This window comes from Tachyglossus aculeatus, chromosome 26, assembly GCF_015852505.1.
Source record: "Tachyglossus aculeatus isolate mTacAcu1 chromosome 26, mTacAcu1.pri, whole genome shotgun sequence".
NCBI classification, from domain to species: Eukaryota; Metazoa; Chordata; class Mammalia; order Monotremata; family Tachyglossidae; genus Tachyglossus; species Tachyglossus aculeatus.
This window is the reverse complement of record NC_052091.1, coordinates 713148-782206: the sequence shown is the minus strand read 5'-3', so window position 1 is coordinate 782206 and position 69059 is coordinate 713148. Positions and strand designations below refer to the sequence as shown.

At 53.3% G+C, this 69059-nt stretch overlaps 5 protein-coding genes and 1 non-coding gene across 8 annotated transcripts in view; 4 read left to right on the top strand and 2 right to left on the bottom strand.

The window, feature by feature from the left end:
* Positions 1–5504: 5504 nt before the first annotated feature.
* FOSB (FosB proto-oncogene, AP-1 transcription factor subunit) lies at positions 5505–11086 on the top strand. Its single transcript, XM_038767185.1, has 4 exons — positions 5505–6265; positions 8630–8932; positions 9255–9362; positions 10519–11086. The coding sequence occupies exons 1-4, from the start codon at positions 6140–6142 to the stop codon at positions 10999–11001; spliced, it is 1020 nt and encodes a 339-aa protein (XP_038623113.1). The 5' UTR covers positions 5505–6139; the 3' UTR covers positions 11002–11086.
* Positions 11087–15144: 4058 nt separating this feature from the next.
* Positions 15145–15231, bottom strand: TRNASTOP-UCA. The gene has a single exon. It is a non-coding gene; the product is annotated as a tRNA-Sec (tRNA).
* A 6689-nt stretch (positions 15232–21920) lies between these two features.
* ERCC1 (ERCC excision repair 1, endonuclease non-catalytic subunit) lies at positions 21921–25740 on the top strand. Its single transcript, XM_038767114.1, is given in 10 exon segments — positions 21921–21971; positions 21973–22083; positions 22794–22943; positions 24297–24400; positions 24589–24688; positions 24849–24925; positions 25129–25228; positions 25313–25384; positions 25472–25540; positions 25641–25740. Coding segments are annotated over 10 exon segments (888 nt in total). The 3' UTR covers positions 25695–25740.
* A 74-nt stretch (positions 25741–25814) lies between these two features.
* Positions 25815–30287, bottom strand: POLR1G (RNA polymerase I subunit G). The gene is made up of 3 exons (XM_038767113.1): positions 30162–30287; positions 28475–28613; positions 25815–27099 (listed from the first exon to the last, which is right to left on the bottom strand). Exons 1-3 carry the CDS (start codon positions 30190–30192, stop codon positions 25842–25844), a joined length of 1428 nt encoding a protein of 475 aa, XP_038623041.1. The 5' UTR covers positions 30193–30287; the 3' UTR covers positions 25815–25841.
* A 3658-nt stretch (positions 30288–33945) lies between these two features.
* Positions 33946–45277, top strand: PPP1R13L (protein phosphatase 1 regulatory subunit 13 like). Of its 3 annotated transcripts, XM_038767596.1 has the most exons (13): positions 33946–34278; positions 38626–38702; positions 38806–38951; positions 39078–39540; positions 39998–40096; positions 40195–40292; positions 40422–40932; positions 41425–41963; positions 42060–42191; positions 42272–42405; positions 43237–43403; positions 44743–44942; positions 45096–45277. In XM_038767596.1, the coding sequence occupies exons 2-13, from the start codon at positions 38648–38650 to the stop codon at positions 45132–45134; spliced, it is 2583 nt and encodes an 860-aa protein (XP_038623524.1). In that variant the 5' UTR covers positions 33946–34278; positions 38626–38647; the 3' UTR covers positions 45135–45277. The 3 variants fall into 3 exon arrangements, with proteins under 3 accessions (XP_038623524.1, XP_038623523.1, XP_038623525.1); XM_038767595.1 differs by having other exon boundaries at positions 41425–42191; XM_038767597.1 differs by lacking the exon at positions 33946–34278 and having other exon boundaries at positions 38631–38702; positions 38806–39540; positions 41425–42191.
* Positions 45278–67711: 22434 nt separating this feature from the next.
* ERCC2 (ERCC excision repair 2, TFIIH core complex helicase subunit) overlaps positions 67712–69059 on the top strand; it is a 7214-nt gene continuing 5866 nt past the window's right edge. Inside the window, exons 1-3 of the mRNA XM_038767115.1 lie at positions 67712–67751; positions 67870–67969; positions 68950–69027. Coding sequence (XP_038623043.1) covers positions 67747–67751; positions 67870–67969; positions 68950–69027 — 183 coding nt within the window. The 5' untranslated portion in view covers positions 67712–67746. The remainder of the gene's footprint in view (positions 67752–67869; positions 67970–68949; positions 69028–69059) is intronic.

The window sequence follows — 69059 nt, the reverse complement described above, 5'->3', positions numbered from 1 at the left end:
GAATAAATGTGACGGATGAATGAATGAATGAATGAATGAATGAATGAATGAATGAATGAATGAATGAATGAATGTGACTCATCTGCGTAAAGGTGGTAGTTGACGTCAGGGGACGTGGATAAACTCCCCAAGGAAGTGAGTGCAGTTTGAGAATAATAATAATAATAATAATAATAATAATAATAATAATAATAATGATGGCATTTATTAAGCACTTACTATGTGCAAAGCACTGTACTAAGCGCTGGGGCACTGTACTAAGCGCTGGAGAAGAGAAGGGAAGAGAGGCAGAGGAGGAGTTGAGGAAAGGAATTGAGAGAGGTCAGTTGGAGAAAGGAAAACCCTGAGAGGATGGTCTCGGAAAAGCCCAGGTGAGCTGGCAGTGTGGTCTAGTGGAAAGAGCAAGGATCTGGGAGTTCTGAGTTTTCATTCTGGTTCTTCCACTTGCCTGCTGTGTGACCTTAACTTCTTTGTGCTTCAGTTTTGTCATAGGCAAAATGCGGATTAAGACTGCGAACCCCATTGGGACAGAAACTGTGTTCAACCTAGTTAACTTGTACCTATGCCTCCGCTTAGTAAGGTGCCTGGTACACAGGAAGCACTTTAAAAAGACCATACAAAAATGACTATGAAATACCTGTTTTCCTTCCTACTTAGACCGTGAGCTCCGTGGGGGGCAGGGATTGTGTCCAACCTGATAAACTTGTTATCTAACCTAGCGCTTAGAAAGGTGCTTGACACACAGTAAGCGTTCAACAAATACAACAATACTACTACTACTACTAATGATAGCATTTATTAAGCTCTTACCATGTGCAAAGCACTGTTCTAAGCGCTGGGGAGGTTACAAGGTGATCAGGTTGTCCCACGGGGGGCTCACAGTCTTAATCCCCATTTTGCAGATGAGGTTAGCTGAGGCCCAGAGAAGTGAAGTGACTTGCCCAAAGTCACACAGCTGACAATTGGCGGAGCCGGGATTTGAGCCCACGACCTCCGACTCCAAAGCCCATGCTCTTTCCACTGAGCCACGCTGCTTCTCTACTTTGAGGAATTATTAGAATTCCTTACCCTCTAGACTGTAAGCTCCTGCAAACTCTGTTGTACTCTCCCAAGCACTTAGTACAGTGCTCTGCACCTAGTAAGCGCTCAATAAATCATCAATCGTATTTATTGAGCGCTTACTATGTGCAGAGCACTGTACTAAGCGCTTGGGAAGTACAAATTGGCAACATATAGAGACAGTCCCTACCCAACAGTGGGCTCACAGTCTAAAAGGCCAATAATCATCAATAAATGCCATTGATGATTATGATGATGATGACCCAGATCGCCCCAGGCCAGCTCCGCTCCACCCAGATCCCTCTAGAATGTAAGCTAGTTGTGGGCAGGGAATGTGTCTGTTTATTGTTCTGTTGTACTCTCCCCAGCGCTTAACACAGTCCCTTGCACACGATAAGCGCTCAGTGAATCCGATTGAATGAATGAATCCCAGGGGGCAGCTCAACCCCTTGGCCCCCACCCCCCACCCCAAACGCCCCCAGAGATGAGGTCTGGCCCCCGGCCTCAATTTTCCTTCCTTAGGACCCCGTCCCCTACCCAGAGGGGGGCTTGGAGAAGGGCGGGACGTTGCTGTCCGGGACAGACTCAGAGAGGTTGGGAGGCTGGCCTTAGGTCGCACAGCATCCCAGGACAAAACGCTTCCGTCCAGGACGGGACTCCTCACCCAGAGCTCGGAGTGGGGTCCGGGGGGGTCCGGTGTGGGGAGAGGGAGAGGAGGAAAAGTGTCGTGTGTCCCCCCCTCCGCCCCCCGCCCTCTTCCCTAGCATCCAGTAATGGTGGGGGCAATAATAATTGCGGTATTTGTTAAGCAGCGTGGCCTACTGGAAAGAGCCCGGGCTTGGGAGTCAGAGGCCATGGGTTCTAATCCCGACGCCGCCACCTGTCTGCTGTGTGACCTTGGGCGAGTCACTTAACTTCTCTGAGCCTCAGTTCCCTCATCTGTAACACGGGGATGAAGACTGCGAGCCCCACGTGGGACAACCTGATCACTTAGCATCCCCACCCCCTACAGCGCTTAGAACTGTGCTTGGAACATAGTAAGCGTTTAACAAATGCCATCATTATTAAGCGCTTACTATGTGCCGGGCGCTGTGCTAAGCGCTGGGGTGCATCCGAGCAAATCGGGTTGGACACAGTCCCGGTCCCACGAATGGGGGGTTCGACATATATACCTGCATATATGTTTGTACATATTTATTACTCTATTTATTTATTTTACTTGTACATATCTATTCTATTTATTTTATTTTGTTAATACGTTTGGTTTTGTTCTCCGTCTCCCCCTTCTAGCCTGTGAGCCCACTGTTGGGTAGGGACCGTCTCTATACGTTGCCAACTTGGACTTCCCAAGCGCTTAGTCCAGTGCTCTGCACACAGTATGCGCTCAATGAATACGATCGATTGATTGGTTGATTGACAGAGGAGGTGACTGAGGCCCGGAGAATAATAATAATAATGATGATCATCATCATCAATCGTATTTATTGAGCGCTTACTGTGTGCAGAGCACTGGACTAAGCGATTGGGAAGTACAAGTGGGGAAATCATTAATAAATGATGATGGCATTTATTAAGCACTTACTATGTGCCAAGCACCGTTCTAAGCGCTGGGGGGGATACAAGGGGATCAGGTTGTCCCCCGTGGGGCTCGCAGTCTTCATCCCCATTTTCCAGATGAGGGAACTGGGGCCCAGAGAATCAATCAATCAATCAATCAGTCGTATTTATTGATGATGATGATGATGATGATGGCATTTATTAAGCGCTTACTATGTGCCAAGCACTGTTCTAAGCGCTGGGGGGGGATACAAGGTCATGAGGTTGTCCCACGTGGGGCTCACAGTCTTCATCCCCATTTTACAGATGAGGGAACTGAGGCCCAGAGAAGTGAAGTGACTCGCCCAAAGTCACCCAGCTGACAAGTGGCGGAGCCGGGATTTGAACCCATGACCTCTGACTCCAAAGCCCGGGCTCTTTTCCACCGAGCCACGCTGCTTCTCCTTTATTTATTGAGCGCTTACTGTGTGCAGAGTTACAGGGGGGCTCGCAGTCTTAATCCCCATTTTCCAGAAGAGGGAACTGAGGCCCAGAGAAGCGACTTGCCCAAAGTCACTCAGCTGACAAGTGGCGGAGCCGGGATTTGAACCCATGACCTCTGACTCCAAAGCCCAGGCTCTTTTCCACTGAGCCACGCTGCTTCTCCTTGATTTATTGAGCGCTTACTGTGTGCAGAGTTACAGGGGGGCTCCCAGTCTTAACCCCCATTTACCAGAAGAGGGAACTGAGGCCCAGAGAAGCGACTTGCCCAAAGTCACCCAGCTGACAAGTGGCGGGGCCGGGATTTGAACCCATGACCTCTGACTCCAAAGCCCGGGCTCTTTTCTACTGAGCCACGCTGCTTCTCCTTTATTTATTGAGCGCTTACTGTGTGCAGAGTTACAGGGGGGCTCCCAGTCTTAACCCCCATTTTCCAGAAGAGGGAATTGAGGCCCAGATAAGCGACTTGCTCAAAGTCACCCAGCTGCCAAGTGGCGGGGCCGGGATTTGAACCCATGACCTCTGACTCCAAAGCCCGGGCTCTTTTCCACTGAGCCACGCTGCTTCTCCTTGATTTATTGAGCGCTTACTGTGTGCAGAGTTACGGGGGGGCTCGCAGTCTTAACCCCCATTTTCCAGCAGAGGGAACTGAGGCTCAGAGAAGTGACTTGCCCAAAGTCACCCAGCTGACAAGTGGCGGGGCCGGGATTTGAACCCATGACCTCTGACTCCAAAGCCCGGGCTCTTTTCCACCGAGCCACGCTGCTTCTCCTTTATTTATTGAGCGCTTACTGTGTGCAGAGTTACGGGGGGGCTCCCAGTCTTAACCCCCATTTTCCAGAAGAGGGAACTGAGGCCCAGAGAAGCGACTTGCCCAAAGTCACCCAGCTGACAAGTGGCGGGGCCGGGATTTGAACCCGTGACTTCGTGGGCCAACCGGCTCACCTCGTAACCTCCCCAGCGCTTAGAACAGCGCTTTGCACAGAGTAAGCGCTTAATAAATGCCATTATTATTATTAGCATTCTGACTCCCAAGCCCATGCTCTCTTCTCCCCCCCATCCTACCTCCTTCCCTTCCCCACAGCACCTGTATATATGTATATATGGTTGTCCATATTTATTACTCTATTTATTTATTTTACTTGTACATATCTATCCTATTTATTTTATCTTGTCGGTATGTTTGGTTTTGTTCTCCGTCTCCCCCTTCTAGACTGTGAGCCCGCTGTTGGGTAGGGACTGTCTCTATGCGTTGCCGACTTGTACTTCCCAAGCGCCTAGTCCAGTGCTCTGCACATAGTAAGCGCTCAATAAATACGATTGATTGATTGATTGATTACTCTATTTATTTATTTATTTTACTTGTACATATCTATCCTATTTATTTTATTTTGTCGGTATGTTTGGTTTTGTTCTCCGTCTCCCCCTCCTAGACTGTGATCCCGCTGTTGGGTAGGGACTGTCTCTATGCGTTGCCGATTTGTACTTCCCAAGCGCCTAGTCCAGTGCTCTGCACATAGTAAGCGCTCAATAAATACGATTGATGGATTGATTGATTACTCTATTTATTTATTTATTTTACTTGTACATATCTATCCCATTTATTTTATTTTGTCGGTATGTTTGGTTTTGTTCTCCGTCTCCCCCTCCTAGACTGTGATCCCGCTGTTGGGTAGGGACTGTCTCTATGCGTTGCCGACTTGTGCTTCCCAAGCGCCTAGTCCAGTGCTCTGCACATAGTAAGCGCTCAATAAATACGATTGATTGATTGATTGATTACTCTATTTATTTATTTATTTTACTTGTACATATCTATCCTATTTATTTTACTTTGTCTGTATGTTTGGTTTTGTTCTCCGTCTCCCCCTCCTAGACTGTGAGCCCGCCGTTGGGTAGGGACTGTCTCTGGATGTTGCCAACTTGTACTTCCCAAGCACTTAGTCCAGTGCTCTGCACATAGTAAGCGCTCAATAGATAAGATTGATCAATCAATCAATCAATCAATCGTATTTATGATGAGGAGGATGATGAGAAGCGAAGTGGCTCGCCCAAGGCCCCAGGGCAGAGGAACCAGGCCGCGGCGGCTTGTTGTGATTTTCCTCCTTTCTCTTCCCCCGAGTTTCCCCTTTCAGTCTCCGCGGCTTCGCGCCGATAGTAAAAGTTTCTATTAATACCGCCCTCCCTCCCTCCCTCCCCCCTCCCGCCCGGAGCGAGCTGCGCCGCCGCGCGAGCGAGGGATTCCCTCTGACGTCATTGCTAGGATACCAAACAAACACACAGAGCGCGACCAAACTCCATATATGGCTAATTGCGTCACAGGAACCCCCAGTGGGCGGGGCCAGGGATCCCCCCCTCCCTCCCGGGCCTCTTTCACCGGCTATTTCTCCCCGAAGCCGGGTCGCCGGAGGCTCATTTCGGGGAGGGGGGCCTTCGGGGGCGAGCGGAGCCCGGGCCCCGCCGCGTTGGAAGCGGCCGCGTCGCCCCAGGCCCCGGTTTTCACGGGGTTCGCGGGGAGCCCGGGTGACGTCAGGAGGGGAGCGGCTGGATAAATAGAGGCGGCCGCTCCGGCCGATTCATTCATAAGATTGCGAGCGGAGCCGGCCGGGGAGGAGCGAGTGGATCGGGGACTTTGGACCGGGGACTCCGAGGCGGCGCGGGGGGCCGCCCCTCACCGGATTCGGGGCTGTGTCGTGGGGGGGCCGCGGAGGAGCGGACTCCCTTGGGCGAAGACCGACGCCCCGCGCCCACCGGCGACTTGGGATCTTGGAGGGGCTTTTGGCCTTCGACGGCATCGCCCGGACTCCTCCCGCGGCCCGCAGCGGCCTCCGTCGTCCCCCCCGGTTGGAGCTACGGGGCTGAGTCGGGAGCCCGCCGCGGATCGCCAGCCCGGAGCCGTCGCCCGGCCCCCGCGGGCGGCCCCCGTCTTCCCGGGACCCCGGCCCGCCCCCGCCGCCGTCGCGCGCCCCGGAGTTGCCCGGCTCTCACAACCTTGGCTTCCAGACGGCCCCGGCGCGGCCACAGGCTCCCCCCTGGGCCGAGGGAGATGTTTCAGGCGTTCCCCGGAGACTACGACTCCGCCTCCCGGTGCAGCTCGTCGCCCTCGGCCGAGTCCCAGTACCTGTCCTCGGTGGATTCCTTCGGGAGCCCCACCCCCACCGCCGCCTCCCAGGTAGGTGCCCGGCCGGTCCCGGCGGGGTCCCGGGGGCCAGAAGTGGGAGGCGCGGACCGGCCGGAGGCGTGGGGAGCGGGAGCCGAAACAGCTTGGGAAGTAGGAGTCCTGCCTGAACCGGGAAGAACTGCCCCGTCGCCCAGGCCCCGGGAGATGGAGGTAGGAGGCTGCAGGGCGAGGGAGGTCATCAGGAAAGGGTCGGGGCACGCTGCAAGGCTGCAAGCCGGCGTCTGGGGCACCACCCGGGCAGGACCGAGGGGCGGGTCGCCAAGCCGCAGTTGCGGGAGGCGCGAGGGGGATCGCGCGGGCCGCGGCCGGCGGGCGGGACGCGTCCCGGTAAAGCGGCGCGGGTCCCCGCGCCCCTCCACGCCCGCCCCGGCAGCCCGGCCCCCCTCCGGGGGTAGGCGGGTCTCGAACCCGCGGCCGCGGCCTCCACCTCCGGCGCCGGAACGTAACGGGGGCTCCGTGCGTAACGGCTGACGCGCTGGAATCCTCCGTCTGACGTCGGGCACGCACAGCGCGCGGCCTCCGCCCCCTGACGTCCCGGGAGCGTTCTATTTTGGAACGCCGAGTCGCGTTGCTAAGAGAAGGGGGAACCCGGGGCTCCTATTGGCTGCCCGGGACGAGAGGCGACCAATCCGCTCCTCTTTCCTCCCCGCCTCCTTTCCCCCGTACTCCAACTGCCGCGTGGGGCCGGCGGCGGCGGCGGCGGCGGCGGCTGCTCCCGCTGCCGCGGAGCCCCCGGGGCTTGTCACGATGGAGCGGTCACGCCGTTTCCCCCCCCGGGGCATCGGACCCGCCGCACCCCGAGACTCCGATCCGTCGCCACCGGCGGGGGAGGGCGGATCCCCGCTGTCCCTTGCCGTCGCGGTACCCTCGGGCGGAGGAGCGCCGGGGACGGGACGGGAGCGGCGGCCGGCTTCCAGTCGCCCAAACCGCGCCCGCTACGGAGAAGGCCGGGGCCGCGCGGCCCCGTGGGGCTGCAGGCCACGACACGCCGATGCCCGGCGGCGCCAACCCGGAGCCGCGCGTGTCGGGACCTGTGGCGGCTTTCCCCGCAGTGTAGCCTTCTCACTCGCCGGGCCCCCGGGGGAGAGGGGGTCGTGGGAAACTCATTTCCCCGCCCCGCTTCCCCCCCATCCTCCCTCCCTCCCTCCATGGGCTTTGCGTTAGTTGCCTGGTCGAGGGCACCGGGTTCGGCAGCCCCCGACCCTCGGGGCCCGGCCGGGATCGAGCTCCCTCCTTACCGGCGGGAGCCCTCCTGCCTAAATCTACTCTAACGCCGAGATGGACCCCCGGGGAAGCGGGGAAGAGGGTGGGAGCGGGGCTCGGGAGGGGGGCGTGGCCCCCAGGTGAAGCGGGGGGGAGCCCGGGCCCGGGACCCTCCCCGTGGAGACCGGACACGAACGAGCCGGAGAAACCCGGGAAGAGCGCGGGGCTGGGACCTTAAGGATCCGGGCCCTCGTGGAAATCTCCGCCCGCCTTGGGCCGCCGGCAGCCGGGGAGGGTCTCCGGGGAGAGGGGCTCGCGTCGGGGGTCCGGGGGCCCAGACTGTCCCGCTCCTCGTGGCCCGTCCCTTGTGGACTTCCCTTAGGGGGGCTCGGCCTGCCGCGGCCCCTCCGAGCGGGCGGGCGGGCGTGGGGGGCTGGGATCCGAGCCGGAGAGCCCACCCCCGGTCAGGGGCCTGAGGGCTGATGTCCGGCCCGGTCCTGCGGACGGGCCTCCGCGGGGGGGGGATTGGGGCCGCATCGTCAGGGGGCAGACGTAAACCCTCCAGGCCGCGGGCGCAGGGCGCCCTGGCAGTGCCTCCTGGGGTCAGGGGTCAGGGATGGGGGTGGCCAGAGGGCATGGGGGAGCCGGTCCCCTTCCCAGCAGGCCTGCCCCCCCCAACATTCACCTGTACCCAGTGGGGACAGGTACCTGGCCTTCACTTTCTCCATTCCCCCTAGGCCAGCTTCCCCCCCCCCCCCCACCTCTCCCAGGGGCCCCTGCTGGCCCCTCCCAGCTGCCCCCCCCTCGCCCCTCCCTCCCGGCTCCCCCTCCCCCCCCCCCCCAGCTCTCACCAGCTGCTGCTTTCCTCTGGGATCGCAGAGTCCGCTCTCCCATGGGCCTGGGGGCTGCTGCCTCCCCCTCCTCCCCCCTCCTGGAGCCCCCGAAGCCCCTCCTAGGGCTGATTCACCACGGTCTCGGCCGGCGGTTCAGGCTCCCGGGTAGGAGGCAGAGGCAGCTCTGCTCTCATTAGCCAGTGCGTCATGGTGGCAGTGGCGGCGGCAGCAGCGGGCGGGTGGAGTGGGGGCTCAGAGCCTGACACACACGCTCGCACCGGGGCCGGAGGTGAGTGAGTGTGCGTGTGTGCCTGTGCAGGAGTGCACCGGCCTCGGGGAGATGCCCGGCTCCTTCGTGCCCACCGTCACAGCCATCACCACGAGCCAGGACTTGCAGTGGCTCGTGCAACCCACCCTCATCTCCTCCATGGCCCAGTCCCAGCCTCCACAGCCTCCACAGCCGCCCCTGCCTCCGCTGCCGCCTGCCGTCGACCCCTACGACCTGCCAGGGACCAGCTACTCCAGCCCCGGAGTCAGTGGCTACGGCGCGGGCCCGGCCCCGGCGGGCCCGGTGCCCGGACGCCCCGCACGGGCCCGGCCCAGGAGGCCCCGGGAGGAGACGGTGAGTGCCAGCGGCCCAGGAGGTGGCGGGGGGGAGAGGGGACACCAGACCCCCGGTTCCGGGGGGGTGGGGCGTCCGCCCACTCGGTGGCAAGAGCGGGGAGGCCGTTGGGAGCCGCCCTCAGCGGTAGACCGAGCCGAGGCCGGTCGGCGGCCGTGACCTCCCGCTGGGGGTCACGACCCTTGGCCTCCCGGGACCCGTCCCCAATGGGGTTGGCATGGCGCCGGGACCACGGGGCAGACCCCGGGGTGGACCCCGGGGGGCCGGGCTCCCGGCGAGGTCCAGGCCCCGCGTCTCACGGCTCGCCACCTCCACCCCGCAGCTCACACCTGAGGAGGAAGAGAAGCGTCGCCTTCGACGTGAGCGGAACAAGCTCGCCGCAGCCAAGTGTCGCAACCGGCGGAGGGAGCTGACGGACCGACTGCAGGCGGTGAGGCCCCTCACCCCCTAGCCCCTGCCCCCTCTCCCACCCTCCTGGTCTTCGTCTGGCCTTGGACTTCCTCCACCCAGCCACGGTGACATCCTGGCCCGCGACATCATCCACCTTGCCACAGTGACATTCTGGCCTGGGTGTGAGTCCCTCCACCTCTCCACAGTGACAGCCTGGCCTGTCAGTGACCCCCTTCTCCCAGTCACGGTGACAGTCTGGCCCGGGTGTCAGACCCCCTCCGCCTCTCCAGGGTGACAGTCTGGCCTCTGTGTGATGCCCTCCTCCTAGTCACAGTGACAGTCTGGCCTGTGTATGACCCCCCCCGCCCCCTTCACCTAGCCACAGGGACAGCTTAGCCTGTGACCGCCCCCCCCCCCCCCCAACCTCTCCACAGTGGCATCTTGGCCTGTGACTCCCTCCACCTGGCCACAGTGACAGTCCGGCCTGTGTGTGACCACCCCCTTGCACCTCTCTGCAGGGGTAGCTTGGCCTTTGACCCCTCCTCCTAGCCACAGGGACAACCTAACCCGTGTCACTGTCCAACTTGACAGACAGTGACAGTCCGGCCTGTGTGTGAGGACCCCTTCATCTAGACACAGTGACTGTCCGGCCTGTGTGTGAGGGCCCCTTCACCCAGACACAATGACATCTGGCCTGTGACCCTCTCCGCCTAGCCACAGTGGCGGTTCAGCCTGCATATGAGACCCCCCTCCGCCTCTCCACAGAGGCATTCGGACCTGTGTCCCCCTCCACTTCACCGCAGTGGCAGCTTGGCCCGCTGACCCCCTCCAGCTAGCCGCAGCGGCAGCTTGGCCCGCTGACCCCCTCCAGCTAGCCGCAGCGGCAGCTTGGCCCGCTGACCCCCTCCAGCTAGCCACAGTGGCAGCCTGGCCCGTGACCCCACCCACCTGTCCCCAGGGCAGCCTGGCTCCTACGCGCCCCCAACTTGATCTTGAAACCGAGCCGGGGCCCGATGGGAGACCAGGGCCCTCGGGCCCTCGGGCGCTACCGTAGCCAGTCCATCCCTCCCCCTTCCCCCGGACCCCCTGGCCGAGGGTGGGTCGCCTGGTCCAGTCCGGGCGCTTTCCCCGGAGGGTGGCCGGGTGGGGGACGTGGCCGGGGGGCCCCCCTGACCTTCGCTGGTCCCCGCCCGCAGGAGACGGACCAGCTGGAGGAGGAGAAGACGGAGCTGGAGTCGGAGATCGCCGAGCTGCGGAAGGAGAAGGAGCGGCTTGAGTTTGTGCTCGCGGCCCACAAGCCCGGCTGTAAGATCCCATTCGCGGAGGGGCCCGGCGGTGCCCCCAGTGAGGTGAGCACTTTCCTGTCGGCCGCGAGAGAGGATCCGTTTGGGCTGGCGCCCTTCCTCCCTCCGCCGCCGCCGCCGCCGCCGCTGCCGCCCCCGCTGCCGCCCCCGCCGCATTTCCATGGGCACCAGGACCCCGGGCAGGACGCCCCCCTGACCCCTTCTTTCTTTACACACAGTGAAGCCCTGGGAGACCCCTACCCCGTTAACCCTTCGTACAATTCTTCGTTTGTGTTCACCTGCCCAGAGGTCTCCACGTGCGGGAACGCTGAGAGGAACAGCAACAGCGAGGCACCCTCAGACTCCCTCACCTCCCCCTCCCTCCTGGCCTTGTGAGCCTCAGCGGGGGGAGGGGGAGCCCCCGCCCCATCCTGCCCGCTGCCCCACTCCCACGTGTCCTACCCTGGCTTTGTTCCACGAAGCAGAGGGGTGGCCCCCCGCAACCGAGTCTGTTTCTGGGGCAGCTGGGAGTGCATCGCCGGGACCCCCGGAGGGGCGGGAGGAGGGTGGTGGGGGGGTCGGCCTGGCTCTGAGCTCAACAAGGAAGGACCCCGGAGTCCGGCGGTAACCCGCCCTTTCCCCTCCACCTCCTCCCCCGGCCCCCACCAAGGGGTGCCCATGTGGCCCACCCAGCAGGGTTAATTTATTTGTCTAAATTTCCCCCCTGCCCCTTCCTGCCTCGGTGCTCCTGGCCCAGGAACTGGGGCGAGGATATGCCCTTCCCTCGTGGGGGGTGGGCGTCTGGCCCCCCCCCCACCAACCCTCCTAGATCCCCCCCCCTCCAGGCTGAGGGGGGGTAGCTGTCCCTCTCCCCTTCCCGGAATGTGAATGCTAACTCCCGCGCTCCAGCGTCCGTCCGGAGGGTCCGCTTCCCCGCTTCCGAGCCTCCCAGTTGACCCTTCGGTCCTGGTCTTCCCCTGGCTGGAGTTCTGCCGGCGGCCCGCCCCCCCAGCCCCCAACCCAACGTTTCTGGGCTTGTTGCAGTATTAACCCCTAGCCCCCCGGTCACCCTCTTGCATCCGGCTCCTCTCTTCCTTGTTGGGCTTTCTGTATTTTACGAGGGCAGAGGGGACGCCGTTTCTCCTCCCCTCTCCAAGGTGTTTATATATACTGTGAAATGAGCTGTTGGCATCTGACGGGTGGGTGGTGGTGGGGGTCCTTCTCAGCGGCAGCTGCCCGTCTCCCACTCCCTGACTGAGAGGTCTCCTCTCCTCCCCCCTTCCGGCCCCACACCCCGGTGCTCCAAACGTGACACTGGTTTTGGGGTGAAGGTGGGCCGGGCTGGAAGTGGACCAGCTCCCCGCAGGACCAGCCCTGTCTTGGGGGCACTGGCCGGGTCTTATGGCCCCGTCTGGGGTCGGGGGTGGTCCCTGGCTGGGTCTTTCGGCCCTGGCTTGGGGGAGGTTCCTGGCCGGGTCTGGCCATCTCTGACTCGGGGGTCTTTGTCCCAGTCCGTCCAGTCCCTGGCTGGATCTGCAAAACCCGCCAGTGCCATATTTATTGAGGGGAAGGGGCAGCTTGTCCCTATTTCCGCGAACTCTGGGTTCTAAATTCTCCCCCCTCTTAACATTCCAGCTCCCAAGGGAGCCCGCGGGCAGACCCAGCAGCACCCCACCCTTGTTTCCCTCTCCCCCCTAACCCCCGGGCATTGCCCCGGGGAGAAGCTCAGACAAGCTTCGGGCTGATGATGATGATGGCATTTGTTAAGCGCTTACTATGTGCAAAGCACTGTTCTAAGCACTGGGGAGGATACAAGGTGACCAGATTGTCCCACGTGGGGCTCACAGTCTTCATCCCCATTTTGCAAAGAGGGAACTGAGGCCCAGAGAAGTGAAGTGACTCGCCCAAAGTCACACAGCTGACAATTGGCGGAGCCGGGATTTGAACCCATGACCTCTGACTCCCAAGCCCGGGATCTTCCCGTTGGGTCACGCTGCTTCTCTGCTTCGGGATGGGCCTGGAGAGCCCCCACCCCCTACCCCCCACCCCCCACCTCCGGCCTCCCCCTCGCAGGCTGGGAGATCTCAGAGTCAGAGTGAGTGGGGGGCGGTGGGGGAGGCTGGGGGTCGCCCTCTTGGGATTCCCCTGCCGAGGGGCGGCCAGGAGTCTCGGGCCGAGTGGCCGGGGGGGGGGGGGGGGGTCCTGGGGGTCATAGGAGCTGTTCCAGCTGCGGAAACGTTTTGCCGCAGGGATTTGAAATAAGGCAAATTTCTATTTTTTAATATGAGGTGAGCCCCCCGCCCCACTCACTCCCATCGCTCCACTGCACGGACCATGAACCCCCTCCCCGCTCCCGGCTATTTAACCCTTTCCTGGTTTCCAGAAGGCACCATCTTATTATAGAGAGAGAGATATATTATATATATATATTATATATAAAATGTGTGTATGCGTGTGTGTGTGTGTGTGCGTGTGTGTGCGTGCGCGCACGGGCATGTCCAGGGGGCCATCCGCCCCCATGCCCCCCCATCCCTGTGGTTGAATCAGAGTCGTTGCTATGTCTCCCCACGCCCCTTGCCTGATGCTCTTGGGGTGTTTATCTGTGACTGACCATAAAGAACTGTTCGTTTTTCTATTTTCTTAAGTTTGACCATGAGGGCAGGGTGTCCTGTGCCCCCGCCCCTTTCGCCGCCCCCCCCCCCCCCGCTGTGTTTGTGACTTTTGTAACTTTGCACCTGGCAAGGGGATGTGGCCCCTTCCACCTGGTCTGCACCAGCTCAGTGCTCAACTATCCAATAAAGATGCTTTTCAACAAACCTGCCTGCCGTTTGCTCTTCCGTCTTCTCCCTCCACCTTCCCCCTCCTTTTGCTCTCCAACATCTTGTGGGCGTACTGGGACCAGGCGGCGAGAGGGACTTTCTGCATCTTTGGGGCTCAGCCTTCGCTTGTGTTGTCACAAGGGGGGTGAAGTCTTGGGGAGGGCGACCTGGTGGTCGGCCTCCATCGAACCCCCCACCCCCTCTAGAGATGATTCCCCCCCTCCCCCCTTAAACTTGCCCCAGCCAGAGAGTGTCCTCGGGACAGGACCATAGCCAAAACTAATTTCTTCATTAGGGGAAACCTTCGATTTAGCCAAAAAATGGAGGCTGGCAGAACCAACCTGTCCCACAAACATAGCAGTCCCAGAAGCGAGTGGGGACCCAGAGCCAGTTGTTGGGTAGGGATTGTCTCTGTTGCCGAATTGTACTTTTTGCCAACTTGTACTTCCCAAGCGCTTGGTACAGTGCTCTGCACACAGTAAGCGCTCAATAAATACGATTGATGATTGATTGATTGTACTTTCCAAGTGCTTAGTACAGTGCTCTGCACACAGTAAGCACTCAATAAATGTGATTAAAGGAATGAATAAGGTATGAAGTACAGTGCCTCACACATTCTAAAAGAATACCACGATGACTACGATGATGACGACGATAACGTGACTCTTTAGGAGGGAAGAGGCAGGGGAAGGGAGAGCTGATCTGTCAGCCTCCCTGCCAGGACAGAAAGTCGGTCGATCGTTTTTACTGAGCACTTAATCTGGGCCGAGCACTTTACTAGAGAAGCAGTGTGGCTCAGTGGAAAGAGCACGGGTTTTGGAGTCAGAGGTCATGGGTTCGAATTTCGACTCCACCACATGTCTGTTGTGTGACCTTGGAAGTCACTTAACTTCTCTGAGCCTCAGTTACCTCATTTGTAAAATGGGGATTAAGACTGTGAGCCCCACGTGGGACAACTTAATCACCTTGTATCCACCCCAGCGCTTAGAACAGTGCTTTGCACATAGTAAGCGCTTAACAAATGCCACCATCATCATTATTATTATTACTAGGCACTTGGGAGAGTGAAACAGAACAATAAACAGACACAGTCCCTGCTCACAAAGCCCATTGTTGGGTAGGTACCGGGCTCTATATGTTGCCAACGTGTACTTCCCAAGCGCTTAGTACAGTACTCTGCACACAGTAAGCGCTCAATAAATACCATTGAATGAATGAATGACCCTATAGTCTAGAGGGGGAGGCAGACATTAATATAAATAAATTACGGAAGGCAACGGCACAGAGGCCATTCACCTGGGCCTTGTGAATCTAGTCGATGTCCCTGCCCCTATCTACTCAAGAGGTCATCCAACCCATGCCCTTGGTTTCATGCCATCTTATACCTAATTTTTTAGACTGTGAGCCCACTGTTGGGTAGGGACTGTCTCTATATGTTGCCAATTTGTACTTCCCAAGCGCTTAGTACAGTGCTCTGCACATAGTAAGCGCTCAATAAATACGATTGATGATGATGATGATAATTTATTCGGGCGTTGGACCCCAAAACTAAGTAGCCCCTTTCCCCAGGGCCCCCTACTCTTGGGGGGTCTAGACCTCCCTGGAGGCCAGGATACCGCCCCCCACTCCTCCTCTCGACGACACCGGCTTCTCGGGCAGATTAGGGCTACTGTGTAGGTACCATCAATCACCAAAAAAAAAAAAAAAAAAATCAAAAAAACGCCCGAAAGGTGGAATTGAACCACTCTGTCGCTAGACAGCTACAGGTTTGAAGCCTGCACCCCAGACCACTGAGGATCATCCGGGCAGGAATAACTGTTTACTCACAAATTATATAAAGTGCCCCTTTTACAATCTTTTACACTTATGGTTATGTATTATTGGGCTAAGCTAGCATATGAATGATGTATATATATATAGCAGCTGTGCTCGTATGCAAAACTCGCTAAATGTGTTTCTTGTATCTCCTTTTTGCTGAATTTGGGCCAAAATATGCCACGGGCGAACATATTGCCTCTTATTTGCATTGCCCTGTGGGCGCGTGGGGTTCTGGGATACTACGCGCTCAGGTAGGCAGCGAAGGTTTCTTGTCCCACCGAGACTTCCGTCCGCTTCTCTCCGGCCGGGACGAAGGGCCTTGAAGGGCCTTAAAGGGGCAGGCCCCCTTTTAGACTGTGAGCCCACTTGTTGGGTAGGGACTGTATATGTTGCCAACTTGTACTTTCCCAAGCGCTTAGTCCAGTGCTCTGCACCCAGTAAGCGCTCAATAAATACGATTGATTGATTCAATCGTATTTATTGAGCGCTTACAGGGTGCAGAGCACTGGACTAAGCGCTTGGGAAAGTACCAAGCAGCAATAAACAGTGACATTCCCTGCCCACAACGAGCTCTAACCTGCAGGGACTGTGACTGTTATAGTGTGATCTCCCAAACGCTTAGTACAGTGATCTGCACACAGTAAGCGCTCAATAAATACGATTGATTGATGTTTCTAATACGGGGATTCTCCTGTGCAAAAAGGGCAGGACCGAGGCTGCGGCCTGGGGCGGAGGCGGGGACCGGGAGGGAGGGAGAGACGGGAGAGGCTTATTTGGGGGCGCCAGCATTCATTCAATCGTATTTATTGAGCGCCTACTGTGTGCAGAGCACTGTACTAAGCGCTTGGGAAGTACAAGTTGGCAACATATAGAGACGGTCCCTACCCAACAGTGGGCTCGCAGTCTAGAAGGGGGAGACAGAGAACAAAACAAAACATAGTAACAAAATAAAATAAATAGAATAAATATGTACAAATAAAATAGAGTAATAAATACGTACAAACATATATACATATATACAGGTGCTGTGGGGAGGGGAAGGAGGTAAGGCCGGTGGGGGGGGGGGATGGGGACATGTCTGCTGTGTGACCTCGGGCAAGTCACTTAATTTATCTGAGCCTGTTACCTCACCTGTAAAACGGGGATTAAGATTGTGAGCCCCACGTGGGACAACTTGATCACCTCGTATCCCCGCCAGCGCTTAGAACAGCGCTCTGCACATAGTAAGCGCTTAACAAATGCCATCATTATTATAGCCCAGACTGAGCCCCCTCCTTCCTGGGCTTTGGAGTCAGGGGTCATGGTTTCAAATCCCAGCTCCCCCACTTGTCAGCTGTGTGACTTTGGGCAAGTCACTTAACTTCTCTGCGCCTCAGTTCCCCCATCTGTAAAATGGGGATGAAGACTGTGAGCCTCCCGTGGGACAACCTGATCGCCTTGTCACCTCCCCAGCGCTTAGAACACTGCTTTGCACATAGTAAGCACTTAATAAATGCTATCATTATTATTATTATTATTATCTCTCTTGGACTCTGGGGCAATCATTCACAAAGAACTGCTAAATCACCTTCATTACTCTTATGTCTGGGGTCCTCCCCCCATCCTCCCTCCTCTCCTGTCCAAACTTCACCCTGATGTTTGGATCATTTTTCTAAAGCATCATTCCACACACATCTCCCCAGTCCTTAAAAACCTCTAGTGGTTGCGGGTTTCCACATTATGCAGGAACTCTTTCCTGAGTATGGCTTTAAGGCACTCAATTAGTTCTCTTCCTTCTAGTGGGAACTGGGAGTCATAGGACCTGGGTTTAAATCCTGCCTCAGCTACTTGCCTGCTGTGTGACCTTGGGCAAGTCCCTTAGCTTCTCTGTGTGTTTCCTCCTCTTTAAAACGAGGATTAAGTAGCTGTTGTTATCATTATTATTATTATTATATTTTTAACCATTTACTAAGTGTCAAATACTGTTCTAAGCACTAGGGTAGATACAGTTTAATCAATCTGGACACAATCCCTATCTCACATGAGGTTCACAATCTAAGTAGGAGAGAGAACAGGTATTGTACTGTGAGTCCCATGTGGTACAGGAACCACGTCTGATCTGATTACCTTGTATATACTGCAAAGGATTAGTACAGTGCTTAGCAGATAAGTGCATAATGAACTATTATTATTATAATTAGAATTATTTTTATTGTGATCAACCACTCTTCTTTCCCACTACACTCCAGCTCTCTTGCTTTGCTACTTTTAAGCCAACCGATTTCATATGCGTTGCTCTCATTCCTTCCCTCCTTTCTGAAACTCCCCAACCCTTCACCCCCTGAAGACAATTACTTTGGTTTTCCCATCGTTAACACTCTCTTGAAAGCACTAGACGTCCAGGGGGCCTCACCTGATAAATCTCTCATCTACTTATCCTAAACACCCATCACTTTTCTTTCTTTCTTTATTCCTTCCTTCTTTCCTTCCTTCTTCCCTCCCTTCTTTCTTTCTTCCTCTGTTCAATCCTATTTATTGAGTGCTTACTGTGTGCAAAACACTGTACTTAGTGTACTTCTAAGTACTGTACTTCTTTCTTTCCTTCCTCCTTCTTCCTCTGTTCAATCCTATTTATTGAGTGCTTACTGTGTGCAAAACGCTGTACTTAGTGTACTTCTAAGTACTGTACTTCTTTCTTTCTTTCTTTCTTTCCTTTCTTCCTTCCTCCCTCCCTCCTTCCTTCTTTTTCTTTCTTCCTCTGTTCAATCCTATTTATTGAGTGCTTACTGTGTGCAAAACACTGTACTTGGTGTACTTCTAAGTACTGTACTTCTTTCACTTTCTTTCTTTCCTTCTTTCTTTCTTTCCTTCCTTCCTCCCTCCCTTCTTTCTTCCTCTGTTCAATCCTATTTATTGAGTGCTTACTGTGTGCAAAACACTGTACTTAGTGTACTTCTAAGTACTGTACTTCTTTCTTTCTCTTTCTTTCCTTCTTTCTTTCCTTCCTCCCTCCCTTCTTTCTTCCTCTGTTCAATCCTATTTATTGAGTGCTTACTGTGTGCAAAGCACTGTACTTAGTGTACTTCTAAGTACTTTCTTCCTCTGTTCAATCCTATTTACTGAGTGATTACTGTGTGCAAAACAGTGTACTTAGCGCTTGGGAGAGTATAATAGAAAAATAAATATACACAGTCCTTTGCCCACAATGAGCATTCTATGACAACTTAACACATAATAATAGTAATGATAATTGTGGTTCTTGTTAAGCACTTCTGGGAGCCAAACACTGTTCTAAGCACTGGGGTAGATACAAGTTAATCAGGTTAGACACAGTCCCTGTCCCACATGGGGCTCACAGTCCAAGTACTGATTGACAGATTACTCTTCTACTATACTACATTTGATATTCGTCCCAACCCCTTATGTACATGGCTTTGAATTATATATTATAAATTATTTATTCATATTAGCATCTGTCTCCTCCTCTAATAAACTCATTACGGGCAAGGAACGTGTCTGCCAATTCTGGTGCACTGTACTTTCCCAATCAATCAATCAATCAATCAATCAATCGTATTGAGCGCTTACTATGTGCAGAGCACTGTACTAAGCGCTTGGGAAGTACAAATTGGCAACACATAGAGACAGTCCCTACCCAACAGTGGGCTCACAGTCTAAAAGGGGGAGACAGAGAACAGAACCAAACATACCAACAAAATAAAATAAATAGGATAGAAATGTACAAGTAAAATAAACAAATAAATAAATAAATAAATAGAGTAATAAATATGTACAACCATATATACGTATATACAGGTGCTGTGGGGAAGGGAAGGAGGCAAGATGGGGGGATGGAGAGGGGGACGAGGGGGAGAGGAAGGAAGGAAGCGCTACCAAGCGCTTAGTACAGTGCTCTGCACATAGTAGGCGCTCAATAAATACAACTGATTGATACTTTGATTGATACTTTGATTGATTGATTGATTGATAAAGCCCAACCAGCCGCTAAAACCTGATCCTGAGCCTCCCCCTCGTGGGCACCCGGAGAACTGCAGAACCTGTTGGGGCCGTGTCATCGTGGAAACCCAAACTCGTCCTCTCATCACCATCAATCGTATTTATTGATTGCTTACTGTGTGCAGAACACTGTACTAAGCCCTTGGGAAAGTACAATACAGCAATAAAGAGTTACAATCCCTCCCCACAACGAGCTCGCAGTCTAGAGTGGAGGAGACAGACAGACATCAATATAAATCAATAAAATGACAGAGCTATACATAAGTGCTGTGGGGTGGGGAGGGGGGAAAGATAATAATAATAATAATAATGGCATTTATTAAGCGCTTACTATGTGCAAAGCACTGTTCTAAGCGCTGGGGAGGTTACAAGGTGATCAGGTTGTTCCTCGTGGGGCTCACAGATTTAATCCCCATTTTCCAGATGAGGTAACTGAGGCACAGAGAAGTGAAGTGACTCGCCCAAAGTCACACAGCTGACAATTGGCAGAGCCGAGATTTGAACCCATGACTTCTGACTCCAAAGCCCGGGCTCTTTCCTACTGAGCCACGCTGCTTCTCTAAGAAGAGCAAAGGAAGCTCTCATCAAAACACTTGCCCTCTCCGTTATCCTCTTCCTGGCTGCCGTCTTCAACTGTTCTCTCTCTAGGGGCTTCTTCCCCACTGCTCTCAAATATACTCATGTTTCCCCTAGCCTAAAATGCCTCCCCTTGACCCCATGGCTCCCTCCAATTATTGTCCCATTTCCCTCATACCATTTCTCTCCAAACTCCTTGAGCGAGTTGTCTATACCCACTGCCTCCCATTACTCTTCACCAATTCTCTCCCTGACTCCTCATATCTGGCCTCTGCCCCCTTCACTACACAGACACTCGCCCTCTCTACAGTCACCATTGACCTTCTTGCCCAAACCGACAGCCTCCACTCTATCCTAATTCTCCTTGACCTTTTAGCTGCCTTCTGTCGACCACCTCCTCCTTCTCCTGGAAACAATATAATAATAATAATAATGGCATTTAGTAAGCGCTTACTATGTGCAAAGCACTATTCTAAGTGCTGGGGAGGTTACAGGGTGATCAGGTTCTCCCACGGGGAGAACCATAAAAGCACTTAGTACAGTGGTCTGCACAGTACTACTAATTATGGCATTTGTACTGTACTGCACTAAACAGTTGGGAGAGTACACTATAACAAACACATTTCCTGCCCACAACGAGCTTACAGTTTACAGTGGGAGACAGACATTAACACAAACAAATAAATTACAGATATGTACGTAAGTGCTGTGGGGCTGGGTGAATAAAGAGAGCAAATCAGGTCGACGCATACGGGAATGGTATCTAATCCAACACTTAGTATGGTAGAGAAGCAGCGTGGCTCAGTGGAAAGAGCCCGGGCTTGGGAGTCAGAGGTCATGGGTTCGAATCCCGGCTCTGCCACTTGTCTGCTGTGTGACTTTGGGCAAGTCATTTAACTTCTCTGGGCCTCAGTTCCCTCATCTGTAAAATGAGGATGAAGACTGTGAGCCCCCCGTGGGACAACCTGATCACCTTGTAAGTTCCCCAGCGCTTAGAACAGTGCTTTGCACACAGTAAGCGTTTAATAAATGCCATCATTATTACTTAATTTCTCTGAGCCTCGGTTACCTCATCTGTAAAATGGGGTTAAGACTGTGAGCCCCACGTGGCACAACCTGATCACTTTGTATTCCGCCCCCCCAGAGCTGAGAACAGCACATAGTAAGCGCTTAACAAATGCCATAATAATAATAATAATAATGAGGGCATTTGTTAGGTGCTTACTATGTGCAAAGCACTGTTCTAAGCGCTGGGGGAGGTTACAAGGTGATCAGGTTGTCCCACGGGGGGGCTCACAGTTTTAATCCCCATTTTACAGATGAGGGAACTGAGGCCCAGAGAAGTGAAGTGACTTGCCCAAAGTTGGCACAACCTGATCACTTTGTATTCCGCCCCCCCAGAGCTGAGAACAGCACATAGTAAGCGCTTAACAAATGCCATAATAATAATAATAATAATGAGGGCATTTGTTAGGTGCTTACTATGTGCAAAGCACTGTTCTAAGCGCTGGGGGAGGTTACAAGGTGATCAGGTTGTCCCACGGGGGGGCTCACAGTTTTAATCCCCATTTTACAGATGAGGGAACTGAGGCCCAGAGAAGTGAAGTGACTTGCCCAAAGTCACACAGCTGACAGTTGGCCGAGGCGGGATTTGAACCCATGGCCTCTAACTCCAAAGCCCGGGCTCTTTCCACTGAGCCACGTTTTGTTGTGGGCTGTGTTTGTGAGAGAGAGAAAAACAAAACAAAACAAACATAACTTAAACAAACAAAAAATAAAGAAACAACAACAAAAAACCTAAACTCGTCAGACATCTGGGCCCCTCACTGCCTCCTCCCCTCCCTCCGCCTTCAGGAAAGAAGCTCCTTCTCCACCTCAGTCCTCCAAGACCATAGAGGTTACGGAGAGGCAGGGCCGTCCTCGTGGTTGCCCCGAACCATAGAAGTTCCTGGCGGGGCGCTGGAAAGAGAGGCAGGAAGTGCAGAGTCCGCGGCCCGTCGGGCCGTCCCGGCGCCGAAACTCGGTGGTCTTACGCGCGGGGGGACCGAGTGAGCATGCGCGCGTGGATGCCTGGCGAAGGGGGGGGACTAGCGGGCCGGTCCGCGCATGCGCACTTCCGAAGGGCTGGAGAGGCTCAGCATCGACGGCAGCCCTGGTACCCGGGCCTCGTCCGCCGTTGCCCCGGGCGATGGAGACGGACCGAGCGGCCGTGCCGCTTCCAGGGAGGAAGAGATTCATCATCCCCCTGGAGGCGGAAGACCCCGGGCCGGTAAGTAGGGTGGGGGGTCCCCGGGAGGAGGGTCAGCTCCCCAATAAATTCTGCACAGAGTAAGCGCTCAATAAATACTATTGATTGATTGTTAAGCGCTTACCATGTGCCAAGCACCGCCCTAAGCGCTGGGGTAGATGCAAGGTCATCAGGTTGTCCCATGCGGGGCTCACACTCTTCACCCCCATTTTACAGACGAGGTAACTGAGGCACAGGGAAGTTAAGCGACTTGCCCAAAGCAACACAGCTGGCCAGTGGCAGGGCCGGAATTAGAACCCACGACCTCTAACTCCCAAGTTCGTGATCTCCGGAGCCCGGGCTTGGGAGTCAGAGGTCAATCAATCAATCAGTCATCATCATCAATCGTATTTATTGAGCGCTTACTGTGTGCAGAGCACTGTACTAAGCGCTTGGGAAGTACAAGTTGGCAACGTATAGAGACAGTCCCTACCCAACAGTAGGCTCAAAGTCTAAAAGGTCATGGGTTCAAATTCTGGGTCTGCCAATTGTCAGCCGTGTGACTTTGGGCAAGGCACTTAACTTCTCTGGGCCTCAGTTACCTCAACTGTAAAATGAGGATTAATACTGTGAGCCCCCTGTGGGACAACCTGATCACCATGTAACCTCCCCAGCGCTTAGAACAGTGCTTTGCACATAGTAACCACTTAAGAAATGCCGTTATTATTATCTCCCCAATCTTGCTCCCCCAGGTGAAGCCGCTGTTTAAGGCGGGAGCCGCCCCCCATCCCACCGGGGACCCGGTTCCCCCAGCCTCCGACCCCTCGGCTGGTAGCACCGATGGGACCTCCACCGTGAAACCCGGCACAAGGAGCAGCAGCATCATCGTGAGCCCCCGACAGGTGAGGGGGTCTGGCCCGGCCGCAGGAAATGTGTCCGTTAGATCGTTGTGTTGTACTCTCCCAAGCGCTAAGTACAGAGCTATGCACATAGTAAGCACTGAGATTGACTGACCAACTGATTAGGGGTGGGGCACGAGTTTGCTAATAATAATGGCATTTATTAAGTGCTTACTATGTGCAAAGCACTGTTCTAAGCGCTGGGGAGGTTACAGGGGGGCTCACAGTCTTAATCCCCGTTTTACAGATGAGGGAACTGAGGCACAGAGAAATGACTTGCCCAAAGTCACACAGCTGACAAGTGGCGGAGCCGGGATTTGAACCCATGATCTCTGACTCCAAATAATAATAATGGTATTTACCAAGCGCTTACTATGTGCAAAGCACTGTTCTAAGCACTGGGGAGGTTACAAGGTGATCAGGTTGTCCCACGGGGGGCTGACAGTCTTAATCCCCATTTTACAGATGAGGTAACTGAGGCCCAGAGAAGTTAAGTGACTTGCCCAAAGTCACACAGCTGACAGTTGGCGAAGGTGGGATTTGAACCCATGACCTCTGACTCCAAAGCCCGGGCTCTTTCCACTGAGCCACGCTGCTTCTCAATACAACAATAATACTGTTGTATTAAACTCTCCTAAGCGCACAGTACGGTGCTCTGCACATAGTAAGCACTCAGTAAATGCCATTCATTGATCCACCTCTAGACTGTAAGCTCGTTGTGGGCAGGGAATGTCTGTTTGAGAAGCTGTGTGGAGAAGTGGATATAGCACAAGCCTGGGAGTCAGAAGGTCATTGGTTCTAATCCCGGCTCTGCTGCTTGTCTGCTATGTGTGCAGGTCACTTCACTTCTCTGGCCCTCAGTTTTTTTTTTTTTAATGGCATTTATTAAGCGCTTACTATGTGCAAAGCACTGTTCTAAGCGCTGGGGAGGTTACAAGGTGATCAGGTGTCCCACGTGGGGCTCACAGTCTTCATCCCCATTTTACAGATGAGGTAACTGAGGCACAGAGAAGTGAAGTGACTTGCCCAAAGTCACACAGCTGACAAATTGGCGGAGCCGGGGTTCGAACCCATGACCTCTGACTCTAAAGCCCCGGCTCTTTTCCACTGAGCCACGCTGCTTCTCTACGGAGGGGATTGCGACTGTGAGCCCCACGTGGGACAGGGTCTGTGTCCAACCTGATTTTCTTATATGCACCCCAGCATCAGCGCTGAACAAATACCATCATTATTATTGTTATATTGTACTCTTCCAAGCGCTTAGTTCAGGGCTGTGCACACAGTATGACTGAATAAATGAATGAGTGAATGACTGACCTCGGCATCTTGCCTCTCTCTCTCTCTCCCCCGCTGCAGCGGGGAAACCCGGTGTTAAAATACGTGCGGAATGTAACCTGGCAGTTTGGGGACATCGTACCCGACTATGTGCTGGGACAGAGCACCTGTGCCCTCTTCCTCAGGTGCGAGCGTGGGGGTCGGGGTAGGAGCCTGAGCTCCTTTCAGATCTCCTCCCCGCTCCCCCCGGCTCTCATAGTACAGTGCGGTGGAAGAGAGCCAGTGTGGGCTGGGGAGGTGACAGGCACAGGCATCAGGGTCAATCCTGCCTGGGTGGGGCAGTGACCCCGGAGCGTGGGTTGTCACCCCACAGTCTGCGCTACCACAATCTCCACCCCAACTACATCCATGAGCGGCTGCAGGGCCTGGGCAAGACGTACCAGTTGCGGGTGCTGTTGCTGCAGGTGGACGTGGTGAGAACCCCAGTAGGGCTGGAGGGGAAGCGGGGAGGGGGTTGTGGGGTCGTCATCAATAGCAGGAGCGCTTACTGCCTGTAGAGAACACTCTACTACAGGCGAGGTGCCGGGAGCTCGAGCTCACTCCCCCACAAACCCCCCGTGTGTCCCTGAGCAGAAGGACCCCCGGCACGTACTGAAGGAGCTGGCCCGGATGTGTCTGCTGGCGGAATGCACCCTCATCCTGGCCTGGAGGTGGGAGAGCGGCGTCCTCACGCTGGCTTGGAGGCGGGGGTGGGACACCCTTGTTCTGGACCAGGAGTGGGAGAGGGGCAACCCTAACACGGCTTGGAGGTGGGGTGGGACATACTTGACCTGGCCCGGAGGGGGTGGGGAACAACGTGGGATGGAGGAGGAGGGAGAGGGACGGGCTCTTCCTGCCCACTCTCCCACCCCAGCCCCGAGGAAGCCGGCCGCTACCTGGAGACCTACAAGGCCTATGAGCAGAAGCCGGCCGACCTGCTGAAGGAGAAGCTGGAACAAGACTTCCTGTCGCGGGTGAGGTTCTCGCCCCCCCTTCCGAGGCCCCCAACCCACTTCAGCTGTGTCCCCTCTCCCTGACCCCGGCCTCTCTCCCCACAGGTGACCGACTGCCTGACCACGGTGAAGTCCGTCAACAGGACAGACAGCATGACCCTGCTTTCCACTTTTGGGGTAAGGCTGGGGCTGACAGGAACTGGGGGACGGAACGGTCACGGGGCAGCCTCTCCCCAACCCGCCCCTGCACCCCTATCTCCTCAGTCCCTGGACCAGCTTGTGGCCGCTTCAGCAGAGGACCTGTCCCTGTGCCCGGGCTTCGGACCCCAGAAGGTGAGGGGGAGATGGGGTGAGGCGGGGGGAAGGAGAGCCGCACACTCAGCCTGACAAATGCCGCCGTTTAATAACGTCTCTGGTGTCCTCCCCACTCCAGGCCCGGCGACTCTTCGACACCCTGCACGAGCCATTCCTGAAGGGGTCCCGGTAGTCCCCTGTGACCTGTGGCGCGTCCAATAAAACGTGTGTGCACCTGTGCCACTGCCTGCATCTGCTTCTGTGCCCACCAAGGCAGAGGATGGGCAGGAGGTGACACTGTAGTCTGGTCCTGTTCCCACTGTGCCCCTCCTCCTCCACCTCAATTCCCCTCTTTCAGCTTCTTCTTTTTCTTCTTGGTGGGGTGCTGGGTCAGGGTCTCCAACCCGGGCTGGGGTTCTGGCTCAGCCTCCAAGGGGGTTAGCACTGGCGCTGGGGAGTTGCACTCCTCCTTTCTCCTCTTCTTTTTGGTGGGGGGCTCCAGCCCTGCCTCAGTTACCTCAGGCAGCTCCAACACTGGGGCCTCAGACTCCTCCTTTCTCTTTCTCCTCTTCTTGGTGGGGAGCTGGTCCAGCTGGCAGGGAGGCAGGGGCTCTGACAGGGGCCCGGCCCCCAGCTCTGCCTCAGCTCCCAGGGGCAGCGCAGGCGGCAGGGGCTCGGATTCCTCCTTTCTCCTCTTCCTCCTCTTCTGGGTGGGGAGCCGGTCCAGCTGGCAGGGAGGCTCCGACAAGGGCCCGGCCTCCATCTCTGCCTCAGCCCCCACAGGTAGATCTGGCACTGGGGGTTCTGGCTCCGGGGGCTGGGATTCCTCCTTTATCCTCCTCCTCTTCTTGGTGGGGAGCTGTTCCAGCTGGCAGGGGGGCTCCAACACTGTCTCGGCCCCCAGAGGCAGCTCTGGCACTGAGGTCTCCAGCTTCACCTCTGGGGATCTGGACTCCTTTCTCCTCCTCCTCTTCTTGGTGGAGGGCTCTTCCAGCTGGCAGGGGGGCTTCAACAGGAGCTCCTGCTCTGTCTCAGTTACTGGGCGCAGCTCAAGAACTGGGGCCTCAGGCTCCTGTTTTCTCCTCCTCTTCCTCAGCTTGGGGCTTAGGGGCTCCGGGCCTGGCTCCCCATGTGCCCCAGTTCCTCCTGAGAGAACCCCATCACCCCTATCGCAGGCCTCAACTTCTTGTTTGAGCTCCGGCTCTGCCTCTTTCCCTCGTTTCTTTGTCCTCTTCCTCCTGGGGTCTGCGGCGTCCGCCGTGGCCCCGGGCTTCCTGTTCCGAGGCTGGGCAGGCGGGCTGCCCCCAAATGCCCGGAATCGCTGGCGGAGTCCCGGTGGTATCTGAGGCGGGGGTGGGGACGGGATGGACAGAGGCTGGGAGGGAGTCTGGAGGGCCAAGGGGCCATCACACACGTTGAGGGAGCCCTTCAGGGCTGGCCCACACACCAGTTGTCCCCGGGCTGCAGACGGCACCAGCAGACAGGGGCCACCGCCCGCAAAGCTGCCCGGGTTGCTTAGGACCTGGTAGGAACGGCGACTTCCATCTTTGGTCTTCAGGCTTTTGAGTCCGGCCAGCGGCACTCGACGCCCATTGAAGCTAGGGGAGGGGCAGTAAGGCGAGACGTGAGAGAGTCAATCATATTTATTAAGCCCTTACTGGATGCAGGGTGCTGTCCTAAGCACTTGAGAGAGTACACTGTAACAGTATAACAAACACATTCCCCGCCCACAACAAGCTTACAGTCTAGAGGGGGAGACAGACATTAATACAAATTACAGATACGTACCGAAGTGCTGTGGAGCCGGAGATGGGAATGGTGAATAAAGGGATCAAGTCGGGACAAGGCAGAAGAGAGGTGGGAATAGAGAAAAGGGGGGCTAAGTCAGGGAAGGCCCCCTGGAGATGTGCCTTCAATGAGGCTTTGAGATGGGGGTGGGGGGAGAGTAATTGTCTGTCGGATAGGAGGAGGAAGAGCATACCAAGCCAGAGGCAGGACGTGGGTGAGAAGTAGGCGGTGAGATGGACAAGATCGAAGTACAGTAAGAACGTTGGCATTAGGGGAGCAAAGTATGCAGGCTGGGTTGGAGAAGAGTCTTCCTCCCTTCAAGGCCCTACTGAGAGCTCACCTCCTCCAGGAGGCCTTCCCAGACTGAGCCCCTTCCTTCCTCTCCCCCTCGTCCCCCTCTCCATCCCCCTCATCTTGCCTCCTTCCCTTCCCCACAGCACCTGTATATATGTATATATGTTTGTACATATTTATTACTCTATTTTACTTGTACATATCTATTCTATTTTATTTTGTTAGTATGTTTGGTTTTGTTCTCTGTCTCCCCCTTTTAGACTGTGAGCCCACTGTTGGGTAGGGACTGTCTCTATATGTTGCCAACTTGTACTTCCCAAGTGCTTAGTACAGTGCTTTGCACACAGTAAGCGCTCAATAAATACGATTGATTGATTGATTGATTGATTGATTGAAGAGTACTGAGGTGAAGTAGGAGGGGACAAGCAGACTGAGCTCTTTAAAGCCCAGGGGGAGACGTTTCTGTTTGATGTGGAGGGGGATAAGGAACCACTGGAAGTTCTTGAGTGGGGAAATGTGGGCTGAACACCTTCAGGAGAACTCGAGCATGGGGGTTGGAGGAATCCTCTAATGCATAACAAGCGTTCAAATCCCGCTGTTACTACTGGGGATGGGATGTCAATTGCGTGGGGGGCGTTGTGCCATAAGCCTGGAAACGGGAGTGTTCCCCCCTGGGTTGTATGCTCGCTGTGGGCAGGGTATGTCCACCAACTCTGCTGTATTGTACTCTCCCAAGAGCTTGGTACAGTGCTCCACACACAGTAAGCGCTCAATAAATACGACTGATTTGAGCGTGTCATTACGCGAGAAGCAGGGGTGGGTAAAGTGGCACTAACCCCGGGAGTGGGCAGGAGAGGAAACAGGTGGGCTGTTCGGGCCGGGGCCTCTTACCTCTCGGGAACGAAGTCCGCGGGGGCTTTGATGAGCCACAGTTCGGTGGTCGGCGACTGCAGCGACTCCAGGGAAAATGGCACGTCGGTCGGGGGCGCCGAGGGGGAGAAGTCCGGGGGACACTCGAATTTCTTGATGGCTGAGGAGAGGGGCCAGAGGGTCAGAGGGCAGGAAGTTCTCCTGTCACCCAAGCACAATGGCGTCGTGGATACAGCACAGGCCTGGGTGTCAGAAGGTGATGGGTTCTAATCCCGACTTTGTCGCTTGCTTGTTGTGTGACCTTGGGCAAGTCACTTGACTTCTCCGTGCCTCAGTTACCCCCTCTGTAAAATGGGGATTGAGACTGCTACCCCCTCTGTAAAATAGGAATTGAGGCTGTGCGCCCCAAATGAAACAGGGACTGTGTCCAACCCGATCTGCTTGTCTAAGAATAATAATGATGGCATTTATTAAGCGCTTACCTATGTGCAAAGCACTGTTCTAAGCGCTGGGGAGGTTACAAAGGGATCAGGTTGTCCCACGGCGGGGTGGGGGGGGGCTCACAGTCTTAATCCCCATTTTACAGATGAGGCAACTGAGGCCCAGAGAAGTGAAGTGACTTGCCCAAAGTGACACAGCTGACAATTGGCGGAGCCCGGATTTGAACCCATGACCCAGACTGAGCCCCTTCCTTCCTCTCCCCCTCTCCATCCCCCCATCTTACCTCCTTCCCTTCCCCACAGCACCTGTATATATGTATATATGTTTGTATGTATTTATTACTCTATTTATTTTACTTGTACATATCTATTCTATTTATTTTATTTTGTTAGTATGTTTGGTATGGTTTTCTCCGTCTCCCCCTTTTAGACTGTGAGCCCACTGTTGGGTAGGGACCGTCTCTAGATGTTGCCACCTTGGACTTCCCAAGCGCTTAGTCCAGTGCTCTGCACACAGTAAATGCTCAATAAATACGACTGAATGAATGAAAGCTATATGCACATCATTAAGAAAAGAAGCGTGGCCCAGTGGAAAGAGCACGGGCTTGATTGATTGATTTTATTTTGTTAGTATGTTTGGTTTTGTTGTCTGTCTCCCCCTTTTAGCCTGTGAGCCCACTGTTGGGTAGGGACCGTCTCTAGATGTTGCCACCTTGGACTTCCCAAGCGCTTAGTCCAGTGCTCTGCACACAGTGAGCGCTCAATAAATACGACTGAATGAATGAATGAATTAAAGCTATATGCACATCATTAAGAAAAGAAGCGTGGCCCAGTGGAAAGGGCACGGGCTTGATGGATTGATTTTATTTTGTTAGTATGTTTGGTTTTGTTGTCTGTCTCCCCCTTTTAGACTGTGAGCCCACTGTTGGGTAGGGACCGTCTCTAGAGGTTGCCACCTTGGACTTCCCAAGCGCTTAGTCCAGTGTTCTGCACACAGTAAGCGCTCAATAAATACGACTGAATGAATGAATGAATTAAAGCTATATGCACATCATTAAGAAAAGCAGCCTGGCTCAGTGGAAGGCGCATGGCCTTGACTGATTGACTCCAAAGCCCGGGCCCTTTCCACTGAGCCACGCTGCTGGGAACAGTGCCTGGCGCATATTAAGCGCTTAACACGTGCCATAATAATAATTCTAAGTATTATTATTATTATTATTATTATTATTATTATTATTGCCCAAGTCCCCCCCCCTCCCCCGGCTTACCGGGAAGCCCAGGAGGCTGCTGCAGCCACATGGTCCGACGGGGGTCAGCCGCGCCGCGAGCTGGGGCCGGAAGACCGGAAATACGTCATCGAAAGGGGGCGGGGCCTGTTGGCAAGGACGAGTCCATAGCAACCGAGATGGAGGTGGGGCCTGAGGGCGACAAAACCGGTATTTCGGGAGATGAAGAGATTTTCGTCCCCGTAATCAATCAATCAATCAATCAATCAATCAATCAATCGTATTTATTGAGCGCTTACTGTGTGCAGACCACTGTACTAAGCGCTTGGGATGTACAAGTTGGCAACATAGAGAGACACTCCCTACCCAACAGTGGGCTCACAGTCTAGAAGGGGGAGACAGAGAACAAAACCAAACATACTAACAAAATAAAATCAATCAATCAATCGTATTTATTGAGCGCTTACTGTGTGCGGAGCACTGTACTAAGCGCTTGGGAAGTACAAGTTGGCAACATAGAGAGACGGCCCCTGCCCAACAGTGGGCTCGCAGTCTAGAAGGGGGAGACAGAGAACAAAACCAAACATATTAACAAAATAAAATAAATAGAAATGGAGAGAGAGAAACAGAGAGGGGGCAGAGAAACAGAGAGACAGAGAAAGAGAGGAAGAAATAGAGAAATGGAGAGAGAGAGAGAAACAGAGAGGGGGCAGAGAAACACAGAGAGACAAACAGGCAGAGACAGAAAGAGAAACAGAGACAAACAGGGAAACAGAGACAGAGAAGCAGAGAGAGAGAGAGGCAGAGACAGAGAAAGAGAGAGGAGGGGGCTTCAGGGCCCGAAGCCAGTCCCCTGCCCCCCTAGAAGGGGGAGACAGAGAACAAAACAAAATATATTAATACAATAAAATAAATAGAATAGATATGTACAAGTAAAATGAATAGAGTAATAAATATGTACACACATATATACATATATACTGATGCTGTGGGGAAGGGGAGGAGGTAAGGCGAGGGGGATGGAGGGGGGAGGAGGGGGAGAGGAAGGAGGGGGTTCAGTCTGGGAAGGCCTCCTGGAGGAGGTGAGCCATATGGGTTAGGATGGATGACATATGGGTTAGGGCCTCCCTCTCCCGCATCGGAGCCACGGAGAACCAACGCACTGGTGGTTCAGTGGTAGAATTCTCCCGTCCCACACCGGGGATCTGGGTTCGAGTCCTGACCAATGCACGCAGATTTTCCCAGATTGAGGTCCCTCCTTCCTCTCCCCCTCGCCTTACCTCCTTCCCCTCCCCACAGCACCTGTATATATGTTTGTACGTATTTATTAATCTATTTCTTTATTCTTTTGTACATATTTATTCTATTTTATTTTGTTGATGTTCTGTTTTGTTCCCTGTGAGCCCGCTGTTGGGGAGGGACCGTCTCTGTATGTTGCCAACTTGTACTTCCCAAGCGCTTAGTACAGTGCTGTCCACACAGTAAGCGCTCAATAAATACGATTGAGTAAATGAACGCCTCCCGCGACCCTCCCGGGCTTGGTTCGCTCCACGGGACTTTAAAGTTGGTCGTGGGGGAAACAAGTGAAACTCGGCGGTTGCTCCCTGACTGGCCACCAGAGGGCAGGCTCGGCTCGAGCAACTCCGCCCCAATCAATCAATCAATCGTATTTATTGAGCGCTTACTGTGTGCAGAGCACTGTACTAAGCGCTTGGGAAGTACAACTTGGCAACATATAGAGACGGTCCCTACGCAGCAGCGGGCTCACAGTCTAGAAGGGGGAAGACGGAGAACAAAACAAAACATATTAACAAAATAAAATAAATAGAATAGATATGTACAAGTAAAATAAATATAGTAATAAATACGTACAAACATATATACATGTATATATGTATGTATGTATATATGCGATTCATTTATTGAGCACTTACTGTGTGCAGAGCACTGTACTAAGCGCTTGGGAAGTACAAGTTGGCAACATATAGAGACAGTCCCTACCCAACAGTGGGATCCCAGTCTAGAAGGGGGAAGACGGAGAACAAAACAAAACATATTAACAAAATAAAATAAATAGAATAGATATGTACACACTCTGCACACAGTAAGCGCTCAATAAATACGATTGATTGATTGATTGATTGATTGATTGATTGATACCCCCTTCTAGACTGTGAGCCCACTGTTGGGTAGGGACCGTCTCTAAATGTTGCCAACTGGTGCTTCCCAAGCGCTTAGGACAGTGCTCTGCACACAGTAAGTGCTCAATAAATACGATTGATTGATTGATTGATATATACATCTATATGTATACATGTACATATATGTATAGCTGCATGTATATGTATGTATATATATATATGTATATATAGAAGCAGCATGGATCAGTGGAAAGAGCCTGGGCTTTGGAGTCAGAGGTCATGGGTTCAAATCCCGACTCTGCCAATTGCCAGCTGTGAATTTGGGCGAGTCACTTAACTTCTCTGTGCCTCAGTTACCTCATCTGTAAAATGGGGATGAAGACTGTGAGCCCCCCGAGGGACAACCTGATCACCTTGTAACCTCTCCAGGGCTTAGAACAGTGCTTTGCACATAGTAAGTGCTTAATAAATGCCATTATTATTATTATTATATATACGAATCGATTCGGCCGGGAGAGAAGAGGTGGTGGTGGTGGTGGGCTTTCCCCCGGCGGACCCTCCCCGGTGTAAACAGTTACACGCGTCCTTGCCGGATTCCGGGCCAAGCCAGGCGGCACAGTCCAGGCTCGGAGGCTCTGGTCTTTCCGTGCCGCCCTCGGAGGTGGCTGGATCCCTCTCAAGGCCCTACTGAGAGCTCACCTCCTCCAGGAGGCCTTCCCAGACTGAGCCCCTTCCTTCCTCTCCCCCTCGTCCCCCCCTCCATCCCCCCATCTTACCTCCTTCCCTTCCCCACAGCACCTGTATATATGTATATATGTTTGTACATATTTATTACTCTATTTATTTTACTTGTACATATCTATTCATTTTATTTTGTTAGTATGTTCGGTTTTGTTCTCCGTCTCCCCCTTTTAGACTGTGAGCCCACTGTTGGGTAGGGACTGTCTCTATACGTTGCCAGCTTGTACTTCCCAAGCGCTTAGTCCAGTGCTCTGCACACAGTAAGCGCTCAATAAATACGATTGATGATGACTGTCTCTATACGTTGCCAACTTGTACTTCCCAAGCGCTTAGTCCAGTGTTCTGCACACAATAAGCGCTCAATAAATACGTTTGATTGATTGATTGATTGACTGATGGGCTCCCGAGGCGGGGGCGGGAAAGCCGGCTGACCGCATTCCTGACCGATGCGTCAGGCCCCGCGAGGGCCGCCGGGACTTGTAGGCCCCGCCGCCACCCTAAGTACTGGGGTGCGCGGGCGCGCTGAGCGCGAAGGCCGCTGGGAGTTGTAGTCTCCGCGGGGGAGGGAAAGCCGGCTGACCGCATTCCTGGCCGAGGCGTCAGGCCCCGCGAGGGCCGCCGGGACTTGTAGGCTCCGCCGGCGACCTAAGTATCGGGGTGCGCGTGCGCGCTGAGCGCGAAGGCCGCTGGGAGTTGTAGTCTCCGCGGGGGAGGGAAAGCCGGCTGACCGCACTCCTGGCCGAGGCGTCAGGCCCCGCGAGGGCCGCCGGGACTTGTAGGCTCCGCCGGGGACCTAAGTATCGGGGTGCGCGTGCGCGCTGAGCGCGAAGGCCGCTGGGAGTTGTAGTCTCCGCGGGGCACGCCCCCCCTGCTTCGGAGCTGCGGGCCCGAGGCTGGGTGATTGATGGGCGCCGAGCGGGGCGGGGCCGGGCCACAATCCCTATTAGTTGAGAGCGGCGCTGCTCGGTGCAGGTACCCTGCTGGGGGTGGGCCAGGGTATCCTTGCCCCCCGGCCGGTGTGAAGCCCCTTCCCCGCCGGAGAAACTGAGGCCGGGAGTCTCTGCCCCCCCGCTGTCTGTCCCAGAGCCGGGAGAACTACGAGTGCCAGGATGGCGGCGGGGGAGCGCTCCCCACCTGTGGCCCTGTAAAACCTGCTTACTGCGCCCGTCCCGCAGCCGGACCCGGAGCCCCGGAACCTCGGAGAGGCTCGGAACCGGCACCGGAGGCCGCCCCCCAGCCCGGGATTTAGCCGGACCCCCGGACCTCGCCTCTGCGCGGTAAGTCCGGCTTAAGGGGTGGTGGGGCTACGAGTGTTTGAACGCCTGGGTCCCCGGGCGGGGGGCGAGGGGCTCCCGCAGGGCGTCCCCGCCCCGGGGTGAGGTCGGAGGGGAGCGAGGGGGCACAACCGAGGCCCGAGCCCGGGGAAAGGCGGGCGTGCCTGCGCTCCTCCTAACGTATAATTAACTAAGCGTCCGACCAGTCCGACCGGCGGCGCGTCGAAGCCAGGCTGTCCCCAACCCTTACACACACACACACACACACACACACAAACAGATCCCCGGGGCTACCGACCCTCCCCGGCGACCAGGTCATCATCATCATCAATCGTATTTATTGAGCGCTTACTATGTGCAGAGCACTGGACTAAGCGCTTGGGATGTACAAGTTGGCAACATCTAGGGACAGGCCCTACCCAACGGTGGGTTCACAGTCTAAAAGGGGGAGACGGAGAACAAAACCCAACAGACTAACAAAATACAAGTAGAGTAAATAAATATGTACAAACATATATACATATATACAGGTGCTGTAGGGAAGGGAAGGAGGTAAGATGGGGGGGATGGAGAGGGGGACGAGGGGGAGAGGAAGGAAGGGGCTCATCATCATCATCATCATCAATCGTATTTATTGAGCGCTTACTATGTGCAGAGCACTGTGCTAAGCGCTTGGGAAGTACAAATTGGCAACATATAGAGACAGTCCCTACCCAACAGTGGGCTCACAGTCTAAAAGACTGTGTCCGTGTGGGCTCACACAGACTGTGTCTGTCTCACCCAGACTGTGTCTAAAAGACTGTGTGGGCTCAGTCTGGGCGGGCCTCCTGGAGGAGGTGAGCGCTCAGCAGGGCCTTGAAGGTCCGGCCCCACCAACCAGAGTGGGGAAATCGGGGGCGGAGGGCCCTCGGCCGGGCATTTCAGGGGTCAGGATTCGGAGGGCCGGCCGGGTTGCCCAACCGAGTCACAAGCTTGGCATGGGCCCCGTCCCCTCGGGGTGACCAGGGGAGCGAGTAAGGGGGTGGGGACAGCCGAGGCCCTCCCGGGTGGGGCCATCCCGCCCTCTCTCTCTCTCTCTCTCTCTCTCTCTCTCTCTCTCCTTCACCTCCCCGTGTTCTTCACACCAGGACCAGCGGCGTCGGATGGGTGAGGGCGAGGGGCACCGTCGGACCCCTGAGTCCGGCCGGCCGGGTCCCCAGCCCTCGTGGCTTCGGGGCGAGACAGGCTGGACGCTTATTAACGGGGGAGGGATCATCAAAGGGAGCCGTCTGCGGCCCCCACCAAGAGGGGGAAGATAGCGGAGGGAAGGGGAACCTGTCTCTCCCCCCCACTGAGCGACGCCTCGGGGCCCGGGCCAGCGTCGCCGACACTTTCCCAACCCGAAACTGGGAATCGCGTCGTTGCGGCGGCCCCGCCTTCCCAAAACCTCCTCCCGGGAGGGGCCACAGACGGGACACTAGGCGGGACGAGGAGGGCCAAAAGGTGGGGGTCCCCTCCCCTCCCCATCCCGCCCCACGCGGAGACCTCTTCAAGGCCGAGGCCCTCCCTGCCGTCTGGTTTCACCGCCCCCGGTTCCCTCGGACGCTGGTCACAGTGACCGTGGGCTGCGGAAAAGGGGGCACCGGGGGGAGGAACGAGGGCTGAACCTTTAATAATGGCATTTAATTAAGCACTTACTACGTGCAAAGCACTGTTCTGAGCGCTGGGGGGGTACAAGGTGATCAGGTTGTCCCACGTGGGGCTCCCAGTCTTCATCCCCATTTTGCAGGTGAGGGAACTGAGGCCCAGAGAAGTGAAGTGACTTGCCCGAAGTCACACAGCTGACAAGTGGCGGAGCTGGGATGTGAACCCCAGACTCCAAAGCCCGGGCTCTTTTCCACTGAGCCACGCTGCCTCTCTTTCCTGCCTTGGAAGACTGGAATACAGTCCCCGCGACTTAGACTGTGCGCCTCGTTGTGGGGCAGGGACTGTGTGTGACCTGATTACCTCGCCTCTACCCTAGAACATAAGTACAGTGCTTGGCACAGAGTAAGAGTTTGGCAGATACCGCGATCATCATCATCATCAATCGTATTTATTGAGCGCTTACTATGTGCAGAGCACTGTACTAGGCGCTTGGGAAGTACAAATTGGCAACATCTAGAGACAGTCCCTACCCAACAGTGGGCTCACGGTCTAAAAGGGGGAGACAGAGAACAAAACCAAACGTACTAACAAAATAAAATAAATAGAATAGATATGTACAGTGTACATTATACATGATAGATATGTACAGTGTACATTATACATACATAGTATATTATATATACTATATTATCATTATAGTTGTAGCTATTATTACCTCACTTCTGAGAGACAGACATACACATGTCTCTCTCTCTCTCTCTCTCTCTCTCTCTCTCTCTCACACACACACACACACACACACACACACACAACACAACACACACACACACATATATCTCTATATTGAGAGCGAACCACGAGGGGCCGGATCTGCCGGAACGTGTCGCATACCGGCGGGCTGAGCTCAGCGCGGGGCGAGGCGGGGCCGGGCCGCACCCGGACGCCTCCACGACAGTCACTCAGTCAGTCCTATTTACTGAGCGCTCACGAAGGGCGGGCCACTGTGCTAAGCGCTTGGGAGAGTGCAATTTGTTGCCAATCTGTACTTCCCAAGCGCTTAGTACAGTGCTCGGCACACAGTAAGCGCTCAGTAAATACGCTTGATGATGATGATGCAACAGAGCAGTAAACAGACATATTCCCTGCCCTTACAATCTAGAGGAGGGAAGGTTGCAGTCGGGGGGGAGGTTACAGCCCAGAGAGAAAAGTTTATCATCATCAATCGTATTTATTGAGCGCTTACTATGTGCAGAGCACTGTACTAAGCGCTTGGGAAGTACAAATTGGCAACATATAGAGACAGTTCCTACCCAGCAGTGGGCTCACAGTCTAAAAGGGGGAGATAGACAACAAAACCAAATGTACTAACAAAATAAAATAAATAGAATAGCTATGTGCAAGTAAAATAAATAAATAGAGTGATAAATATGTACGAACATAGTTTAGAGTCTAGTGTGGGCAGCTTACAGTCTACAGAGGGAGTTAACAGTCTAGAGGGGGGAAACTTACAGTCTAGAGGGGAAAGCTTAGAGTCAAGGGCCGGGGGAGCTTACAACCTGAAAGGAAAAGCTTAGAGTGTGGGGTGGGAAGTTTACAGTCTTGAGGGGAAAACTTCCAGTCTAGAGGGCCGAGCTTCCAGCCTGGAGGGGAAAGCTTCCAGTCTAGAGCAGGCGCTTACAGCTGCAACCTGGCCTCCAGTCTAGACGGGAATCTCCCGGAACCGAGACCGGAGAAACTCCGGTGCCCTCAGTCCCTGGCGACGTATCCCCGTCTCTCTCCCGCCTTCCAGGGTCCCAGGCCCGCCCCGGCCTCAATCAATCAATCAATCAATTGTATTTATTGAGCGCTTACTGTGTGCAGAGCACTGTACTATAAGCGCTTGGGAAGTACAAGTTGGCAACATATAATAATAATGATGGCATTTGTTAAGTGCTTACTATGTGTAAAGCCCTGTTCTAAGCGCTGGGGAGGCTACAAGGTGATCAGATTGTCCCGCATGGGGCTCACAGTCTTAATCCCCGTTTTACAGATGAGGTAACTGAGAGAAGCTAAGTGACTTGCCCAGGGTCACATAGCTGACATAGTACAGTGCTCTGCGCACAGTAAGCGATCAATAAATGCCAGCGCTTAGAAGAGTGCTTCGCATGTAGTAAGCACTTAAAAAATACCATCAAAAAACCCCCAAATAAATACGATTGAATGAATTGTATTTGAGTGACTTGCCCATGGTCACAGACAAGTGACAGACAGTCCCTACCCAACAGGGCCTCACCGCCCTTCCCCACTACAGAGTGGGGGGGCGGGGGTTGGGGGTCCGGACCCCCGGGGGTTGGCCGGCCGGCAGTCCGTCCATCCGTCGGTCAGTCTGGGGGGGGCAGAGGTCAGGAGGCCAAGGTCACCCACCTGCCGCCCCGGGGCAGAGAGGACGGCGCTGTCACCGTGCCCCACCCCCGCGAAACCGAGCACCCGGAGCCCGCCCCCTACCTGCCGCGACGGTGCGGGGGGGGAAACTGAGGCAGGGAGCGGTGGCGGGACTGGTGCTGCCGGCTGAGTGAGGGTGGCGAGCCCGGGGGCTCTGGGTGCGGATTCGGCGGCGGCCCGGTCCGGCCAGAAGCCCCATCCCGGCCTCCCGTTCGGCCCATCGGGCCGGGGCAGGCAGGGGAGGGGAGGGGGCTCGGCCGAGAGGCGCCTCTCACCGGCACGGCCCCTCCGTCTCCCCCGCAGGTGACCTGGCACCGGCCCCGCCATGGACGGCGAGAGGCTGCCCAGCGCCCGAGACCTGTTGGACATGAATTTCCAGTGTGAGCGAGCGAGCGCGGGTGGAGGGGGCGGGGGGCTTCCTTCCCCGCGGCTGCTCCCCCCACCCCGCCATCCCCTCTGACCTGCCCCCTGCCCCCCTCTCAGCCCTGGCCATGAAGCACATGGACCTGAAGCAGATGGAGCTGGACACGGCGGCGGCTAAAGTGGACGAACTGACCAAGCAGCTGGAGTCCCTGTGGTCCGACAACCCCACGCCGCCCCCTCCCTCGCAGGCCGGCGTCGCCCCGAGGGTGAGTGCGGCCCCGTCCCCACCGGGCCGGGCCCCTGGCCCCCGGACCCCTGGCCCCCGGACCCCTGGCGAGGCCTCGGCCGGAGCCTTCGGGTGCGAGCCGCCGTTTCCGTCTCCCCGTCTGCAGCTGAGCCGCTCCAGCCCCGGCCCCGGCCCGGACCACGGCAGCCGGCCGCCTCCGCCACGCAGCCGGCCCCCCGACGGCTCCGATCCCACCCCGGCCCTGGCCCCCTACAGCCCGCTGTCCCCCAAGGGCCGGCCCGCCTCCCCAAGACCCTCCATCTTCCTGCAGCCCGAGACCTTCCCTACCCTGGGCCGGGCCCCATCCCCCCGCCCCGGGGCCGTGGCCCTCCGCTCGGCTGGACCCCTGGACCACCCCGGGGCCGCCGCCTTCCGCCCCATCCCCTCCCCGCAGTACCTGTCCAGCCGCGCCGCCTCCCCGCGGCTCGGGCCTTCCCACGCCGACGGCCCCGGCCCGCAGATCTTCTTCCCGGACCGCGTCCCCTCACCCCGACCGACCCCGTCCTCCCCGTTCGACGGCTCCCCGCCCGCCGGAGCGGCCAGCGCCTTCGCCCCGCTCCGGGCTCAAGGTGACAGAAGCCGGGAGGGACGTCGGCCAAACGTGGGATGGAGGGAGGACGGCCAAGGGTGGGATGGAGGGAGGAGTAGAAAGAGTGGGATGGAGGGAGGAGGGCCAAAGGTGGGATAGTGGGATGGAGGGAGGAGGAGGAAGGGTGAGATGGAAGGAGGACGGCCAAGGGTTGGATGGAGGGAGGAGGGCAATGGGTGGGATAGAGGGAGGAGTAGAAAGAGTGGGATGGAGGGAGGAGGGCGAAAGTTTGGGATAGTGGGATGGAGGGAGGAGGGTGAAAGTTTGGGATAGTGGGATGGAGGGAGGAGGGTGAAAGTTTGGGATAGTGGGATGGAGGGAGGAGGGCAAAGGGTGGGATGGAGGGAGGAGGAGGGAGGACAGTGTGGGCAGGGGTAGAGGCGCCCACTCTCACTATCATCCCAATCCCCTCCCGCCCCCTGCCCTGCCCCTCCCAGACGACCTGACCCTCCGGCGGAGACCCCCGAAGACCTGGAATGAGTCCGACCTGGACCTGGTGTACGAGAAGAAGCCGTCACACAGCAGCAGCTACGAGCGTGAGGGCTGGGGCCGGGCCAGGGGACACAGTGGGTCTGGGGGCCGCCCCTAGCCCCACCCTCGTCCCTCTAACCTTGCCCCGGGACCCCCCCCGCAGGTCTGGATGTCTTCGGGGGGCTGCGCCAGGTGCCCCCGGGACTGCAGTTGTCACCGTGGCGGGAGTCCAGCCTGGATGGGGCCGGCGGCCCCGGGAAGGTGAGGGGCGCCCTGGGGGGTGGGAGCGGAGGTCTTTCCGGGGGACGGGACCACCCCGGGGGCTCTGGGCCCAGTCCAGCTCAGCTCTGGGCCGAGACACTGGACCTCCGCTCTCCTCCCGCCCCCCAGGACGGCTTGACCAGTTCCACTCTGCCCCGGAATTACAAGGTGTCTCCGTTGGCCAGCGATCGGAGACCGGAACCGGGGAGCTACCGGCGGTCTCTGCCCCCCGGGCCGCCGGGCACCCTGCCCCGGAGCTGGCAACCGGCCTCTCGCATCCCCATGCCCCCCGCCAGCGCCCCGGGCCGGGCCCCCCGTCAGCGCCCCATCCCCCTCTCTATGATCTTCAAGCTGCAGAACGCTTTCTGGCAGTACGGGGCGGCCACGGCGGGGCCCCCCGGGTCCCCGATCTTGAGCCGGGTCCTGTCCCAGTCCCAACCCGTGTCTCAGCCCCAGCTCCCCGCTCAGCCCCAGGCCCAGCCCCAGCTCCCCCCTCAGCCTCAGCCCCCTCCTCAGCCCCAGCAGCCCCAGCCCCCTCCTCAGCCCCAGCAGCCCCAGCCCCCTCCTCAGCCCCAGCAGCCCCAGCCCCAGGCTCCAGCCCCTCAAGTCCTCCCACCAGGTCGGGCCGTGGGCGTTGAAGGTGAGTTAATTCCTTTCAGTCAGGGAGGGATGGTGGCCGCGGGAAAATGAGCGCGCCCAGGGTGGTGGACGTGGAGGTCCCCCAGTCCTCCCCCAAAGACCATCTCATTCCTTCCTCCACCTCCACGCGGGGCCCACCCCCACCCCCGGCTTCCCTCAGTGAGGGGAAAAACGGTCCACCCGCTCCCCTGAGTCAAGCACCGTGGGGGCCCCGAGTCCTGCCTGGATCCCGCTTACTGTAGCCCTTCCACCCTCTGTCTCCTCGGGACATTTAGACTGTGAGCCCACTATTGGGTAGGGACTGTCTCTATGTGTTGCCAATTTGTACTTCCCAAGCGCTTAGTACAGTGCTCTGCACATAGTAAGCGCTCAATAAATACGATTGATTGATTGATTGACATTTTAGTGGTTGGGGGGCAGGGGGAAGCCAGCAGGCCCGGGGGAGGGACCACCAGGAGACCCCCTTCCTCCCTCCCTCCCTCCCTCCCTCCAGAGGCCGCGAAGGCCGCCGAGCCGCTGGCCGACGCAGAGGCCGAGCTGGAAGGTCTCTTGCTGCTGCCGGTCAGCGAGGGGCCCGAGGCCGAAGAGGTGCCGCGGCCGCTGAGCCCCACACGGCTGCAGCCGGCGCTGCCCCCCGAGGCGCAGACCCTGCCCGAGCTGGAGGAGGTGGTCCGGGTCCTGGCCGACATCCCCCGGCCCCTCAAGCGCCGCGGCTCCATGGAGCAGAGCCCCGCGCCCGCCCTGCCCCCCACCCACAAGAAGCAGTACCAGCAGCTCATCAGCCGCCTCTTCCACCGGCAAAGTCACCGCCAGGATCCGGGCGGCGCCGCCGCCGCCACCGGGCCCGACCCCGACCTCGGCCCCATCAACGAGGGCGCCGAGGCCAAGGCCCCGACCCCGGCCCCGCCGGCGCCCACCCCGCCCCCCACCCCGCCGCAGCTCCTCCTGCCCGAGCCAGCCGCCCCCCAGAGCCCGGTACGTGTCTGCCAGCATCCCGCGCCCGTCCCTCCGTCCCTCCCTCCCTCGCCCTCGGTGAGTAGGCCGTCTCCCGGGCCGGCGGGCGGGAAGAAAGCCGGGGCCCGGAGGCGGGCAGCCGGACCACCCGCTGACCCCGCGCCCCTGCCCCAGGAGACCCGCTCGGTGCTGCGCAAGGCCGGCTCCCCGCGGAAGAGCCGCCGAGCCCGGCTCAACCCGCTGGTGCGGCTGCTGGACGCCGCGCTGACCGGAGAGCTGGACGTGGTGCAGCAGGCCGTCAAGGAGGTGAGTGCCGGCCACAGGGGCCTCCCAAGGCCGACCCCGTCCCCCGACCCCACTGACCTCCTGTCGCCCCACCCCCTCAGATGAACGACCCCAGCCAGCCCAATGACGAGGGCATCACGGCACTACACAACGCCATCTGCGGTGCCAATTACAGCATCGTGGACTTCCTCATTGGCGCGGGAGCCAACGTGAACTCGCCGGACAGCCACGGCTGGTGAGGCCATCCGGCCCCGGGGACGCGGGGCTCCTGGGGAGTGTGTGAGTGAGAGAGAGAGAGAGAGAGAGAGAGAGAGAGAGAGAGAGAGAGAGTGTGTGTGTGTGTGTGTGTGAGTGTGAGTGGGGGGGGCGGTGGCTGGTGAGATACCCCACCCCTCGGGACCACAGGGCTGCAAGACTCATCACTCTCCCCACCTTCAAAGCCTTATTAAAACACATCATCTCCAAGAAGCCTTCCCTGATTAAGACCTCATTTCCTCTTCTCCCACTCCCTTCTGCGTCACCCTTGCACTGGGATTTGCCCCCTTAATTCAGCCCCACACCACTCACGTATCTATCCTTAATTTATTTATACTAATGTCTGTCTCCCCTTCTATCATCATCATCATCAATCGTATTTATTGAGCGCTTACTGTGTGCAGAGCACTGTCCTAAGCGCTTGGGAAGTACAAGTTGGCAACATCATCATCATCATCATCAGTCGTATTTATTGAGCTCTTACTATGTGCAGAGCACTGTCCTAAGCGCTTGGGAAGTACAAATTGGCAACATATAGAGACAGTCCCTACCCAACAGTGGGCTCACAGTCTAAAAGACTTCCAGACTGTAAGCTCATTGTGGGCAGGGAATGTGTCCACCAACTCTATGTTGTACCTTCCCAGGCAACTTGTATCTGTCCCGGCGCCTAGAACAGAGCCTGGCGCATAGTGAGCGCTTCATCAATACCATTTTTTTTTTAAAAAAAGCTTTTAGTACGGTGCTCAGCACACAACGAGCGCTCGATAAATTCGTTTGGTTGATTGATTCCCGGGCTCCGCCCCTCCCCCAGGACCCCGTTACACTGTGCCGCCTCGTGCAACGACACGGCCATCTGCACGGCGCTAGTCAAGCACGGAGCCTCGGTCTTCGCCACCACGTTCAGCGACGGCGCCATGGCAATCGAGAAGTGTGACCCATACCGGGATGGCTACGCCGACTGCGTCACCTACCTGGCAGGTGCGCGGGCCCCGAGAACCCAAGGGTCAGGCTCACCCCTCCCTCAGCCCCTCGGCACTTATGTCCAGATCCCCCATTTATTTATGCAAAAACACATTTTGAGAAGCATTGTGGTTCAGTGGAAAGAGCACGGGCTTTGGAGTCAGAGGTCGTGGGTTCAAATCCCGGCTTCACCAATTGTCAGCTGTGTGACTTTGGGCAAGTCACTTTAATGGGGATTAAGACTGTGAGCCCCCCATGGGACAACCTGATCACCTTGTAACCTCCCCAGCGCTTAGAACAGTGCTTGGCACATAGTAAGCACTCAATAAAAGCCATTTTCTAGTCTGTGAGCCCACTGTTGGGTAGGGACCATCTCTATATGTTGCCAACTTGTACTTCCCAAGCGCTCTGCACACAGTAAGCGCTCAATAAATACGATCGATTGATTGAATATTATTATTATCAATATAATAACGGTGGTATCTGTTAAGCGCTTACTATGTGCCAAGCACTGGGGGGCATACAAGGTCGTCAGGTTGTCCCACGTGGGGCTCACAGTCTTAACTCCCATTGTACAGATGAGGGAACTGAGGCAAAGAGAAATGAAGTGACTTGCCCAGGGTCACACATCTGACAAGGGGAAGAGCTGAGATTAGAACCCACGCCCTCTGACTCCCAAGCCCAGGCTCTTTCCACTGAGTCACGCTGCTTCTCTAGTATGTGTTCCCCACTCTAGGCTCCGAGCTTGCTGTGGGCAGCAAATGTGTCTGTTATGTTGTTGTATTATACTCTCCCAAATACAGAGCTCTGCGCCCAGTAATCAATCAATCAATCAATCATATTTATTGAGCGCTTACTGTGTGCAGAGCACTGTACTAAGCGCTTGGGAAGTACAAGTTGGCAACATATAGAGACAGTCCCTACCCAAGTGGGCAGGAAGCACTCAATAAATACAATCATCATCATCAATCGTATTTATTGAGCACTTACTATGTGCAGAGCACTGCACTAAGCGCTTGGGAAGTACAAATTGGCAACACATAGAGACAGTCCCTACCCAACAGTGGGCTCACAGTCTAAAAGATTGGGATAGCCACATCAATCAATCGATCTTATTTATTGAGTGCTTGCAGAGCACTGTACTAAGCGCTTGGGAGAGGACGATCACATGCCCTGCCCACAGTGAGCTTTTACAGGGTAGGGGGGACCCCAATCTAGAGCCCCATCGCCTCGTGCTGCCCCTTGCTTCTGTTCTCCGTCCCGCCCCGTCCCCATGCCCTTCGTTGCCCCAACTCTTCCTGGCGCCCCGTTCCCGCCGCGCCCCGTGGCCGGCCCCTGACCCCGACACGCGTTGCAGACGCGGAGCAGAGCCTGGGGCTCATGAACAACGGGGCGGTGTACGCGCTCTGGGACTACAGTGCCGAGTTCGGGGACGAGCTGTCCTTCCGCGAGGGCGAGCCCGTGACCGTCCTGCGGCGGGACGGGCCCGAGGAGACCGACTGGTGGTGGGCGTCGCTCTACGGCCACGAGGGCTACGTGCCCAGGAACTACTTCGGGGTGAGCGAGGGCAGGGCGGCCCACGGAGGGATGGGGGAGGACGGGTGATCTCCGAGGTGGGTGTGGGGGGACAGCACGGAAACCTGGGGACCTTCCGTTAGGGATCAAAGGGGCGATCGGACACCCGGCCTCTCTTTCTCCCTCCTGCCTCAGCTATTCCCCAGGGTTCGGCTCCAACGCCACAAGGTGTAAACCAGGATCGTCGGCGCTTCCTCATCCTGCTGCGGTCACACGCACGGACCGAGCATCTGGCTCAGACTGGGTGGCCGGAGCATCCCCCTTCCCCCCAATGCGCCCCTCCGTTTTATTCTTCGTCAATAAAAAGTGCCTTCAATCAATCAGTGGTATTTATTGAGCACATAGTGTGTGCAGAGCATCATCATCATCATTGATTGAGCGCTTACTATGTGCAGAGCACTGTACTAAGCGCTTGGGAAGTACAAATTGGCAACATCTAGAGACAGTCCCTACCCAACAGTGGGCTCACAGTCTAAAAGGGGGAGACAGAGAACAAAACCAAACATACTACCAAAATAAAATACATAGAATAGATATGTACAAGTAAAACAGAGTAATAAACATGTACAAACATATATACATATATACAGGTGCTGTGGGGAAGGGAAGGAGGTAAGATGGGGGGGATGGAGAGGGGGACGAGGGGGAGAGGAAGGAAGGGGCTCAGTCTGGGAAGGCCTCCTGGAGGAGGTGAGCTCTCAGTAGGGCCTTGAAGGGAGGAAGAGAGCTAGCTTGGTGGATGGGCAGAGGGATTGGGGGCATTCCAGGCCCGGGGGATGACGTGGGCTGGGGGTCGATGGCGGGAAAGGCGAGAACGAGGCCTAACGGTGAGGAGATTAGCGGCGGAGGAGCAGAGCACTGTACTAGAGAAGCAGCGTGGCTCAGTGGAAAGAGCCTGGGTTTGGGAGTCAGAGGTTGTGGGTTCTAATCCCGGCTCTGCCACTTGTCAGCTGTGCGACTTTGGACAAGTCGCTTAACTTCTCTGGGCCTCAGTTCCCTCATCTGGAAAATGGGGATGAAGACTGTGAGCCCCATGTGGGACAACCTTGATTACCTTGTATCCCCCCCCAGCGCTTAGAACAGTGCTTGGCACATAGTAAGCACTTAACAAATACCAACATTATTATTATTAGGCTTGGGGAGTACAGTACAACAGACAATACAATACAACAATAGGAGCGTTTCCTGCCCACAGCGAACTTACAGTCTAGGGAGGCGGAGACAGACGGGTCGCGTGCCTTTTGTGTCGTCGATAATTCGAGGGAGAACGGTGACAAAACTGTTTAGAAAGGGCAGTAGAAGAAGCGTTTTCCTCGGTGCACGGGGGGCCCGAAGGCCCGGGTGGTCAGTGGGAGCTCGCTTTCATTCATTCATTCAATCGTATTTATTGAGCGCTTACTGTGTGCAGAGCACTGTACTAATCAATCAATCAATCAATCGTATTTATTGAGCACTTACTGTGTGCAGAGAACTGTACTAAGCGCTTGGGAAGTGCAAGTTGGCAACATATACAGACGGTCCCTACCCAACAACCGACTCTCAGTCTAGAAGGGGGAGACAGACAACAAAACAAAACATGCGGACAGGTGTCAGGTCATCAGAATAAATAGAAATACAACTAGATGCACATCATTAAGAAAATTAATAGAATAGCAAATATGTACAAGTAAAATAAATCTGGACAAACATATATACAGGTGCTGTGGGGAGGGGAAGGAGGAGAGGAAAAGGGGGGTTCAGTCTGGGAAGGCCTCCTGGAGGAGGTGCACGGGCGCAGGCGGAGCTGACCTGATTGAGAACAAGCTGCAGCCCGCTGTTGGGTCGGGACCGTCTCTATATGTTGCCAACTTGGACTTCCCAAGCGCTTAGTACAGTGCTCTGCACACAGTAAGCGCTCTTCTAGACTGTGAGCCCGCTGTTGGGTAGGGACCGTCTCTGTACGTTGGCAACTTGTACTTCCCAAGGGCTTAGTACAGTGCTCAGCACACAGTAAGCACTCAATAAATACGATTGAATGAATGAATGAATAAATGCGATTGAATGAATGAATGAATGCCACACCACGTGGTCGGACCCCGTAGGACCAATTTCAGAGGCTCCTCCAAAGCCACTAGGTCTTGCGGCCCTGACTGAGAATAAATCGTGGCCCCGCCTTCTCTTTTTTTTTCTTTTTACGGCCTGTTTTAAGCGCTTACTATGTGCCAGGCACGGTATTAATAAGTGGGGTAGATAATAATAATAATGATGGCATTTGTTAAGTGCTTACTACGTGCAAAGCACTATTCTAAGTGCTGGGGAGGATACACGGTGATCAGGTTGCCCCACGTGGGGCTCACAGTCTTAATCCCCATTTTACAGATGAGGGAACTGAGGCACAGAGAAGTGAAGGGACTTGCCCAAAGTCACACAGATGCAAGCTAATCAGGTTGGACACAGTCCATGTCCCACATGGGGCGAACGGTCATAACCCCCGTTTTACGGATGAGAAAACAGGCACAGAGAAGTTAAGTGACTTGCCCTGGGTCACCCAGCAGACAAGTGACAGAGCGGAATTAGAACCCGGATCCTTCTGACTCTCATTAGGCTCTATCCATTAGGCCACGCTGCTTCTCTTTTTCCTCCACCCTGCTCTACTGCTACTAACAATCCATCCAACAATCCATCTACCAACAACCCATCAATCCATCTTCTAGACTGTGAGCCCACTGTTGGGTAGGGACCATCTCTATATGTTGCCAACTTGTACTTCCCAAGCGCTTAGTACAGTGCTGTGCACACAGTAAGCGCTCAATAAATACGACTGATTTGTGTTTATTGGGTGCCTACTGTGAGCTGAGCACTGCGCTGTGTTTGAAAGAGTACGGTGTAATAATAATAATAATAATGATGGCATTTATTAAGCGCTTACTATGTGCAAAGCACCGTACTAAGCGCTGGGGAGGTTACAAGGTGATCAGGTTGTCCCACGGGGGACTAATAATAATAATGATGGCATTTATTAAGCGCTTACTATGTGTAAAGCACTGTACTAACCGCTGGGGAGGTTACAAGGTGATCAGGTTGTCCCACGGGGGACTAATCAATCAATCAATTGTATTTATTGAGCGCTTACTGTGTGCAGAGCACCATACTAAGCGCTTGGGAAGTCCAAGTTGGCGACATATAGAGACGGTCCCTACCCGAAGGCGGGCTCACAGTCTTTTACTATTATAAATAATATAATAACGATGGTAACGACAGTAATAATACTAACACAATCGTCATCTCTTACTAGGCACGTTCCCTGCCCACAAAGTCTAGAGGGGGAGAGAGGCCTTAAATTGATCACAAGTGCCATGTGGATGAAGTGACTATTAAGTGCTTTAAAAAGGTCCACTTGTCACTAGCGTCCAAGAAGCCTTGGACCCTCTCCCGGCCGTGCGACCTGAGCGAAGCGAATCTGATTAAAAATGCATCAGGGCAAGTCACTTAACTTCTCTGTGCCTGTTTTCTCATCCATAAAACGGGGGTTTTATTATTATTATTATTAGAATTATTTTTCCCTTCAAGTGACTCAATGGGGCGGATCTGATTAAGAATGAGAACCGGATGGGTGCACATTCTCTGCCTTTTGGGTCTCTGGAGGAAGCCTTTGACGATGCCGTGGCCTGAGTCAAGGGGACCAGGTGGACTAGGTTGGCAGGGAACCGCAGTCAGGTCAGCTCTCTGACCCCTTTTCATTCATTCAATAGTATTTATTGAGCGCTTACTGTGTGCAGAGCACTGTACTAAGTGCTTGGAAAGTACAATTCGGCAACAGACAATCCCTACCCAACAGCAGGCTCACAGTCTAGAAGGGGGAGACAGACAACAAAACAAAACAAGTAAACAGGCATCAACAGCATTCATTCATTCATTCAGTCGTATTTATTGAGCGCTTACTGTGTGCAGAGCACTGTACTAAGCGCTTGGGAAGTACAAGTTGGCAACTCTAGAGACGGTCCCTACCCAACAGCGGGCTCACAATCTAGAAGGGTGAGACAGACAACAAAACAAGTAAACAGGCATCAATAGCATTCATTCATTCATTCAGTCGTATTTATTGAGCGCTTACTGTGTGCAGAGCACTGTACTAAGCGCTTGGGAAGTACAAGTTGGCAACATCTAGAGACGGTCCCTACCCAACAGCGGGCTCACAGTCTAGAAGGGGGAGACAGACAACAAAACAAAACATATTAACAAAATAAAATAAATAGAATAAATATGTACAAGTAAAATAAATAGCATGAAAATAGATAAATAAAATTATAGATATATGCACATCATTAATAAAATAGAGTAATAAATATGTACAAATATACACAAGTGCTGTGGGGGAGTGGAAGGGGGTAGAGCAGAGGGAGGGAGTCGGGGCAATGGGGAGGAGAGGAACAGAGGAAAAGGGGTGGCTCAGTCTGGGAAGGCCTCCTGGAAGAAGTGAGCTCTCAGCAGGGTTTTGAAGAGGGGAAGTTGCTTCAAAGGAGCTGCTGCTACCATAGGACTCCCACCCCAGGACTCTCCGCCGCAAGGCCCCACGTGCCCTGCAAAAAGGGGGTCTCAGCTGAGAAAATCCCACAGTTAGGACCTCACTCGCCCCCGACCCCCTTTGCCGATGGGATGGACCTGATTGGAAATGCTTCGTGATTAGCAACCCTCTGCCGTGTGGTTCGAAGGGGGTGAACCTGATTGAAAACGAGGAGCGATCGGGCTCTCCCTCCCGCCGGGAAACTGGGGAAAACTTCTCAGCCGCACGTCCTCGGTGGAACGGGCCTTTGGGATAACGAACCCCGAAAAGATAGCCAGTCATTCATTCGACTGTACTTATTGAGCACTTACCGGGTGCAGACCACTATACTAAGCGCTTGGGAGAGAACAATAAGCTGATACATTCCCTTCCCAAAACGAGCTTTTCCAGCCTCTCCGGTTGGCTCGTCCTGAGCGAAGTTGTGTTCAGAAAGATCTAATCTAATCCCAGCTCTGCCACTCGTCTGCCGTGTGACCTTAGGCAGGTCACTTCTCAAGTCTTCAGTTACCTCATCTGTAAAATGGGGATTAAAACAGGGAGCCCCACGTGGGACGTGGACTGTGTCCAACCTGATTAGCCTGTGTCTGCCCCAGCGCTTAGTAGAGTAGCTGGCACACAATAAGCGCTAACAAATGCAATTAAAAAAAAGAGCTGCGATGAGGTTCATTCTCACCTTCCTTCTCCATTGAGAGACCTGTATATATGTATATATGTTTGCACATATTTATTACTCTATTTATTTATTTATTTTACTTGTACATATCTATTCTATTTATTTTATTTTGTTAGTATGTTTGGTTTTGTTCTCTGTCTCCCCCTTTTAGACTGTGAGCCCACTGTTGGGTAGGGACTGTATATGTTGCCATTTTGTACTTCCCAAGTGCTTAGTACAGTACTCTGCACACAGTAAGCGCTCAATAAATACGATTGATGATGATGATGATTGAGAGGCCAATTCATCCTACCCCACCATCAGATTGAGCCTAAGGGACCTGATGGCAAAAGATCTCCAGCCAAACTCCCCCGGGCTTCTCTTCTCCACCTTCCAGAGGCTTTTTAGCGCTTTGTGATCACATCATCCCCGATAAGCCCTCCGTTAGCCATGGCAGACCCTGGGACCCCCGCCCCCCAACAGGATTGGTTTTCATGGACAATTATTGTTTTGGTTTTTTCACGGTATCTGTTAAGCGCCTACTATGTGCCTGGCACTGTACTAAACGCTGGGGTAGATACTGGCTAAGCAGGTTGGACACAGTCCTGGTCCCACATGGGGTTCATTCAATCATTTATTGAGCGCTTACCATGTGCAGAGCACTGTACTAAGCGCTTGGGAAAGTACAATACAACAATAAACAGTGACATGCCCACAACGAGTTTACAGCAAAGGGGACTAGGTTCACAGTCTTAATCCCCATTTTTCATATGAGGTAACAAAGGCACAGAGAAGCAAAGTGACATGCCCAAGGTCACACAGCAGAATATAATGAGTAATCATGATAATAATAATTGTGGTATTTATTAAGCGCTTACTATGTGCCTGGCACTGTATTAAACGCTGGGGTAGATACTGGCTAAGCAGGTTGGACACAGTCCTGGTCCCACATGGGGTTCATTCATTCAATCATATTTATTGAGTGCGTACCACTAAGCACTTGGGAAAGTACAATACAACAATAAACAGTGACATGCCCACGAGTTTACAGCATAGGGGATTAGGTTCACAGTCTTAATCCCCATTTTTCATATGAGGTAACTTAGGCACAGAGAAGCAAAGTGACTTGCCCAAGGTCACACAGCAGAATATAACGAGTAATCATGATAATAATAATTATGGAATTTATTAAGCACTTACTCTGTTCCAGGCACTGTTCTGAGCGCTAGGATAGATGCAAGTTAATCAGGACTCCCATCGGTCTCACAGTATAAGTAGGAGGGAGAACAGGTATTGAATCCTCATTCTGCAGTAGAGGTAACAGAGGAAGAGAGAATTTAAGTCAATCAATCAATCAGTTAATCAAAATCAATCGTATTTATTGAGCACTTACTGTGTGCAGAGCACTGTACTAAGCGCTTGGGAAGTACAAGTTGGCAACATATAGAGACAGTCCCTACCCAACAGTGGGCTCACAGTCTAAAAGGGGGAGACAGAGAACAAAACCAAACATATTAACAAAATAAAATAAATAGAATAGATATGTACAGGTTAAATAAATAGAGTAATAAATATGTACAAACATAGATACATATATACAGGTGCTGTGGGGAAGGGAAGGAGGCAAGATGGGGGGGATGGAGAGGGGGACGAGGGGGAGAGGAAGGAAGGGGCTCAGTCTGGGAAGGCCTCCTGGAGGAGGTGAGCTCTCAGTAGGGCCTTGAAGGGAGGAAGAGAGCTAGCTTGGCGGATCAACAATCGTATTTATTGAGCGCTTACTGTGTGCAGAGCATTGTACTAAGCGCTTGGGAAGTACAAGTTGGCAACATAGAGAGACAGTCCCTACCCAATAGTGGGCTCACAGTCTAAAAGACCGTGCAGAGGGAGGGCATTCCAGGCCCGGGGGATGACGTGGGCCGGGGGTCGATGACAGGACAGACTGAAGTGACTTGCCCAAGGTCACACAGCAAGTAAGTGGGAGAACCAGGATTAGAGCCCAGGTCCTTCTGACTCCCAGGACAAGGCTCTACCTACTAGGCCACACTGCTTCCCATCAATAATGGGTTAAGGCCCACTATTTTCTTCACCTGCGAGAGGCCTCGCATCCTTTCCGGACTACGTGTCCTTAGAGAAACAGTCTTTATTGACAATGAGCTGCGGTTAAGATGACTCTCTCCTTTCCCCTCCAGTGAGGGCTCCCAGAGGCTCCGAAACATGTGACCGGGTTTGGTCAAACCGGTTTGAGAAGAGCGGCATTGGGCGTGCTTTCCACCCTCCACATCCCGAGACCTTCCAGCCTACGGAGACCACGAGTCCACAATTAGGGGACCTGACTGGGAAGAAAGGAGCATCTCCGCACCTCCTCCCTAACCATCATCATCATCATCATCATCAATCATATTTATTGAGCGCTTACCATGTGCAGAGCACTGTACTAAGCGCTTGGGAAGTACAAATTGGCAACATATAGAGACAGTCCCTACCCAACAGTGGGCTCACAGTCTAAAAGGGGGAGACAGAGAACAAAACCAAACATACTAACAAAATAAAATAAATAGAATAGATACGTACAAGTAAAATAAATAAATAAATAAATAGAGTAATAAATATGTACAAGCATATATACATATATACAGGACAAACATATATACACATGGTCCCACATGTGGGCAAGTCACTTCACTTCTCTGGGCCTCAGTTACCTCATCTGTAAAATGGGGATTAAAAGTGTGAGCCCCCTGTGGGACAACCTGACTACCTTGTAACCCCCCCCCACCAGTGCTTGGAACAGTGCTTGGCACATAGTAAGTGCTTAACAAATGCCATCATTATTATTATTATTATCGGCTGTGTGACCTTGGGCAGGTCACTTCCTTCCTTCCTTCATTCATTTGATCGCATTTATTGAGCGCTTACTGCGTGCAGAGCACTGGACTATGCGCTTGGGAAGTACAAGTCGGCAACATATAGAGATGGCACTTCTCCGGGCCTCAGTGACCTCATCTGTAAAATGGGGATTAAGATTGTGAGCCCCACGTGGGACAACCTGATGACCTTGTATCCCCCCAGCACTTAGAACAGTGCTTTGCACATAGTAAGTGCTTAACAAATACCACTATTATTATTATTATTATTAACCCACCCCACCCCCCAAAGCTTAGTAGCTCTTTCTGAGTATCCAGAGCAAAGCTTTCCCAAAAGTTTGCTCCCTGTCCCCTCCGCAAAGACTCCCACACATGAGGATCCCATATCTGCTCTCCCTCCTACTCGGCCTGTGAACCCCACGTGGGACCTGATTATCTTGCATCTACCACAGCGCTTAGTACAGTGCTTGATCAGTCCATCAGTTGATGGCACTGTACTAAGCACTTGGAAGAGCCCTCTACAGCAGGGCTGGCAGACACATTTGCGGCCCACAAGAAGAAGCAGGGTGGTCTAGTGCACGGGCCTCGGAGGTCAGAAGGACCTGGGTTCTCATCCTGACCATGCCACTTGTCTGCTGTGTGACTTTGGGCAAGTCACTAAACTTTTCTGTGCCTCAGTTACCTCATCGGTAAAATGGGAATTAAGACTGAGAGCCCCTTGTGGGACGTGGACTGTGTCCAACGTCATAAACTTGTATCTACCCCAGTGCTTAGTAGAGTGCCTGGCACATAGTAACTGCTTAACAGATACTATTATTATTATCTGGTATCTACCACAGCGCTTAGTACAGTGGTGGGTCAATTCATCAGTCAATGGTTTTTATTGAGTAGCTACAGTGTGCGGAGCACTGTACTAAGCGCTTGGGAGAGCACACTATAGCAGAGTTGGTAGACACGTTCCCTGCTCACAACGATCTTATAGTCTAAAGGGGGAGAGGGTCGTTAATATAAATAAATAAATTACGGAAATAGCCAGCTCTATAAGAGACCACATCCCCTGCGTTGAGACCACTTCCTCCCCCATCCTTCCCTATTAAACTATTTCCCAACCTTTCTGCCTTGGCGACCCGTGAAACGGCACCTATTTGATACCTCGCCGCGTTGGGAATACATCAGCTCAACGCTCCTCGCTGACCACAGCCTTCCTGGACCACAGGACTCAAGCGAGTCTCGATCCGTTTGAGAAGGAGCCACCATTAGGTTCCCTTCACACACACCTCGAAAAAGCCTCGTAACTGATTTAGTCTTTGTCGCCTAGAATAAGCGGACCGGACTGAGAATGACCACTGGGCATTTATTAAGCACTTACTATGCACAAAGCACTGTTCTAAGCGGTGGGGAAGTTACAAGGTGATCAGGTTGTCCCACAGTCTTCATCCTCATTTTACAGATGAGGTAACTGAGGCACAGAGAAGTGAAGTAACTTGCCCGAAGTCACACAGCTGACAATTGGCGGAACCGGGATATGATCCCATGACCTCTGACTCCAAAGCCCGGGCTCTTTCCACTGAGCCACGCTGCTTTTCAATATGAAGAATATTCATCCAATATGAATAGGATTTGAAGAGGGAGGGAGTTCCAGGCCAGAGACAGGATGTAGGCAAGGGGTCAGTGGTGAGGTAGACGAGATCGAAGTTCCAGTGAGTAGGTTGGCATTATAGGAAACAACTGGGCTCACAGTACTAAGTAGGAGGGAGAACAGGAATCGAATTCCCATTTTACAGATAAGGAAACCAAGGCTCGGAAAAGTGAAATGGCTTGCCTAAAGTCAATCAATCAATCAATCGTATTTATTGAGCGCTTACTGTGTGCAGAGCACTGGACTAAGCGCTTGGGAAGTACAAGTTGGCAACATATAGAGACAGTCCCTACCCAACAGTGGGCTCACAGTCTAAAAGGGGGAGACAGAGAACAAAACCAAACATACTAACAAAATAAAATAGAATAGATATGTACGAGTAAATAAATAAATAAAGAGTAATAAATATGTACAAACATATATACATATATATATATATACAAGTCAGTCGGTCGTATTTATTGAGTGCTCACCGTGTGCACAATATAATAATAAACAGACACCTTCCCTGCCCACAGTGAGCTTTCAGTCCAGAGGGGGAGACAGACATTAAATAAATAAATAAATAAATAAATAACAGATATGGACATAAGTGCTGTGGGGTTGGGGGGGGGGGGCACAGAAGGCAAGTGGCAGAGCTAGATTAGAACCCAGATCCTCTGACTCCGAGGCCCATGCTCTTTCTCCATTTCATAAGTCCACCGCAGGCGGTGTCCACCCTGCAGATGATCAGGGCAGTCCAGTGCCCCGATCTGGGTGTCTAGCTCAAACTGGCTTCTTCCAGCTGCAACAGTGATTTTGGCTTTGGGGACACCCACCACGCCCTAGGAGCCCTGGGTGGGGCAACCGGACTGGATGCGTTCCTTCATTCATTCATTCAATCGCACATATTCAGCGCTTACTGTGTGCAGGGCACTGCACTAAGCGCTTGGGAAGAACAATACAACAATAAACAGTGACAGTCCCGGGTTCCCTGTGCTCCCCTTGTCCTCCCATCCCTTCTCTCTGTCCTGGCTTTCTCGCACCCTCCCCGGCAAGGCCTGGGACCCTAAAGCCCTCAGATGGATGGTGTCTCCAGGCCTCCTGGGGAGGCGACTACTACCCTCCCATCTCCACCCAGCCCCCTTCCCTGCCCCAGCTCTCAGTCGCCTTTACCTGTGGTGAATCACCTTTGCCGCCAAGGAGTTCTTCCATAGGTCTAACCACGCTTCCTACTATTGCGATCGCTAACCCACTCCATCCTGTCCTAGTATCACTTTGTTTAGGGCAGTGACTCCCATGGGCGTCCTGCCCTGTTCAAAGCCTTCGGTCTTCCCCGCCCTCTCCCCCCCAACAGACATCTTTGACACAAACTCCTTCAGCCGACTCTCAACCTTCTCTCCTCAAAGTGGGACACAATAATAATAATTGTGGTAATTGTTAAGTGTTTACTGTGTACCAGGAACTGTACTAAGTGCTGGATACGACCAAATCGGGTTGGACAGAGTCCCTGTCCTGCATGAAGCTCACAGCCTTAATCCTCATTTTGCAGATGGAGTAACTGAGGCACAGAAAATAATAGTAATAATAATGATAATAATAATTATTATTATAATGATGGTGTTTGTTAAGTGTTTACACCCGGGACTGTACTAAGTGCTGGGGTGGACACAAGCAAATCAAGTTGAACACAGCCCCTGTCCCACGTGGGGCTCACAGTCTCAACCCCCATTTTACAGATGTGGTAACCGAGGCCCAGAGAAGTGAAGTGACTTGTCCAAGGTCACATGGCAAATTCCTCTCTCTCCCCAACTGGCCCAGGGCTGGCCCCGGGGAAAAGGTGGGTGGGAGCCCAGGACCACGCTGCCTGTTGAAAGAGGACCATCAGGGGCTCTGGTCAGGGGGTGGGACCCGTCCAGCCGCAGAGGGAAGGGCAGGAGAAGTGGACACTTCCCTCTCCCCTCTACTCCTTTTCCCCTCCTCCCCTTTCCCTTTTCCGCTTTCCTCTCCTCCTCCATATCTCTTTTCCCTCCTTCACTTCCTCCCCCTCCTCCTTCCCTCACCCCCAACGATCTGGCCTCCTACTTCATTAACAAAATTAAATCCATCAGGTCCGACCTCCCCAAAGTCTCTTCCCCCCTTTCTCCAACCCCCCGGCTCTCAACATTCTCTGCTACTCTCCCATCCTTCCCAGTGGTATCCTCAGAGGAACTCTCCTCCCTCCTCTCAAGTGCTACTCCGGCCACCTGTGCTTCTGACCCCATTCCCTCTCATCTTATGAAATCTCTTGCTCCATCCCTTCTCCCCTCCTTAACTTCCATCTTCAACCGCTCACTCTCCACTGGTTCCTTCCCCTCTGCCTTCAAACATGCCCATGTCTCTCCCATCCTAAAAAAAACCCTCTCTTGACCCCACCTCACCTTCTAGTTATCGTCCCATATCCCTCCTACCATTCCTTTCCAAACTCCTTGAACGAGTTGTCTACACGCGCTGCCTAGAATTCCTCAACAACAACTCTCTCCTCGACCCCCTCCAGTCTGGCTTCCGTCCCCTTCATTCCACGGAAACTGCGCTCTCAAAGGTCACCAATGACCTCCTGCTTGCCAAATCCAACGGCTCATACTCTGTCCTAATCCTCCTCGACCTCTCAGCTGCCTTTGACACTGTGGACCACCCCCTTCTCCTCAACACGTTATCTGACCTTGGCTTCACAGACTCCGTCCTCTCCTGGTTCTCCTCTTATCTCTCCGGTCGTTCTTTCTCAGTCTCTTTTGCAGGCTCCTCCTCCCCCTCCCATCCTCTTACGGTGGGGGTTCCCCAAGGTTCAGTGCTTGGTCCCCTTCTGTTCTCAATATACACTCACTCCCTTGGTGACCTCATTCGCTCCCACGGCTTCAACTATCACTTCTACGCTGATGACACCCAGATCTACATCTCTGCCCCTGCTCTCTCCCCCTCCCTCCAGGCTCGCATCTCCTCCTGCCTTCAGGACATCTCCATCTGGATGTCCGCCCGCCACCTAAAGCTCAACATGTCGAAGACTGAGCTCCTTGTCTTCCCTCCCAAACCTTGTCCTCTCCCTGACTTTCCCATCTCTGTTGACGGCACTACCATCCTTCCCGTCTCACAAGCCCGCAACCTTGGTGTCATCCTCGACTCCGCTCTCTCATTCACCCCTCACATCCAAGCCGTCACCAAAACCTGCCGGTCTCAGCTCCGCAACATTGCCAAGATCCGCCCTTTCCTCTCCATCCAAACCGCTACCCTGCTAATTCAAGCTCTCATCCTATCCCGTCTGGACTACTGCACTAGCCTTCTCTCTGATCTCCCATCCTCGTGTCTCTCTCCACTTCAATCCATACTTCATGCTGCTGCCCGGATTATCTTTGTCCAGAAACGCTCTGGACATATCACTCCCCTCCTCAAAAACCTCCAATGGCTACCGATCAATCTGCGCATCAGGCAGAAACTCCTCACCCTGGGCTTCAAGGCTCTCCATCACCTCGCCCCCTCCTACCTCACCTCCCTTCTCTCCTTCTACTGCCCAGCCCGCACCCTCCGCTCCTCCACCACTAATCTCCTCACCGTACCTCGCTCTCGCCTGTCCCGCCATCGACCCCCGGCCCACGTCATCCCCCGGGCCTGGAATGCCCTCCCTCTGCCCATCCGCCAAGCTAGCTCTCTTCCTCCCTTCAAGGCCCTGCTGAGAGCTCACCTCCTCCAGGAGGCCTTCCCAGATTGAGCCCCTTCTTTCCTCTCCCCCTCGTCCCCCTCTCCATCCCCCCGCCTTACCGCCTTCCCCTCCCCACAGCACCTGTATATATGTATATATGGTTGTACATATTTATTACTCTGTTTATTTATTTATTTATTTATTTTACTTGTACATTTCTATCCTACTTATTTTATTTTGTTGGTATGTTTGGTTCTGTTCTCTGTCTCCCCCTTTTAGACTGTGAGCCCACTATCGGGTAGGGACTGTCTCTATGTGATGCCAATTTGTACTTCCCAAGCGCTTAGTACAGTGCTCTGCACATAGTAAGCGCTCAATAAATACGATTGATTGATTGATTGATTGATTTCTCTCCCTTCCCACTCCCTCCCCTCTTCATCTTCCCCTTCCTCCCCTCCTTCCCCCCCCTCCTCCCTTCCCACCCCCTCCCCTCCTCATCTTCCCCTTCCTTCCCTCCTCTTCCCTCCTCCTCCTTTCCCATTCCTTCCCCTCCTCAGCTTTCATTCATTTATTCATTCATTCAATCAATCACATTTATTGAGCACGTACTGGAACTAAGCACTTGGAAAGTATAATCTTCCCCTTCCTTTCCAGCCTCCACCTTTCATCTTGCGGCTCCACCTGTCCTTGGCCCACTTCCTCCTCCTCCTCCTCCTCCTCCTCCTCCTCCTCCTCTTGGTTTCGGGAGGGGCCGGCCAGCCAGGGTGGGGCCAGTGTGAGTTTCTGGGATGACCAGTTTGCCCTGAAGCTGCCCAGCCCCAGGGTGGGATTGACAGTGACCACGGCTCTCCTGAATCAAGCCCTGTGTGGCTAAAACTGCCTCTGCCCCTCAGTGAATCTTTCTGCTGGGTGGCCCTCTTGCCAAACAATTAATCAATCAATCATATTTTGGGGCCAACTAGTGTGTGTAGACGGCTGTATTGTGTCTCATCCCCCCCCCACCTGATATCTGCCAGACCCTTCTTCACAGGTCTTTAGAACCCACATTCCTGGGAGTCAGAGGCCCTGGTTTCTACCACTTGTCTACTGTGCGACCTTGGGCAAGTCACTTCACGTCTCCGTGCCTCATTTTCCTATGAGCCCCATGTGGGAGAAGGACCGTGTCCAACCTGATTAACTTGTATCTACCTCAGTGCTTAGTACAGAGCCTGGCACATAGTAGGTGCTTAACAATTATTGTTATTATTATTCAGAGTGTGAAAGATGCTGCCTGTGGCCCTTATGGGCTTAACAGAAGACAACAAAGTGAGAAAGCCTGGGGCTCAGGAGGGTCAGCAGGACAAAGGCCCTAATGTGAAGAGGCAAGCAGCTAATGCCTGGAGTTTGCAAGACCAAGCACAATCAGTTAATCAATCAGTCAATCAATCAATCGATGCTATTTATTGAGCACTCAGTGTGTGTAGAGCACTGTATCACTTGGGAGAGTACAACAGCTTGGGAGATACGTTCTCTGGGCACAAGAAGTTGACAGTCTGTGGGGGAGGCAGAAGTACAATATATTTTGGCTAGTTCCGTGGGGCTAAAATCCACCCTTTCCTCTCCAGCCAAACTGCTACCACATTAATACAAGCACTTATCCTATCCCATCTTGATTACTGCATCAGCCTCCTTGCAGACCTCCCGGCTTCCTATCTCTCCCCACTCCAGTCCATACGTCACTCCGCTGCCCAGATCGTTGATCTACTAAAACATTCAGGTCACATTTCCCCACTCCTCAAGAACCTCTATTGGTTGCCCATCCACCTCCACATCAAACAGAAACTCCTCATCATTGGCTTCAAAGCAGTCAATCCCCTTGCTCTCTCTTACCTTACCTCGCTACTCTCCTACCACAACCCAGCCTGCATACTTTGCTTCTCTAATGTCAAACTTCTCGCTGTCCCTCGATCTCATCAATCTCGCCACTGACCTCTCACCCACGTCTTGCCTCTGGCCTGGACTGCCCTCCCTCTTCATATCCAACAGACAATTACTCTCTCCACCTTTAAAGCCCTATTGAGGGCTTATTTCCTTCAAGAGGCCTTCCCTAACTAAGCTTTCCTTTCCTCCTCCCATTCCCTTCTGCGTTGCCTTGACTTGCTCCCTTTGTTCATCCCCACTCCCAGCCCCACAGCACTTATGTACATATGTGTCATTTTATTTATTTATATTAACGGCTGTCTCCCCATCTAGACTGTAAATTCGTTGTGAGCCGGGAATGTGTCTGTTTTATTGTATTTTGTACTCTCCCCAGTGCTTAGTACAGTGCTCTGCACACAGTAAGCACTCAGTAAATACAATTGACTGGCTGACTGGCTGAGATTGGGGTGAATATCAAATGCTTAAGGGGTACAGATTCATAAGAGCAGAGCAGGGATACTTGGGGCAGTGCGTGTGTTGGTGGGGAGTAGGGGGTGTTGGCAGGGAGGTGTCACTCCTTCAGGTAAGCCTGAATCTTCCTCACTAGGATACACAGGGAGAGTTGGCGGGAGGGAGGTTTCACTCATTCAATCAAATTTATTGAGAGCTTACTGTGCGCAGAGCACTGTACTAAGCGCTTGGGAGAGTACAATACAGCAATGAATGGCCACATTCCCTGTCATCATCATCATCATCAATCGTATTTATTGAGCGCTTACTGTGTGCAGAGCACTGTACTAAGCGCTTAGTGGACTAAGCCTGTCCACGACAGGCTTATAGTCTAGAGTAGGGGAGACAGACATCAGTACAAATAAATAAAATGACAGCTATGTACATAAACGTTGCGGGACTGGGCCGGGGGGACGAACAGAGGGAGCAAGTCAGGGCGTCACAGAAGGGAGTGGGAGATGAGGGAAAGTGGGGTTCAGTCTGAAGCCTGCATCTTCCTCACTGGGTTGACTAGGAAGCAAGTAACCCTTACGGGAGCCCCATCTGGGACACCTGGCTATCAAATCTGAATGTTGGGAATCCTTACAAGCGCGTCCTTGGTGAAAAAGCACATGTTCGACTGAGCAATCAGTTGCAGTTATTACTGGTGGGACTGGCATTCACTGAGCGCCCTCTGAGGGCCAAGCTCTGGACTGAGCACTGGGACGTTCTAAAGCGTCTACCAGTCAGTCCTATTTACTGAGCACTTAACTGTTGGCAGAGCCCTGCGTTAAGCTCTTGGGAGAATATAACATAACAATATCATCCTATCCCGTCTGGACTACTGCATCAGCCTTCTCTCTGATCTCCCATCCTCGTGTCTCTCTCCACTTCAATCCATACTTCATGCTGCTGCCCGGATTATCTTTGTCCAGAAACGCTCTGGGCATATTACTCCCCTCCTCAAAAATCTCCAGTGGCTACCAATCAATCTGTGCATCAGGCAGAAACTCCTCACCCTGGGCTTCAAGGCTGTCCATCACCTTGCCCCCTCCTACCTCACCTCCCTTCTCTCCTTCTCCAGCCCACCCCGCACCCTCCGCTCCTCCGCCGCTAATCTCCTCACCGTACCTCGTTCTCGCCTGTCCCGCCATCGACCCCCGGCCCACGTCATCCCCCGGGCCTGGAATGCCCCCAATCCCTCTGCCCCTCCGCCAAGCTAGCTCTCTTCCTCCCTTCAAGGCCCTATTGAGAGCTCACCTCCTCCAGGAGGCCTTCCCAGACTGAGCCCCTTCCTTCCTCTCCCCCAGTCCCCCTCTCCAACCCCCCTTCTTACCTCCTTCCCTTCCCCACAGCACCTGTATATATGTATATATGTTTGTACATATTTATTACTCTATTTATTTTACTTGTACATATCTATTCTATTTATTTTATTTTGTTAGTATGTTTGGTTTTGTTCTCTGTCTCCCCCTTTTAGACTGTGAGCCCACTGTTGGGTAGGGACTGTCTCTATGTGTTGCCAGTTTGTACTTCCCAAGCGCTTAGTACAGTGCTCTGCACATAGTAAGCGCTCAATAAATACGATTGATGATGATGAATAAACAAACACATTCCCTGCCCACATCGAGCTTACGGTCTAGAGGGGGGAGACAGACATTAATATAAATACATAAATTACATATAAAGGCATAAGTGGGCAGGACGTTGGCCTTGCCCACAAGGAGTGTAAATTCGAATAACCAATAAATCAATCATATCTATTGGGCACTTACTAAGGGCTTGGTAAACATGTTCCCTGCTCACAGCAAGCTTACAGTCGAGAAGGGATACATGCATAAAAATACTTACAAAAAGACAAAGCAGAAGAATTGATTAAATTATCAAAGCAGCATAGCATGGTGGGAAGACCACAGGCCCGCGAGTCAGAAGGTCATGGGTTCTAATCCCGGCTCTGCCACTTATCTGCTGTGTGACCTTGGGCAAATCACTTTACTTCTCTGGGCCTCAGTTACCTCATCTGTAAAATGGGGAGCGAGACTGCGAGCCCCACATGGGACGGGGACTACGTCCAACCCAGTTTGCTTGTATCCACCCCAGTGCTTAGTACAGGGCCTGGCACATGGAAAGTGCTTAACAAATACCATAATAATAATAATAATAATTATTATTATTATATGTACAATTGGCTAAATGTATATATGCATCACTGCACACAATAAGCACTTATTGGATACCGTTACTACTACTACAATTTCTATCAAAGATGTTTATTGAGCAAAGCACTGCATTAAGCACTTGAGAGAGTGCAACAGAGTCTGTAGACGTGATCCCTGCCCTCGAGGAGCTTATCAATCAATCAATCAATTAATAGCATTTATCGAGCACTTCCTGTGTGCAGAGCATTTGGAAGAATACAGTACAACAGTGTTGGTAGGAGCATTCCCTGCTCATGCGGAGCTTTTAGTCTAGAGGGGGAGACAGACATTAAAATAAATTATGGATATGGACATAAGTACCGGGGGGATGAGGGTGGGGTGAATATCAACTGCTGAAAGGGTACAGATCCAAATGAAAGGGTGACACAGAAGGGAGAGGGTTTAGGGCAAATGAGGGCTTAATCAGGGAAGACCTCTTGGTGGGAGATGTGATTTTAATTAGGCTTTGAAGGTGGGGAGAGTGGTGGTCTGTCAGATATGAAGAGGGAGGGAGTTCCAGGCCAGAAGGAGAACATGGGAAAAGGGTCAGCAGTGAGATAGATAATAAATACGATTGCATAAATGAATGAATTGAGGTTCAGTGAGTAGACTGGAGTTAGAGGAGCAAAAAAGGCAGGTTTTATTGTAGTAGGAAATCAGTGAGGTAAGATGGGAGGGGGCGAGATGACTGAGTGCTTTAAAGTTGATGGCAAAGAATTTCTGTTTGATGTAGAGATAGATGGTCAACTATTGGAGGTTTTTCAGGAGTGCAGAGACATAGCCTGAAGAGTTTTTTAGGAAAATGATCTAGGCAACAGAGTGAAGCAAGGACTGGATTAGGGAGAGAGAGAGAGAGAGAGGAAGCAGGGAGGTCAACGAAGAGATTGATGCAGGAGTCAAGGAGGGCTATGACAAGTGCTTAGATCAGCATAACAACAGTTTGGAAGGGTGGATTTTAGTGATGTTATGAAGGTAGAAATGACAGGATTTGGTGGCAGATTGAATTCGTGGATTGAATGGGAGAGATGAGTCAAGGATAATGCCAAGGTTATGGGCTTGTGAGACAGAGGCAATAGTGATGTTATTTTCGGTGATGAGAAACACAGGGGGAAGACAAGGTTTGGGAGGGTAAAATTAGGAGTTCTGTTTTGAACATTTTAAGTCTGAGGGGTTGGCAGGATAGCCAAATAGAGAAGGCAGGAGGAAATGAGAGACTGCAAGAGAGGTCAGGGCTGAAGAGGGAGATGAGGGAATTATCCACCAAGAGATGGTAGTTGAAGCCAATATCATTATTATAATATAATTGTGGAATTAAGTGCTTACTATGTTCCAAGCACTGTACTAAGCACTGGGGTAGTTACAAGATCATCGGGCCCCACGTGGGGCTCCTAGTCTAAGTAGGAAGGAAAACCGGTATTGAATCCCCACTCTGCAGATGAGGGCACTAAGGCACAGAGAAGTTGTGATTTGCCTAGGGTCACACAGCAGACAAGTGGCAAAGCTGGGATTAGAACCCAGTTCCTCCGACTTCCAGGGTTACGCTCTTTTCAGTAGGTCATGCTGAGTGAAAGACTGCTCCAAAGGAGTGGATGTAAATGGACAATAGCAGAAGCCCCAGAACTGAATCTTGAGAAGCCCGCGAAAGAGACTGAGAATGAGCAGCCGGAGAGATAGGAGGAGAACCAGGAGAGGAAAATGTCAGTAAAGCCAAGGTTGGATAATGTTCCCAGGAGAAGAGGGTGGTCGACATTGTCAACTGGGCACTTGGAAGAGTGCCACAGGGTTAGTAGACCAGTTCCCTGGCCACAGGGAACTTAATGAGGGAGGCAAACATTAAAATAAATAACATACTACCATTGCTACTACCATGTGCAATCCATGTTCACCCATCCATTGACACGCCTCTCCTTTATGACGACAGCCTATGTGGTCAGATATCAATAAGTACTTTATTACTATTTAGTACTATTGAAACACTTAGTACAGTGCTCTGCCCACAGTAGGCACTCAATACATAAGATTGACCAACTGACTGCTAGAGCTGGCTAATGGGTTTAAATAATTTAGAGGCAGACAGAGCTCTTTCCACCATTCTAGACTGTAAGCCTGCTGTTGGGTAGGGACCGTCTCTATATGTTGCCAACTTGTACTTCCCAAGCATTTAGTACAGTGCTCTGCACACAGTAAGCACTCAATAAATACAATTGATTGAATGAATGAATGAATTTGGAAATATTTCTATGACTGTCTCTTCCTTTACACTGGAAGCTCCTTGTGGGGCAGGAAATGCATTTTGTGCATCTGTTGTACTTTTCACAGTTCTTCTCACAGGACACCAATCCCAGTGCAAGTGGTCAGTAAATATGAATCAATCAATCAATCATATTTATTGAGCGCTTACTATGTGCAGAGCACTGTACTAAGCGCTTGGGAAGTACAAATTGGCAACATATAGGGACAGTCCCTACCCAACATTGGGCTCACAGTCTAAATATAATTACCTTTGCTACTTCTACTACAACCAATAACTCTCTCCACCTTCAAGAGTTTAGGACAGTGCACTTTGCACCCAGGAAGGCTCAACAGACACTACTGATTGATTTGAAGCCTTTCGGAAATTACATCTCCTTCAGATGGCCTTAGTATTAGTAATGATCCATAAACTCCTCTTCTAGACTATAAGCTTCTCCCCTAGTAATGTTAAGAATTATGGTCTTTGTTAAGTGCTTACTCTGTGCCAAACACTGAACTAAGCTCTGGGGTAGATACAAATTAACCAGGTCAGGCACACAGTCTCTGTCCCAAAAGGGGGAAACAGAGAACAAAACAAAACATATTAACAAAATAAAATAAATAGAATAAAAATGTACAAGTAAAATAAATAGAGTAATAAATACGTACAAACATATATACATATATTCAGGTGCTGTGGGGAGGGGAGGGAGGTAAAGCGGGGGGGATGGGGAGGGGGAGAGGAAGGAGGGGGCTCACTTCACTTTGTGCCTCAGTTCCCTCATCTGGAAAATGGGGATGAAGACTGTGAGCCCCCCGTGGGACAACCTGATCACCTTGTAACCTCCCCAGCGCTTAGAACAGTGCTTTGCACATAGTAAGCGCTTAATAAAAGCTATCATTATTATTAATGAGGCCTTCCCAGACTGAGCCCCCTCCTTCCTCTCCTCCTCCTCCCCGTCACCTTACCTCCTTCCCCTCCCCGCAGCACCTATATCTATGTATATATGTTTGTACATATTTATTACTCTATTTTTAAATTTATTTTACTTGTACATATTTATTGTATGTATTTTGTTTTGTTAATATGTTTTGTTTTGTTGTCTGTCTCCCCCTTCTAGACTGTAAGCCCGCGGTTGGGTAGGGACCGTCTCTATATGTTGCCGACTTGTACTTCCCAAGCGCTTAGTCCAGTGCTCTGCACACAGTTCAATACGATTGAACGAATGAATATGTTGCCGACTTGTACTTCCCAAGCGCTTAGTCCAGTGCTCTGCACACAGTAAGTGCTCCATAAATACGATTGAATGAATGAATGAATGAATGAGGGAATGAATGAACGAACAAATAAATGTATTTATTACTCTAGTATTTATTACTCTATTTATTGATTTATTTTACTTGTACATATTTATTCTATTTATTTTATTCTGTTAATATGTTTTGCTTTGTTCTCTGTCTCCCCCTTCTAGACTGTGAGCCCACTGTTGGGTAGGGACCGTCTCTATATGCTGCCAACTTGCACTTCCAAAGCGCTTAGTACAGTGCTCTGCACACAGTAAGCGCTCAATAAATACGATTGAATGAATGAATGAATGAGGGAATAAATGAGGGAAGGAATGAATGAATGAGGGAATGAATCAATCATCATCAATCGTATTTATTGAGCGCTTACTATGTGCAGAGCACTGTACTAAGCGCTTATGAACGAACGAACGAATAAATGTATTTATTACTCTAGTATTTATTACTCGATTGATTTTACTTGTACATATTTATTCCATTTATTTTATTCTGTTAATATGTTATGCTTTGTTCTCTGTCTCCCCCTTCTAGACTGTGAGCCACTGTTGGGTAGGGACCGTCTCTATATGTTGCCAACTTGGACTTCCCTTCAAGGCCCTCCTGAGAGCTCACCTCCTCCAGGAGGCCTTCCCAGACTGAGCCCCTTCCTTCCTCTCCCCCTCCTCCCCCCTCCATCCCCCCATCTTACCTCCTTCCCTTCCCCACAGCACCTGTATATATGTTTGTACATATTTCTTACTCTATTTATTTTACTTGTCCATATCCATTCTACTTATTTTATTTTGTTAGTATGTTTGGTTTTGTTCTCTGTCTCCCCCTTTTAGGCTGTGAGCCCACTACTGGGTAGGAACCGTCTCTATATGTTGCCGACTTGTACTTCCCAAGCGCTTAGCCCAGTGCTCTGCACACAGTAAGCGCTCAATAAATACGATTGATGATGATGATGACTTCCCAAGCGCTCAGTCCAGTGCTCTGCACGCAGTAGAACGAACGAACGAACGAACGAACGAACGAACGAACGAACGAACGAACGAACGAACGAACGAACGAACGAACGAACGAACGAACGAACGAACGAACGAACGAACGAACGAACGAACCAGAGGGGATCGACTCCCTTTGTCTCGCAGCGATGTCTCGGGCATCGGCTCCCGTCGCCTGGAGCGCAGCCTCCCCCGCTTCCGGGATCCGCCCACACTGCGCAGGCGCACCTATCCCCCCGCCCACCCCCGGCCTCCCCGCCACGCCCCCTACTGCATATTCATGAGGGGGCGGGGCCTCGCGCCAAAGGCCCGGGAGACGGCGCCGGCGCCATGGAGTGAGCCGGGGGTCGGCGGGGGCACGTGGGGGAGGGGCCCTGGGGGGGGGAGCCCTGTGGGTGTACTGAGCGTGTACTTGACAGTGTACTGAGCGCCCCGCCCCGCCCTGCCTTGCAGGCTGTCGGTGGACGGGCTCCCGGTGCACTTCCCCTACGACTACATCTACCCGGAGCAGCTCGCCTACATGCTGGAGCTCAAACGCACGTTGGACGCCAAGGTAGCGGCGAGGGGCCGGGCACCTTCCCTTTAAGGCCCTCCTGAGAGCTCACCTCCTCCAGGAGGCCTTCCCAGACTGAGCCCCTTCCTTCCTCTCCCCCTCGTCCCCCTCTCCATCCCCCCCATCTTACCTCCTTCCCTTCCCCACAGCACCTGTATATATGTTTGTACATATTTATTACTCTATTTATTTATCTTGTACATATTCTATTTATTTCAGTTTGTTAGTATGTTTGGTTTTGTTCTCTGTCTCCCCCTTCTTGACTGTGAGCCCGCTGTTGGGTAGGAACTGTCTCTATGTGTTGCCGACTTGTACTTCCCAAGCGCTTAGTCCAGTGCTCTGCACATAGTAAGCGCTCAATAAATACGATTGACTGATTGATTGATTCCCAGACTGAGCCCCTTCCTTCCTCTCCCCCTCGTCTCCCTCTCCATCCCCCCCATCTTACCTCCTTCCCTTCCCCACAGCACCTGTATATATGTATATATGTTTGTACATATTTATTACTCTATCTTGTACATATCTATTCTGTTTATTTTATTTTGTTAGTGTGTTTGGTTTTGTTCTCTGTCTCCCCCTTTTAGACTGTGAGCCCACTGTTGGGTAGGGACTGTCTCTAGATGTTGCCAACTTGGACTTCCCAAGCGCTTAGTAAAGTGCTGTGCACACAGTAAGCGCTCAATAAATACGATTGATTGATTGTACATATCTATTCTATTTATTTTATTTTGTTAGTATGTTTGGTTTTGTTCTCTGTCTCCCCCTTCTAGACTGTGAGCCCGCTGTTGGGTAGGGACTGACCCTATGTGTTGCCGACTTGTACTTCCCAAGCGCTTAGTCCAGTGCTCTGCACACAGTAAGCGCTCAATAAATACGATTGATTGATTGATTGGAGGGGACCCGGCCCTCTGGACCCTTCCCACCCACCACCCTGCGCTCCCACGGGGGTCGGGCCCCGCCGATCGTCCTCTCCCACGCAGGGCCACGGGGTGCTGGAGATGCCCTCGGGCACCGGGAAGACCGTGTCTCTGTTGGCGTTGATCGTGGCCTATCAGCGGGTGAGTTGGGGGGCACTTGGAGGGGGATGCGG

Coding starts and splice junctions, on each gene's coding strand:
- POLR1G (XM_038767113.1), bottom strand. CDS start 30,192: ATGTGGCTGCAGCAGCCTCCTGGGCTTCCCG. Junction 28,614..30,161: donor GCAGCCTCCTGGGCTTCCCG/GTAAGCCGGGGG, acceptor CCCTCTCCTCAG/CCATCAAGAAATTCGAGTGT. Junction 27,100..28,474: donor GCGGACTTCGTTCCCGAGAG/GTAAGAGGCCCC, acceptor CCCCTCCCCTAG/CTTCAATGGGCGTCGAGTGC.
- FOSB (XM_038767185.1), top strand. CDS start 6,140: ATGTTTCAGGCGTTCCCCGGAGACTACGACTCCGCCTCCCGGTGCAGC. Junction 8,933..9,254: donor GGAGGCCCCGGGAGGAGACG/GTGAGTGCCAGC, acceptor TCCACCCCGCAG/CTCACACCTGAGGAGGAAGA. Junction 9,363..10,518: donor TGACGGACCGACTGCAGGCG/GTGAGGCCCCTC, acceptor CCCCGCCCGCAG/GAGACGGACCAGCTGGAGGA.
- PPP1R13L (XM_038767597.1), top strand. CDS start 38,648: ATGGACGGCGAGAGGCTGCCCAGCGCCCGAGACCTGTTGGACATGAAT. Junction 42,192..42,271: donor TGCAGCAGGCCGTCAAGGAG/GTGAGTGCCGGC, acceptor CCACCCCCTCAG/ATGAACGACCCCAGCCAGCC. Junction 44,943..45,095: donor TGCCCAGGAACTACTTCGGG/GTGAGCGAGGGC, acceptor CTCCTGCCTCAG/CTATTCCCCAGGGTTCGGCT.